Source organism: Amblyomma americanum, chromosome 5 (genome assembly GCF_052857255.1).
Source record: "Amblyomma americanum isolate KBUSLIRL-KWMA chromosome 5, ASM5285725v1, whole genome shotgun sequence".
In the NCBI taxonomy this organism is placed as follows: domain Eukaryota; kingdom Metazoa; phylum Arthropoda; class Arachnida; order Ixodida; family Ixodidae; genus Amblyomma; species Amblyomma americanum.
The window spans coordinates 50,728,678-50,799,770 of NC_135501.1; the positions used below are offsets into that span (position 1 = coordinate 50,728,678).

General features: G+C 47.6%; 2 protein-coding genes, 1 long non-coding RNA gene and 3 other non-coding genes across 6 annotated transcripts in view; all 6 read left to right on the forward strand.

The window, feature by feature from the left end:
• The window catches only part of LOC144134679 (endothelin-converting enzyme 1-like), a 19,791-nt gene extending 4,932 nt beyond the window's left edge, over positions 1–14,859 (forward strand). Inside the window, exons 3-4 of the mRNA XM_077667534.1 lie at positions 10,565–10,750; positions 13,495–14,859. Coding sequence (XP_077523660.1) covers positions 10,565–10,750; positions 13,495–13,683 — 375 coding nt within the window. The 3' untranslated portion in view covers positions 13,684–14,859. The remainder of the gene's footprint in view (positions 1–10,564; positions 10,751–13,494) is intronic.
• Positions 14,860–35,187: 20,328 nt separating this feature from the next.
• TRNAT-UGU (transfer RNA threonine (anticodon UGU)) lies at positions 35,188–35,260 on the forward strand. The gene has a single exon. It is a non-coding gene; the product is annotated as a tRNA-Thr (tRNA).
• A 79-nt stretch (positions 35,261–35,339) lies between these two features.
• Positions 35,340–35,411, forward strand: TRNAT-UGU (transfer RNA threonine (anticodon UGU)). The gene has a single exon. It is a non-coding gene; the product is annotated as a tRNA-Thr (tRNA).
• A 2,569-nt stretch (positions 35,412–37,980) lies between these two features.
• LOC144134680 (uncharacterized) lies at positions 37,981–41,122 on the forward strand. Its single transcript, XR_013315211.1, has 3 exons — positions 37,981–38,580; positions 39,344–39,504; positions 41,033–41,122. It is a non-coding gene; the product is annotated as an uncharacterized LOC144134680 (long non-coding RNA).
• Positions 41,123–41,196: 74 nt separating this feature from the next.
• On the forward strand, positions 41,197–42,656 carry LOC144133859 (uncharacterized). Its single transcript, XM_077666931.1, has 4 exons — positions 41,197–41,281; positions 41,767–41,844; positions 41,962–42,105; positions 42,241–42,656. The coding sequence occupies exons 1-4, from the start codon at positions 41,197–41,199 to the stop codon at positions 42,345–42,347; spliced, it is 414 nt and encodes a 137-aa protein (XP_077523057.1). The 3' UTR covers positions 42,348–42,656.
• Positions 42,657–54,725: 12,069 nt separating this feature from the next.
• On the forward strand, positions 54,726–54,797 carry TRNAT-UGU (transfer RNA threonine (anticodon UGU)). Its single transcript has one exon. It is a non-coding gene; the product is annotated as a tRNA-Thr (tRNA).
• The last annotated feature ends 16,296 nt before the right edge of the window (positions 54,798–71,093 follow it).

Here is a 71,093-nt window from a genome sequence, read left to right on the forward strand (position 1 = left end):
TCGCCTTGCTTCTGCGTTCCTTAATTTCGCCGATTCTCTGCTTCCGTTTTCCACTACGTTGATAAAGCGCGAGAGACCACCTGGTATTCTGAGCCGCTTCGTGCCTTTGGTTTTTTGTCGCGCAATTTTGGATGAGCTGCACCACATGGGTGCCCCCACTGTTATCGCACGAGGCAGAAACTAGTCAATCTTCCCTTCGTATGGCCAAGCAGAAGGGCTGATGTCCGTCGCTCATCCCGAACATGTCTTCAGTGTCAGAGCGCCAAAGTTCCACAGCATACCGTCACGCGTGAATCTCTTTTCCGGCCGGCGGATGCGCAATTCTCCAAAGTCCTCAAATTTTGTAGGTCCCCTACCATGAGCCCGTGGGCCTGTTGCCTGCTCCCGTGCGTAGGTCGGTTCACAAGTTGGCCCAAGGCATTGGCGATTACTTAAAACACGGCAACGAGAGTTGCTGCAGCCTTCATGATCGGCTGGGTGTCTCGACTACGCTTCATTCTGTTGTCGCCACCAATCGAGGCCTCCAGTTTCAGTGCGCCGTGTTCACAGCTCTTGCTATCATGCTGGGCATCCTATACATTCAAACGACCGCCTATCTTCCTTTGGCCGACGGCATGGGGGTGGAACTCCATGGACAGGTGTACGTGGCCCTCACGACGTGTCAGCCATGAGGACACTGGTCTGACAAGCTTGCCTACGTCCTTCTGGACATCCGCTAGGAACTCAAGGCTGACTTTTGATGCTCTATAGCAGAATTAGTCGGCGGCGCTTTCTTGCGCCTCCATGCAAATCTATTCTTGCCCTTTGTCCTCGCCGTTCATTCACGGTAGTCCCGCCACACCCGGGACTTCCGCAGCATGTTTCAAAACCTTAGTCAAGCCGTCCCTGCTGACTGCAAGACACGGTCTGTATTTGTTAGTAAGGACCTGGACTCTAGCAGCCATGCCTTCGGCCTACGGGACCACATCTGGCCACCTGACGACCGTTCCTCGTGCTGTTTTCTAAGAGCACGACCTTCACTCTAAACAGAAATGGTCGTGAAGAGGTCGTGCCTGCTGACGGGCTCAAACTGTACTACGTTGCCGCTTTCGCAGCCGTGGTACCCCCACCCACTCTGGCTTCGATGCTAGAGGCAGGCCTTGCTCCTGACGGTGCGCTCGCATCTCAGGCCACAACCAGATGCGCGTGCAGCACCCGTCGGTGATGAAGGCTACATCAGGCCTGACGTTGCGAGCGGCGCACTTAAAAGAACAGCTCGATACCCAACACTGTCGGGGAGGGTTAATCCCGTTTCAGCTCCTAGCGTACCGCAATGCTCTGCTTCCCGTGTGGGCGGGAGCCGGACTTCGCGATTGGTGTGTCACCTTGTTTACATCCATGATGATCCAAAAGCGTCTAATAGACGTCCAGTCGTTCTAGAGCGCCGCTCTTATTAGCCCGTTCGTGGGTTCAGCCGCGTTGCCGTTGTCGTCCGCGTAACCGAGCGTGAGGGTAGCGAGGGGAGAGGAGAGCGAGCGCGCTCCTCTCGAGACCGGTTGTGCCACGGCCGGTCTCGAGGAGAGCGCGCGCTATTTCTTACGGCCCGTGCATGAAGGGCTGTTGCGACGTATACCGCCGCATCTCACCAGGAGCGCTGCGAGCCAACCCGTCCTCTCCGTTCGAGGGGAGCCGCTTAAATGATCGCTGGAGGTAGCCTTGGCGCGCGCTGATTCTGACACGTTGCACATGTTACTGAACGGGTGCTCCCAGCGTTGAACAAGAATTTGGAAACCGTGTCTTATGCAGCCATCGCTATAGGCGTGCAAAGCATTGAAGTAGTAGACGGATCTCAAAACATTGAAGCTGCCATGAAATGATGGCGCATAGCACGGCTGGATCATTTGGGACTGACTCGAGTAAATATGAAGCAAGGTATTTCAGTAACAACCAGGGTTAGCAAACATTTATTTTCATCTCAAAGGGCGGCACAGCCTCTGTCTGTACTTTAAAATGCATAACTGACAATAATAGCATTTGCCGCTCCAATGCGTTCAAACGCATTTGCTCCATCTGTTCGCACTGCAAGAAATATAATAGATCAGACAGATCAATTTATCTTTGAAACTCTGACGTTTGACATACTTAAAAGAACTCACAGCAATAACAAGAACTGCTTGTAATGAATTATACAACATTGTCGTGCGAATGGCAGTTCCGAGTGATGTCGTTTAGAGCCTGAAATGCTTTCGCGTTGGTTTGTGGATAAACCCAGATGGCTTTTTATTTTGGTCTGTCAATTTCTTCGTGTAATTGGCGAGAAGAATTTGGAGAAACTTTTCAGAGATCAGATCTGCTAAGCGATTGGCGTGGCTCCTGTCATCACCGTCCTCGCAGCAAAGGAGGGGAGAATCTTCAAGATGTGGCTCAACGATTAGTTGCAAGGTTTCAAGAATATTTGATCGTGGAAGATCCTTGAACGCTTTTTCAAAAAAACATCTAAATAATTTTCAAGAGAGCTATAAATTCTGGGCTTGGATAGTGAAGTTCACCATTCTCTTGGACACGCAAAAGTTTATAAAGGGGGCCGCTAGTCTTGTTCGTTGTCGCAAGTATGACGCAAACGTCACACCCAATATCACCCAACGTCACACCCAAGTTTGGCAATATAGCCACCTACGTACACCAAGCCTGAATAAGCAGCAGACGTAGGCGGAGCTGGAAGAGGTGCTTGCAGAGCTTTCAGCTCTCTAACTACATCTTGGGGAACAGAGGCGGCCGCTTCCTCAGCGTCTTCACCTTTGTTAGTGGCTTCTTTCAATGGCAATGCTTTTTTATTTACAATGCGATCCAGAGCTGCTGTAAAGGTTCTTGCGTCCAGCGCGTCGTTACCTCCGCACATAAAGCGCAATTATCCGAACAGTTCCTCGATAGGATCACTGTTGAACATTCTGGTTAGAACGTGGTTGACGCCTCTTCTCAGTAGAAATTGGGTTACCTCCACTGTTTGTGCTACCGCCAAGTTAGTTTTTGAGACGAGTATCCATGACAAGTCCGACGCAGAAACTTACTGGGGAAGGTGATCTTGTCAGCATGGCGAGCAAAGCATGAGGCAGGCGTATTCATGACTTGATGTGGCAAGCCCTTCGTTGACGCGTTTAAGCACAGGGACAAAACCAGCATGTGCAAAAATGGGCCCGTGTGCGCCGCGACTTGTTGCTGAAAACCGGCTCCGGCGACCCCAAAACAATGATTGGCTCGCTGTGCCCTCTCGCGGAGATCAGCGGTGGAGCAGCGCACAAAAAAATGCATTGTCCCCTTGGCGCCTCCTCAGGCCGTAAGGAGAGGCCGAAAGCGCGCGTCAAGACCGGCCGTGGTTATCCCGAGCGAATGACCGCCGCTCGCTCATAGATGGCGCCAGAGTGGTGCGTGCCGTGTGCACCGTCGTCGATCCCCACTGTATGTGCGGAGGTAGATGGTTAGGGGAGGAGAGGTTTGTCCATGGCGGCACGCGCACCCACACGTTGCCCCCTCGCAGTCGCGCCGAGATCCGGCCCGTCGGCGGATGGTGATGTGAAATGTGCTGCACGCGATAGATTGTGCGCGTCGCCACGCCAATCACAACGCTGTCTTCCTAGTATAAACGTCTGCTTATGAGCCACGCATTGGCGCAGCAGGTTGAATATATCTCATCCATTTCTCTGACTTCATAACAGTAAGAGATTGGGGAGGAATATTTACTTGAAGAAATAGTGTGTGTGGAAAATAAGAAGTGCTTTGTAACTTTACAAACACAGTTATAACTCAACTTTTTTACCTCAGTATATCGTGAAATCAAAACACCTACACCTACATAGCTGTGCTCAAATTTTGCATTAAGTAGCATCATCATCTTCCTCAGAAATTTTTTCGGAGTTTTCACAGCCGTCCTGGGGTGTTGCGCAATGCTTAACGATTGAATCGGTGTTGGACGCTTTCCCAGTAAATATGGGCTGTACCATTCTTGTAGAGTTTTTTTTTATTGTGCTTCTTCATGTTTCAGTAGCCTGTTCTCTGGATTACAAGTATGTAGCCACGCTAGGGACGAAACGCGAGAATATTGCTGGTACGGAGACGAACTGCAGCGCGATGCATAGAAACACAGATAAGCAATAATTTCCAAAATATTTTTCTTGTCTCGCAGAGTACATATGGAAGCGGTCATTCGTTAACGGTTGGCAATTGCTTTGAAGAAAAGTGTGACAAAGTATACTAAGTCATTTCGAAGCTCTATTTAAAATACTGCGATGAATCTGTGTTGTGAAGCGACACGTCCACATCCTGAACGATGCCAGGCTGAGCGCGTAGTATGAAGTTGATTTGATTTTTAGTCTCACCATCGGGGCTCTTCCATGTCCACTTCGTGTTCTCTCGTTTGAGGAAGAAGGTATTCATGATCCGTAAATTATTTCTATCTGCAAATTCGACTAATGACTCTCCCCTGCTATTTCTAGAACCTATCCTATAGTCACCTACCGCGTGGTCGTCAGCCTGCTTCTTGCCCACCTTCGCATTGAAGTCGCCCATCAGTACAGTGTACTGCGATTTTACTCTATTCATTGCTGATTCTACGTCCTCATAGAAGCTTTCAACTGTCTGGTCATCATGGCTGGATGTGGGTGCGTAGGCCTGCACCACTTTCAGCTTGTACCTCCTATTCAGCCTAATTACTATAGCTGCTACCCTCTCGTTAATACTGTAGAACTCCTCTACGTTGCCAGCTATATCCTTATTAATGAGGAAACCCACACCTAGTTCTCGTCTATCCTCTAATCCGCGATAGCACAGTATGTTTCCGTCCTTTAGTACTGTATAAGCCTCACCTGTCCTCCTCAGTTCTCTAAGCCCTATGATATCCCATTTAATTTCCCGCTAGTTCCTAGAGCAGCACTGCTAGGCTAGCCTCACTAGATAAAGATCTAGCGTTAAACTTTACCAGATTCAGATTCCAATGGCGGGCTGCCCGGAGCCAGAAATTCTTAGCAGTTTCCGTTGCGTCACAGGTGTGACCGCCGCCGTGGTCAGTTGCTCCGCAGCCACTGGGGACTGAGAGCCGAGGGTTAATTGGTTTGTTCATAGAAGGTGCGCTGTAGCAACCACTGAATGGTAAGGTCTCGAATTAGCTTAGACTTGAAGAGCGAACGGAAGAAGCTAGTGAAGAGGAAGTCCATGAACGAGTTAGCGGTAAGAGGGAAAGTACAGGAATTCAGGATATCGCTGCAAAACAGGTATTCGGCTTTAACTGAGGAAGGCGATCTTAATGTTCATACAATGAACGATAATCCGACAGCCATCATTACGGAGTGCGCAGTAGATGTAGGCGGTAGCACAGATCGACAGGATACCGAAAAGCTATCTCAGGTGACGAAAAATCTGATTAAGAAATGCCAAAGCATGAGGGCGTCTAACCCTACCTAGAGAATAGAACTGACAGAGCAATCGAAGTTAATAAATAAGTGCAATGTAGCCGACATAAGGAAGTTCAATATGGAGAGAATCGAGCATGCTCTAAAGAACGGAGGTACTCTAAAAGCGGCGAAGAGGAAACTGGGCATAGATAAAAACCAAATGTATGCGTTAAGAAACAAGGAGGACAATGTCGTTAGCAATATGGATGATAGTTAACCTAGCCGAAGAGTTCTACACAAATCTGTACAGTAGCCAACGTAATCAGAGCGTTAATTAGAGAGACAGTAGCGCACAGCAATGCGTCATCCCGCCAGTAACAAAAGAGGAAGTAAATACAGCCCTAGGAGCAATGGAAAGGCGAAAAGCAGCTGTGGAGGATCAGGTAACAGCACATCAGTTGAAGGATGGGAGGGAGATCGTGCTAGAAGAGCTACCAACACTGTATACGCAATGCCTAATGATCTCGACCGTACCAGAAGCTTGGAAGAATGCAAACATTATCTTAATTCATACGAAGGGAGACGCCAAGGACTAGAAAAATTACAGACCGATTAGCTTACTATCAGTTGCCTACAAGGTATTTGCTATACTAAGGTAATCGCTTATAGAGCCAGGGCAACCTTGGACTTTAATTAACCAAATGATCAGGCTGGCTTTGTTAAAGGATATTGCACAATAGATCATATTCACGCTATCAATCAGGTGAGAGAAAATGCACAGAATATAACCAACCTCTATATATAGCCTTCATAGATTACAAGAAAACATTCGACTCAGTGGAAATCTCAGCAGTCATACTGGCATTGCGTAATCAGGGTGTAGAAGAACCTTTTGTGAAAATACTGGAAGATATATATAGCAACTGCACATATTCTATAGTCCTCCATAAAATCAGCTATAAAATTCCAAAAAGGAACGGCGTCAGGCAAGGGACACGATCTCGCCCATGCTATTCACCGCCTTTTTACAGGAGGTATTCCGAGGCCTGAATTGGGAACAGTTGGGATAAGAGTTAATGAAGAATACTTAAATAATCTGCAATTCGCTGATGACATTTCCTTGCTGAGTTACTCAGGAGGTGAACTGTAAATCATGATCAATGAGTTAGACATACAGAGCTTACGGCTGGTCTAAAAATTATCATGCCGAAAACCAATGTAATGTTGAACACTCTAGCAAGGGAACAACAGTTCACAATTGGCAGCAAGGGCCAGAATATGTCTACTTAGGGCACGTAGTGACCGCTGATCCGGATCATGTGAGGGAAATAACTAGAAGATAAGAATGGAGTGGAGCTCATATGGCAGGTTCTCTCAGATCATAAATGGCAGTTTACCAATTTCCCTTAAGAGAAAAGTGTACAACAGCTGTATCTTACCGGTACTCACCTACGGGGAAGAAACCTGGAGGCTAACGAAAAGAGTTCAGCTTAAGTTAAGGGCAACGGTGCGAGGCATGGAAAGAAAAGTGATAGATGTAACGTTAAGAGACCGGAAGCGGGCAGAGTCGGTGAGGGAAGAAACGCGGGTTAATGACATCCTAGTCGAAATCAAGAGGAAGAAATGGGCTTGGGCAGGGCATGTAATGCGAAGAAAAGATAACTGCTGGTCCTTAAGGGTAACGAAGTGGATTCCAAGAGAAAGCAATCGTAGCAGTGGGCGGCAGAAGGTTAGGTGGGCGGATGAGATTAAGAAGTTTGCAGGCAAAGGGTGGATGCAGCTGGCAAAGGACTGGGTTAATTGGAGAGACATGGGAGAGGCCTTTTTCCTACTGTGGGCTTAGTAAGGCAGATAATGATGATGATGCTGATGATGATGTGAAGCCGGACGCACCCCCAAAAGTATCTCTTACCCGCTGGTGGCTTCGTCAAACCGTGCAAGCTTCTCCTGTAGTCCGAATGCTTTCGGAACCCTAGTTAGCTTTGAATTGAAACCAGTCCTAACACAGCACGATAAATAAGCCGCGCACTGTAGCACACGTAGAGGGATTACACACTTATATAGTGGTTGCCGACGCCGTATTCGAAGGCGGCCAGAGTATCGTCTGCGCAGGCCGTCGGCTGCTATGTCCGGTTCTCCTTCCTGTATTTGCCACTGCATTTGAAAACTGCTTTTACATGTAACGCTGTCAAAAAGGGTAATTTGAACGGAAGTATTAGGTAAGAAAGTGTAGCGCACGCGGCAGCATCTCTGACTACGCGAGAAGCTTGCGCGATTCTGGGCTACCACCCAGCGGATAAGAGCGCATTTTGGGGGGTATGTCCAGCTTCACAACGCGCATTCATCGCGGAATTATACTTTTAAAAGGAGGAGCATACTTTGTCGATCTTTGCTCACGAATGGCCGTCTTCATGGTCACTGTCCGAGCTAAGAAGAATATTTTCTAAAGCTTTCCTTACGTATGTTTTATGGATCGCACTCTTGCCTTGTACCCGCAGCCGAAGGTTGTACCCCCCAGCGCACGTATAGCAGTGTTTTGAAAATACAGCGCCTTTGAAATGACGATTAATACATTTACAATATATACAAGGTTAAAGTTGATTGCTCATCACGAAGGCACAACATCGTATGTTAATGTGAAATCTCGAAATTGCCTTCAAAACTTTTGCTCACATGTGTTCTTCTTGGCGCTAATCTTCGTTTTCACCCACAATCATCCCAGCCGGCAACAGCAGCGCCACCGCATTTTCGTTCCTTCACAGATTGGTGTTGGTCTATAAAGGAAGATGGCCTTTCAGGGGGAAGCCAGTAAATGTTTTCATAGCGTCCTTGTTGTGTGGTTTCTCTTCTGTCTGTCAAGTACTGCCTTTATCCTTGATTCTTTGTGCTTTATTTTGGTAGAGGCGCTATCTACACTAGCTGTCAATGATAGGAGAAACTCTGTCAGTTTCAGCGAAGCAATAGTTAACATCTCTATGGCGCAATAAATTCGAGGCCTATTGATGTTACTGTGGTTTGTTGTTGTTGGATGGTCAGACAAGGAACGGTGGGAGAAGCAAGCTTCTGCTGTTTGAACAGACACTAGCGGTCGCTTCATTGGCTTGTGGTCGCTCATGACCTCATGCACGTCGATGATGAACCATGTGTGTAGTTACAACCTGTTTGACATGCGTTGCAAAAATTCAACCCGAAAATATGTGGCATGAAACGCGCTTTAAGAAAATTTTTTAGAAAATTGGTATCTGCATTGTTTAGAGCTCTGTGCTTTCTTCTGGACAAAAAAACTAAACAAAGTAGCTGAATCAGGCAAAAAAAAATTTCAGAATTCTACACCTATATTCTCAAAAAGAAGCAGTTGTTTTCATTGAAATGGATAACAAGGATATTTGCGGTTCTGATGCGCTAGGCATTGCGTTGGTTCGGGCCTGATCCGGACCATGCAGCACACCTTATAGATCGGGCTGGCTCAGGTGGGTCACAGTTTCCTCCGGCTCGGGCCGGACACTGGCATGTATTAGAGGAACCGGGCTGGTCTCGGGTGTGTAACAGTGAAGGCTACTGTTTCCGGGCCGAGCCTGTGTTCATAACACGGCCCGTGCGAGGCTCTAACTGGAATTATCCGGAGGGTGGTTGCCGTGGAACGAAGACGAAGACGAGGAGAGAGAAAAACATTTTGTATGAGAGGTTGGAGGAAGCTGTGGCGAGAACCTTAGGAGCAGTAGGAGGCTATGGCGGCACAGTGGAATGCACAAACGGGGGGCGGCTACCATAGGAACCATTTCTTAAGAAGGGTGCTGTGGAAGGAGGGCGGAGAGCGTGGCGAGAGCGGAGGAATGCAGCAGAGTGCGGAGTCCACTGCGACACGTGGCGGGCGAGCAGAAGGTAAGCGATGGAAGCGTGGGACGCCTAGGGCGCCTGACTGAAGTGGAGCTCTAGTCGAAAAACGAGTATCTGCAGAAAACTAAAAAGAGTGCTGCATATCTATACAGAAGCCGTTCATTGATTCTGTACCTCATAAATGGTGAAATGAAAACACACCAACCTCGCTGAATCTTGCGTGACGCAGTGGTAAACATCCTGCGAGCTTTATCATAAGAGTTCCCCGAAATTTAGTGTTCCGGGCAAAAAAACGAAGTCCCAACGAAAGGGTCGCAGTACTATATCGAAATTTCGAACAAAATGAATTAATGAAAGAAAACAAATAATGTATTTTCACGTGATGGTGACTGCAATCCGGAGAGCGGAAAGTCAGCGAAGATGGCGTCTAAACCAAACTCTTTATTTGGGCCGACTTGCGCCCACAATGCACTGAATCACTCTGAGGCGGCGTAGCGAAAAGCGTGCTTGGAGGTCGTCGAACAGAATGCCCGCCGCTCTCGGCCACACTCAGTTTAAAGCTGATAGGGAACTTTCGAGACAAATTGCGCGAAGTTAACCAGAACATTCTAGAACAACATAAAATACGCTGCACCTGGATACTGTCAGTCGAGGTAAATCTGGTTGCGTCTTGCATCGCGAACAAAGCGATAAAGCAGCGTGCCGGCAGCTTTGAAGAATGACCGAACACTGCAAATATTCGCGACAGTATATTATTTTCACTTTGCCGTGCCTGCTTTTCCCGTGTTTACTGTGCCTATGATCGCGCAGTTTCCGTTTGCCATAGGAAGGATGGATAAAAATAAAACGTGCACATGAGTAGCAGTAGCACCCACTTGTTTCTAATCGTACGCTTTAGGTTTCCTTTGTTGCTGTTAGCATTCTTCCTAGCTTAATTCTTACATGATAAAAGTAATGATGCATGGTGTTTACAAGACGGCTTTTGTGTACAGCGCAAAGTCTGCGCTGTCCAATAAATATTCTGGTACTCATTACATGGCCACTGTACTTACTTTGCTTTGCTTTCATGTGTTTCCCTGCATAAAGTTTCGTTCCGACCTGAGCGCAGTGTTCCTCGACACCACTAACCCTGTTATTAGCGTCATGATTATTTCACACACGGTTCAGATTGTTAGAAAATTACTCTGCTACAATATTTCTTATGCAGATTTTCGATGACTTTGGCAATCTTCTTTCTAAGTACCAAATTGGTCAACAGTGTTCATACTTTATAGGCACAAATGTACACAAACTCTTTCAGTTGTTTGCTATCAGAAGCGTTAAGGAAGAAAGAACATGAAATCCGACCCTTCTTTCCCGCACAGGTCGACCCACTCGGCAACATTGTGTCCTCGTGGCTGAGCGATGCCGTGAAACCCACATTTCAAGACCGTGTATTGGGCTGTCTCCCTGGGGGCAACGCCAGCCTGTTCCCAGAGGTGCCTGCGATAGAGGTGGCCTTCGCCGCCTTGAAGCGGAGCCTCAAAGATAACGATGTCCGGCTGTCCGAAGTAGGTAAAATCGAGACGTCTGGTTCAAAGGGGCGTGGGCCTTTAAGTGCAGGGACTGTAGTCGAGCAGCTGGTTTCTGCATCGAAAAATGCGCTGGCAATGTGAGAAATGTAGAACTGAGTTTCCCCACAAGAAGTAAAGTGTTAATTTGGGCCTGTTTCTGCATGGAAACAAGTAAGCGCGAAAGAGCGCGCAACACAAACGAAGCGGTGACAAGCAACCGAATGTTGATTGGCCTTTCAAATGAGTACATATATACGCCTGGCCAACAAGAAAAGACATATAAATATGAAATGCAGGCAAAGATATTGACGACGCAATAACGATTCATTCACGCTCAAGACACACCACCTCTATTCAGAGGAGCGCTATCAACGGAACGCTGACGCAGACCTAGCTCCTGATGTTAATTAGAAGGGCTTCAAAAATTTACCTTCCCCTTCGGTCCTGGTACTTCTTTAAGGGTTGTGAAGGATCGAACAAAGAGATCCATTCGAGTTTTTAGCATATTTAAACGGAAGACAGTGGTCTCTAAATGTTTTCGGCAGGTTATTCTTAGCTTATCGATGATACATTGTCCCATTCGGACACCGTACAAACGACCACAGAATTAGGGGATGCAATGCACAACTTGGTTGCGGCAGACAACAAGACAAGGGAATTCTTCTTTCCATACTGTGGTTTCCTTTCGTACTTTCTCGTCTGCAAAGCGCAGAATTTTTCTGGTGTTGAGAAATTCACCTTCGCTTCGGCTTTCTGCATGATTTCCTGGATATTGTGGAACTGTTTGTGCGTGTATAGGATGATCGCTTCGTGCTCAGCGAAAAACTTCACGTTCAGAGAAGAAATGTCGAGCGGACGTCCTCGCTGACTAGGATTCCAAAATTTTGATAATGACAGCGTGAAGCGTAGATCTCTGATCAACGAAAGGTAGACACCTCGTCGTTTGAATTATAATTGAGTCTACTGTCATTAAGAGGTGAAGTTGAATGTATTCGGGGCTCGGATATCTGTATATAAAGGGAGTGCTGCTGTCGTGTAGCCACGACAAGACTAAGGGGAATTACGCTCACTTCTACCAGAAAGCAATGCGAGCAGCTGACATTGATCAAATGTTACATTAATGTACGCCTTAGTCTCTTCTTGACTGAACGTTTAGGCTCAAGATTAAAATTGGGAGCCACTTCTTTGCTGTTTAACACACTTAGTGAGATGCCTACGCTTTTCTTCGAGGTCGCCGTTGCGGTGGTATTGGCAAAACGTATGTCTTGCACGGGATGCAAAAGTTCTGGCTTATTTAGTGGATGTATGTTTGTAAAGGGGCCGATCGTTCCAGAGGACTGGAATGAGAGTCGCCGCTTGTTGTGTCGTAAGTATCTTTTAGTATGCGAAAGCGATATCTGGCTTCAAAAACGTGCTGGAGTTTCATGCCTCAACCGAAAATACACTCAGTTGGACCAGAAATACCCTATTTCTAGCAATATTCTCTCCTGCATCTTGAAAACTCAGTCAGTTTAGAAGAAGTATGACAGTTTTTGCTCTCTAAATTTAAAGAAGAAACGAAAGTCTATCGAACCGGCTTTCACGTTGTTGGATTCGAATGCCGTGCATCTTGTCTAAAGATGCTTAGAGAAATTAACTTCGAAACAGAAAAAATGCCGGAGGTCATCGTCATCAGAGTATTCGCGGTGCATTGCCGTGCTGGCTGTGTGTAACATTCAGTTGACGACCTCTCCCATGTCTCTCCAATTAATCCTGTCCTTTGCTAGCTCCGCCCTACAAACTTCTCAATCTCATCCGCCCACCTGATCTTCTGCCGCCCCCTGCTACGCTTGCCTTCTCTTGGAATCCACTCCATCAGCATTAAAGACCGAAGTTTATTTTGCCTTTGCATTACATTCCCTGCGCAAGCACATTTCTTGCTCTTGATGTCGACTAGGGTGTCATTAACACGCGTTTGTTCCATCACCCTCTCTGCCCGCTCCCGGTAGCACGTTTGGAGTACAGAGGACGCAGGCCCAAAGCTAGCTGAGCAGAAAGACTTTCTTGGCACAGGGTATTTTCGCAGACCGGTCATATGACGTCGAAGGCCTGTCGCCACTCTACCGCAGAAGCCACATTTTTAGACATAACTTCACCAGCGGAAGTACGAGACACCAGGAGAACAGAGGACAACGCTTTTGTAGATATCTTTAGAAGAAAACTTTTGGAACGACGACGTGTTTTGTTCTTCTCATGATGTCTGCTGCGGCAGAACGCAGAAACAGGGGTTCTAGACATCCAATCAGCACTAAAATTGTGTCATTTGTGCTTATGTAACGGGAGCCACAAAACGAGTTTTATTGCAAGGTTTCAGTTTTGTAACTCATCGCAGATTTTCGTACATCCCTGGATAGGGTTTAACCTTAAGGTAGATAAATGTTGACGGTGCGTGTTGCTTCCCGCGAGTAATCCTCTTCTAGAGCTATCATAATAGCATCACTGTTAATACTATTAGAGTGCCACTTATTCAATCTTCGTAATATTTCTGCATTTTTACCACAGGGAGGAGAGTAAGCAGGTGAACGCGGTCCACGTATTTGATTTCTCGCTGTCTGGAACAGAACAATGCAGTAACACATAGAAATATTGGACAGCTAACGCACTTAACCTGTTACGATTAAAAGCGCCCGTGTTTCATCAAGCTTCCCACGCCTTTCGAACACATGGAAATGTTGACGCGGTGTGGGCCGTGTCTGTCGCAGGAGCTGACCGAGGAGAAGGTCTTCTTCATCACTGTATGTCTGTTGAGCTGCTCGAAGAAGGCTGCTGACAACCTGTACGGCGGCGACTGCAACAAGGCTGTGGCCAACTTTGCGCCATTCGCGGAAGCTTTCCAGTGCCGCCTGGGATCCAACATGAACCCGAGAACGAAATGCACCTTTTTCGACTAACCACCGAGATACCTGCAACACCTCTGATCCATCTGCTCCCTTGCTTAGTCTCGTTCTTTATGCTGTCTCACTCGCGATGTAGTGGCGTTGGTGTTGTGAATTTTGTTTGTGAGTTTAGTTTATTACTTATCGGGATCTCGAACATCGTGATTTAATGGTGCAGCTATATTGAGTGTTATTTTTTCAAGGGCATTAGAGTGAATCGGAGGTCACAGGCTTCCCCCTCACTAAAAATGCTGTTTTCATAACGTGGTGGGGTTAATGTACCATTGTTTTTGAAATGCTGTGCTTTGTTTAAGATGGCCGCAGATGCTTCTACGTGCGTAATTTTGCGCGCGAAACTGATGTGTTTTGCATGAGTTGGTTATGGGGGAATTTATTGAGATTTTTTCAGATAACTTGTGATAAGATTACATTGAAGCATGAAAACGCACATGTACTCAGCAGCATGCAGTTGAAGCTCTCAGCATAAAAAGCCTGGCCCTACGTTCGGCGTCAGCGGAAGTGGAGCATCATGAAGTTTCTGGTGTGTAGCATTGTAGTAATGCCACGCCTTCTGGACGAGGTACTACAGCACGGAATGCAAACATTTCAAAGACGAAATTGCAAGAGGTTCAGCTTCAAACCGCTGTAGCCCGACAATGTGCAGTAGGATAGGTGTTTTGCACTGTTCAGCGGTGAGCGTGCAGTGGCATCTGAGCTGTGAGCTATTTTAAACTAAGGGCAGTATTAAGAAGTGACTCCCTCTGCTCAGAAATGAGGAGATAGCACCGTTTCTTCACCTTCTCGCCTTTCTTTCTGCACTTCTCCCACTTGCTTAATAGAGGCTGGATTTTGCAGCCTTACACCAAACGGCGGTTAGAGTCGCTTACGTGCACGCATTTTTGAAAGTTCGTTCTATAACAGCCACTTGAGGTAGTGCTAGAAGACTGCACTTTTGCTTGTCAGCTTTGCTAGTTATTTGGAGACAATTTCTGTACCCACGCAGGAACATTGCATAATTTAGTGCTTAGAATGGACTTGGTAAAACAACAGCGTACGTTGTCCAGTCTTTCAAAGTTCTACCGTCAAAGAGGAAACACGGGTTTGCGTAGCTCTGACCTTGTGAAGATCAGAGTTAAGTGTTTGTGCCACCATTTATGAGACCGCCTTTACTACCAGACAGCACTGACGCCGCAGCTATTGACGCAATGCGGTGGTGGACCAGAAGCACGATTTGAGTTTTTTTCATAAAATGAATATGGAATATATTCATAATGTTGTTAATGGCCCTCCATGGAAAGGAACTGTCCGTCAAGCCTCAAGCGGTTACTAAGGAGAGACCTTCTGGGTGCTGCCACAAGGACAACTGCAGCTGCCTTCCATCAACGTTGTCTTGGCGATCTCAGCAATGCGTGGAGTAGCTTATTTCATGTCCAATAAACACAAGATTCGCTGCCAATCGCAAGAAACGATGCTGTGGTAGAACTTTTTTTTCGACGGTCTCATTCTGCCGATGGCGCAAAAGTCTAAGTGTTAGGCTGAAAAGTTTGTGAAACATCGCGCCTATGTTCCGCATCTATCAATGACTTTATGGCGCATGTATAGTAGTTGTACGAGGCACACACTGACAAGTTAGCGTGATATTCAATTTAAAAAAACTACAAAAATTCCCAACCCGTCGGGTGGCGGAGTATCGGGCCAATCCAAGTAGACGTATTGCTGAGCGACCTTGCACGCACTGTACCGGGCGCCGCGCTGCTTTTTTTGCTTGATGGGCATTACGCTATAACTTTTCAGCCGCGGTCGGTATTGGCGGAGGGGATTACAGCGCGAGTTGAAAAGGGGTGAATAATCGTAGCACCATCGCGTGGCGCGTCCGATTTGTGCTCTCGTCTCGTGCTAGGTTCGAACGCTTTCAGGTTTCGCGTTTTCCTGCTTTGTGGTTTTCATGTACACATAGTTAGGACATAATAATCCAGCGATTATTAACCTAGCCAGAATTTCTCTCTCGAACATATCCTTCATACCACCCCTATCCCCTAGCGCACAGATAGAGCTAAATCCGCCAAATCTCTCAAGGTTCCCTGTTAATTTTGAAATTTGTAAACGCGTTCTTAGTACTTTTCCTTTCAAACTGTTCCTGTACTAAAAATGACACGAATGACACGCCAATCAAGATTTATCTCTGCCACTGCGTGACCGCAAAAGCAAGAGAGAAGTCTCTCCCAGTTAGAGTTCTAATGCTTTGACTATTTTGGAGCCCAAAATGGTTGCCCTTTTGCACTTCAGCTGCCGTGGTGGCTCAGCTGTTATGGTGCTAGACTGCTGACTCGAAAGACGCCGATTCGATCCCGGCTGAGGCGTTCGCATTTCGATGGAGGCAAAATGCTTGCGGCCAAGTACTGTGGGATATAAGTGCACGTTAAAGAACCACCGGTGTTCAAAATTTTCCGGAGCCCTCCACTACGGCGTCCCTCGCACCCTGAGCCACGGCGATACGTTAAACCATATGAACCCAGACCCTCTTGAAGTTCATCGCGTTAACCGTTTAACCTTCTTCTCTAAGGTTTTCTCTTTGCCCCTGGCAAGTTCCGTATTCTACAGGCGCTCGTCTGGTGGAAAATCTCTGCTACCTGTGACATCTACAAAACCGGTTGGGGTAGAAAGGGACCGTCGAGGCATGATTAGCTCTTTGCACGAGACGGATTTACCGATCGTCTTCAGCCACAATTAGTGATGAATGCTTTTGTGGTGCAAAACAATGTTTGATTCAGGAATGCTCCACGTGCCTCCACGTGAAGGCTCTCTAAGAGGTACCTCCGACGGCTCTTGACTAACCACTGCCACCTGTGCAGGAATGTTTCTATTGGTTCTTGCGCAATTCTTAAATGAGGATCAGAGTTTGGGTGCAGATCTTTACACTGATATCTGTCGGACAATGCAATGAACAATTTCTGCGCAGGTAAAACGATCTCTAGCTAAAAAAGCAGTACAAAAATGTCATGCCTTGAACAATAACCTTGGGAATTTCGTGTTCACACAGCATTCTTGGTTCGCGTCGCTGAACTGTTCACAGGAGCAAAATGCGTAAAACTACAGGATACCAGTAAGTACATATATGCGCTCCGTGAGCTCCTGCGGCGTCGAAAGCAAGCTTCGTCGCAGCTAGTAGGGACGCTACCGCTTACATATGGACAACACATCTGCTCTTATAATATCTAAAAGCATTTCGAAATGGCTGATTGAGATGCTAACATTTTTTGCTCTACACACTGATCATCTGAGACATTCGGGGCTGATAATGGAAATGTTTACTGTGGTACCACTGTTCCCATTGGACCGGCGGCCACCCGCACGGCTCGGCAGGTGCTTGTTTTTTAGCGCACTGTAGAGGGTGTTTAACCTAATACTTTGGACAATTTTTGAAATTATGGTTTTTAAGTTAGAAGAGTGCATTTTCGGCATTGCATTGCCAGCGGTTCAAGTACATGGCGGTGACGCAGAAGGCGTGCGGCTCCTCGTCTTTCGTGTTCGCCTCGCGGTCTCCACCGGCCGCCCATCGGTGGCTCTCTGCAGGCAGCCTCGGCTACCTTGCAGCCTTTGCCTGCCCTGGTCGGCTTTCCGGCTGCTCCGGGGCGACGGTTCCTTGCCTCCGGCAAGCCCCCGACGTGCGCGCGCCACTCCCAGCGCGCGCCGTTCATCTTCCTCACCCCAGCGAGTCGGCTGCTGCGGCGTGCCTGGTGCCTCTCCATCTGCACTTGGTTCACGTGCCCGGATGTTGTGTCTGCGGTGACCTTGTGGAGTGCTGCCCCCTCCCCTCCCCCACATCCCAATCCCCTTCCCCTGGCCCCCAAGAGTGATGCCTACGAGGCCAACATACGCCGGGGCCAGTATCCCCCCTCCCCCCCATCATAGCATCAACAACAACAACAACAACTTAGCTCCTTGGTGGTTGACTATGACTTGGAGGATGTGGGTCACACAATAACAAACGGCGGGTGGCCGCACTTCACTCACACCCAGCAAGGTAGCCAAGCAAGGCTTGACAGAGTTTACGTGTTCCTAGCTCTAATTCCCCTTTGCAAGTTACAACGTTATACCTGTTTCATCCTCTGATCACAGCCTCGAGAGTTTCAACGTTGGCAATAAGCAAAAGCAGCCACGATTTAACTGGCACCTGTGGAAGTTTAACGCTAAATTGCTCAATGATGAACCTTTTGTTAAAGGAGTTGAGGATAAACTAGAGCCGCTAGTGAATGTTTTGGCTGCCTTGGAACAATTCAAAAATTAAGTTAAAATGTCAGCGATTGAAAGAGCAAGCATCAAGTGTCGAAATGAATTGAAGAAAGAAAAAGATCTTCAGCGCCAACTAGAATACTTGCTAAACACAGTGAGTTTGGAGCCTGAAAAAGTGGCAGACGAAATAAGAAAAACCAAATGTGAATTTGAGGTGATAGACAATGAAGGATATAAGGCAGCTATAGTTCGTGCATGGGGCGAACGATATGGCTTGAGGAAGCACCGAATAAACGCTCTCTTACTGACGAGAAAAGGTATGCATCAAAAAATGAAATCAAACAGATTCGCTATAAGTACGAGGTGACGGGTGAGCAGCCGTTCGTGGAATATTATCGCGAGTTGGTTGGCAACGTTACTCGTGTGTAGGACACTTTCATCACAGAATTCATGCCTTATATGCCAAATATAGCAGATGACGTCAGAGACAGCCTTGAAGAAGAGATAAGTGGTCGCAAAATCGAGGCCGCTATCGGCGAATTGCCGGCAGGAAAGTCGCCGGGACTAGATGGCTTGGGAGCCACATTTTACAAGGCTTTCGCCCATCAACTAGCATATGTGTTACATCGCGTTATCAATGGGACGTATAAACCAAGGCACGTGCCACAGACCTTCAGAGCTGCTCCTATCGTTTTGATTCCTAAGACGGATGACCGTGACAAGCTGCTGTCAGTAGGTTCACACAGGCCTATCAGCCTTACGGACATCGTTTACAAAGAGTTTATGAAAGTGCTCGCGACGCGGGTGCAAACGGTGATCAAGCACTTAGTTGAGCCGAATCAAGCATGCGGCATCAAAGGACGAACGATCTTCACGAACACTCACGTAGCAAGAACAGTGTTAGAATGCTGCGACGACATGGAAGGCTAAGTTGCCATGTTGCAACTCGATTTGGCGAAAGCTCTCGACAGGGTGTCACACGAGATCCTCTTCTGCATATTGAAGCATGCAAAGGTAGGCAGCACAAATTTAGACGGTGTAATGATGGCCTAACGAGATTGCTGTACCCAGATCATAATAAATAAGTCACTCACAGAAAGGGTCCCCGTGCAATCTTCAGTAAGGTAAGGATGTCCACTGTCTCCCCTCTTGTTTGCTATATATGTCGAACCTTTTTGTTTAGCCGTAATTCACCAAACATCAATACGAGGTTTCAAAATGCACTCTACTGAGGTAAAACTGTTGGCGTATGCTGATGACATAGCCGTATTCTGTCAAGATCGCGAGAGTGTGTTAGAAGTGGTCAACCTTGCTAAGGCTTTCTGTAAGCTAACGGGCGCAGAGATAAACTGGGAAAAGAGTGTTGGTATATGGCACGGTAACTGCGACCTCAAACCAGAAAGGTTTGCTTGTATGACATGGACAGGCACACCTACGGCGTATCTTAGTGTGCCTTTCGAGCACTATCAGGAACCCGCAAGGTACTGGAGTGATGCAAAGGAGAAAATGAAGGAGAGGCCGGGAAACTGGCCGGGTCGCGGCCTTTCAGTGTTTGCGCGTGCCTCTGCTTGCAATTTGTTTTTGAAATGTAAAGTTTGGTATGTGTTGCAAGTGCTCTTCATGGCCCGCGCAAATGTGCAGAAAATGCATCGGGTTTTTGCTGTGTTTATATGGGTCTCAACATGGGATAGAGTAATTCGTAATTTTTAGCTCAGTCCACGATGGAGGCCTAGGTCTTTCTCATTTATCAGGAAGATTGTCTCGCGTTTCTTTTTTCTGCGTGACCGAAGCGACAGTCTTGCGCACAGTAATAGAAGTTCGACTTGCAAAAGCGCTTCCTGAATTTCTTGTGACTACGAGTGATACAAGATGTCGCCGTGTGACTGGATACTTTCTTGAAGATGTTTCCTTCCGCATGTTGCATGCAAGGTTTTCAATGGTTTACCTATGTTCTGTGACGAAGAAGAAACAGTACGCAGACTTAACTGAAAATCTACTGCCGACACCATTGTACAGGTCTTTTTACTGTGCGGGCCCCGGAAAAGACGTTTTAAACGGGTTAAAAAATGCCGGAAACACCTTTTGTCAAGGCCCTTTTCTTTAAGCTGCACACGAACACACTACCCGTGTAAGCGTAGCTAGATCAGAAAGGGACATTTGTACCCTGGACAATTAACTGCTTACTCTGCAAAAAACCAGAAACTATTGAGCACGTATTTGTTGACTGTTGGGACCCTATATTCCACTGGGACATTCTACAGCGAACTCTTCAGAAACAACTACCAATAATGCCATACGAGATCCGGTTTCTTCCAGTCAAGTGTGATGAAGGCATTCCCTTTGATACGTTGATGCTACTGGGCCTCCGCAGTTTCTAGAAAACCCGAATGGCAGTCCGCCTTGAAGATGTTACTGTTCACTCTGTACGCGAAAACATTATTCAGCATATGATCTACATGAGAGAAGTCTATCTGGCATTACCTGACCTCCCTGAGTGGATTAATGTATTTGATGAATTGGTGTGCCTGAAGAATTTTTAACTTAACTCCTCCAACTGGAGACAGGCTGGTGTGTTTTGTCTGTATGTCTAATATCATGATACCGGTAATAAGGAAAGAAAGCTATATCTCAGTGGCAAAGCTACTATATCTATATTGTTATCCAGAAGGAGCCGTTTAAGCTGGCATGGCCGCCTTCCTCGCTTGACGATCCGGAGCGCATACATCCTCCCAGCGAACCGCTGGGATACATTCGCAAGCATGTCCAGCCACTGCAACCCATTTTGCGCACATTCCCAGCATGGTTGCTGACGCCGCTTGACGTTAGTCGGCTGAAAACCGACACACAGATCTTCCAGAGCACCACACAACTACGGAGGCGGTTTCCCCGCCTGCCGTGTTTCAGCCGATAAATTCGGCCGCGGTTTTAACGTTGAACGTCGTATCCCAGGTGTTTTCGAAGGCGGCTCATCGCTGCCATCGCCGGACTGCTGCTCCTGACCGACGCTCTCTTCATGTGGCCGTTTCCCAGCCATTGAGGCTGCTGTTTCCTGGTTGACGTCCATGGCGTCAGTATTTGGAGACCCCACGCCTTCAGGTGTTTCGACGCAAACTTTCGTCGTTTCTTTCTGTGAGTCGTGGTCGTCTTCGGACGGAGCATCCATGACTTTTCCACTAGCCTTATCATCGCTGGCTGCCGTAACTTTCTGCTTCGTTAGAAGCGTCAAGGAAGACGCATCTTGTTTCACCTTCAGCCCTGTAGAACCAGCTGCTTCCTCCGCATCCGCCTCGTCCATTAGAAGCTCAGATGTGTCCTCACTTGTCCTGGGTCCAGCAATGCTTCGTAAGTGCGGGCATACTGGACATCCTCGTGACCGAACCGTCGACAGACTCCAAAACGTGGAATCCGGTACTTTTTACGGATGTGGCCGGTACTCCGACAGCGGAGGCACAAGGGAGGCCTGCCAGCAACGACGACAAGGGTCAACTCACCACCGACGTTCAGCTGGTGTGGCAGGTAGTCGAGTTTCCCGCCGGCTTTCATCTTTAGGGTGACCAACCGTGTCGTTGAGGCCTTTTCCGTCATGCCATGCACCTGCCAGCGCTCCCGAGCAGTTTCCGAATCTTTTCCATACGGTGCGAAGGCTGCTCGCACCTCCTCGTCGGGCTCGCTGTGTAGAAGCCAGTGCAGCTTCAGGCGCACGTCCTGGTTCGCCGGGTCAATCACCAGCCAGCGCCGCTTTTTCACAAGTAGCGCACCCACGCCTGTAATCCGATTTACCGCCTCGGCATCCTTTAAAGTGATGGTCGGTCCAGATGTGACTCATGAGATACGCCCCCAGGGCGATAACGTCCGGGAGCAGCGAATGTTCCGCCAACGCGTCGCGAAAATCTTCCACACGGTACGGACGGGCCGCGACATCAGCATGCAAAAAAACTATTTAAAACGAAACGCCCTGTAGGCAAGCCTGGTAGAACAACCTAGTCGTCACTTTCCTTTTCCGCAGTCCCGTTATCGCGGCCAGACATGGCCGCTGAAGTCGCTCCTAGGGAGCCCGTCTTCATACGTCTCTTCACAAGCGTACCGAATGCGTGGTGTCTTCTTTTTAGAAAAACTTGGTGTGTGTGTGTGTGTGTGTGTGTGTGTGTGTGTGTGTGTGTGTGTGTGTGTGTGTGTGTGTGTGTGTGTGTGTGTGTGTGTGTGTGTGTGTGTGTGTGTGTGTGTGTGTGTGTGTGTGTGTGTGTGTGTGTGTGTGTGTGCGCGCGCGCGCGTGCGTGCGTGTGTGTGTGTGTGTGTGTGTGTGTGTGTGTGTGTGTGTGTGTGTGTGTGTGTGTGTGTGTGTGTGTGTGTGTGTGTGTGTGTGTGTGTGATTCCGTTGGTGCATCGGGTGGATGCTTGCTATTTATTCGTAATTCGTTAGGAATAAGCGTTGAGTCAGTGTTGGCCTGTCAAAGCGGTCGTCTTTTGGTGACTGATTTAACTTTCTCGAATTTATATTGACGTGTTGTGTGCTTGTATGCTACTAATTTAGAAAGCGAGCGTGAATTGTTTTTTGAGTTTCTTGATCCATGGTTGCAGAGTGACAAGATTTTGATTGTACTCGGTGACTACAACTGTGTGTGCGCAGCTGCCGACAGAGTGAAACGCAGATCGCGAAGAGACAAAAGCTCCGAACTCCTGAAGACATTATTTCATTTCATTTCATTTATTTGTCCCTTAAAGGCCCGAAGGCATTACATAAGGGGGGGCGTACATACAGGTTGGAGGGTAGTAGCAGAGAACACAAAAGAAAGAAAGGGGGAAAAATACACGGGGTACCAAAAAAGTGTACAATAATATACAAACTAAAAGCAAGAAATAAACATACAAAAAGAAAACAAGGAACAATTGGCACTTCGGTGTCGCAGTATGAATATGTTTATGAGAAGTGATTAGCCAGTTTCTCGCGGAAAAGGCGGCGATCGGAGCATGTTATTACGTTGTCGGGAAGGCCATTCCAGAGCACTATGGCGTCGGGAAAAAATGAACTGCTCATTGCGGAGGTGCGGGTTTTAATGCGTGCGATTGGGTTACTGTGGTTTAGGCGGGATGAAGTACGTGGGGGTGGCTGCAGCAACAAATGTCTTGGTGAGCGATAAAAGAAAGAGTGAAAGAGGCATAGACGGGAAATAACACGGCGAGTTGCTAGTGTTTGAAGGCCGAGGGATCGTTTTAGTAATGTTACGCTGGTATTTCTTGAGTACTGCGAAGTAATAAAACGGGCGGCGCGATTTTGAATGGCTTCAAGGTCTGAGATGAGATACGATAGTGATGGATGCCAGACAGATGACGCGTACTCCAATTTAGGACGTACGAATGTTATGTATGCCAACTTTTTTACTTCAGGTGATGCAGATTTTAGATTGCGCCGGAGAAAACCAAGTGTGCGTGATGCTTTGGAACAGATGGTCTGAATGTGTGTTGTCCATGACAGCGATGATGTGATGTGTACTCCTAGGTATTTATAAGATGATGTTCTCGTGACGGCGACCGATTTTATGTTGTAAGTGCTATCAATAACTGTGTTTTTGCGAGAGAATGATATGGAGTGGCATTTATTTAGATTAAGAGGCATGTGCCATTTGTCACACCACGCTGAGATAGTGGTTAGATCCTGTTGAAGAGCGGCAATGGCGCTAGCGCCGTGGATGGGGCTGTAAATTACGCAGTCATCTGCGAATAAACGTAGCGTTGATTTTGTGTTGATCGGTAGGTCATTGATGTAGATGAGGAATAAAAGAGGTGATAAGCCTGCACCTTGAGGTACGCCGGATGTTACGTCGGAAAAAGCTGAGCGACAGTTATTAACACAGGTGAACTGCTTACGTCCCTTAAGGAACTGCTCTAGCCAGGAGAGCAAAGTTTGTGGAATGCCGAGCGATGACAACTTAAAAAGAAGAAGATTATGGGAAACACGATCAAATGCTTTTGAAAAGTCGAGAAAGATAGCGTCGATCTGGACAAGGTTATCTAAGTATTGTAGAATGTCGTGGGTGAATTCGGCGAGCTGGGTCTCACATGACAGCTGCTTCCGGAAGCCGTGATGATTCGGATAGAAAAAGTTCATTGATTCTAGGTGGGTCATAAGATTGGAAAAAATAATGTGCTCAAGTAGTTTAGACGGTATACTAGTGAGGGAAATGGGACGATAGTTGTTAGGGCACGTGCGGTCATCCGCTTTAAATATGGGTGTAATTTGAGCTTTTTTCCAATCGTCAGGGACAATCCCGGTATCTAAGGATTGCGTAAAAATTAGATGCAGTACGTGGCTAGACAACGAAATGGTATTTTTTAGTAGCTTACTGTTAATTTGATCGCAGCCGGCAGATGTAGATATTTTCAGTGAGGCAATAAGCTGTGATACACCATCAGGGTTAATTTCGATTTTAGGCATTTCTGAGAGTGAGATTTCTGGAATGTGTTCATTAGCAGCAACGTTAGCAGCGGAAAAAACTGACGTAAAGTAATTGTTGAGCGCGGTCGCACAGTCATCGCTTTTGATTGGTTCTCCATCAGCATCTAGGAGTTGTACATGGCGATCTTGTGGTTTATTAGATAGCATGCGCCAGAATTTGTTGGGATTAGAGTGAAGGATTGATAGTAAATCTTGAGAGTAAAACTTATCTTTAGCACTTGTCAGTTCTGTGGTATACTGTTGGGCGCACAAGCGATATTTTTCCCATGCTAAGGGACTATTTTGAAGTTTTGCTGTTCGATACAGGCGCTTCTTTTTGCCAAGGAGAGACTTGAGGCGTTTGTTAAACCATTGATTCTTGGTATCTGATTTAATAAGTAGTGTTGGAACGTGCTTACTTTCCAAATGTAGTAGGGTGTCTTTGTACAAATTCCAGTTCGAGTTAGGAGAGCGATTTAGATAGGTGCAACGAAAGTTGTCGAAAAATTTTTCAAGATCATTGTTCATAGCATCAAAATCAGCCCTTTTGTAGTCTTTTATCAGTTTGCTGGTTGGTGATTTCTTCTTTAAAGGTAGCGTCATAGAGATGTGAACAAGGTTGTGGTCGCTTAATCCAGGAAGGACAGTAATGGATTTTACGTCGTCCGGGTGACTTGTGAGCAAAAGATCTAGGATGTTGTCTCCTCTCGTTGGACTTGTTATCACTTGCTGAAGGTTAAAGTCAAGGGTTAGTTCTAGAAAAAGTTTCTGTTCGTTTGCAGGTGTCGAACTTAGGGTCGAGAGCAATGACCAGTTAATTTGTGGGTAATTGAAATCACCAAACAGAAATATGGGTGCTTTGGGATATTCATTCCTCATAATCGTTAATTCATGGCGTAGGGAATCGGGGAATGATACGTGACTGTCTGGGGGTCTATAGCAGACACCGAACACTAGCTTTCCGGAGGCGTTGTGAAGGCATACCCAGATCATTTCTAGGATATTATCATGCCGGATAATCGAGGACTGCAGAGTGTTACGAACGGCTATTAGAACTCCTCCCCCTTTTCGGTTAGTGCGATCTTTGCGGTATGTGGTGAAATGGAAGTCTGAAGGGAACAATTCGTGGTTTTCTATCTCTGGGTGCAGCCAAGTTTCTGTGAGTATGACCATATCGGCGTCTGTGACTTCAATGAAACTGTGAACCTGATGGCGTTTAGGTAGAATACTCCGTATATTAGTAAAAGCGATGTTGATGAGTGCGGGTGAATGACGATTGCTTGGCGGAATCGGTTCATTCAGTTCAGTAGAGTGTCACTTGGCTTGCTCTGAGGCCTGCTGTGTATTGTCCTGTGCTCCATTTATCTTTGCCGCGGGCTTGGTGTTCGTATCTGTTTCTGTTATGGTATCAGAGGCATGATCGTAGGTGTAATATTTCTCGCCAACGATAAGTTTATCGTATCGAAGCTTAAAGCTACACCCTCGGGGCTTAATGAATTGAACCAATTTGGAGCGAGCGAGTCGAGTGGCGAATTCGAAGTCTTCTCGGATAACGTAAGGTGTTTCTTTCAATTTACGACCACATGCAAGCACGCTTTCTTTTGCCTTGTAGTGATTCATTTTAACTATTATTGGTCGCTTTTTTTCCGTTGAGAATTGACCAATGCGGTGGGCGCGTTCTATTGCGCTTGGTTCTAGATTCAAATCTAGTTTTTCTTTGCACAGCGCAATAACTTTTTCCTCCGATTCAGTCCACGATTCTTTGTCGCTATCATCTAAGCCGAAAAAGAGCAGGTTGTTTCGGCGCATTCTGTTCTTCGCGTCTATGTTGGCGGCCTTTAGTTCAGCGATGTCCTGCCTAATCTGGCTAGTCTCTACCTGTTTTGATGGTGATACTGTTTTACGCTCGTCTAATTCGAGCACTGCTACTCGGTTTGAAAGTGCAGTTAGTTGTGTTTCATGGCTGATTTGGGTTGTTTTCAATTGATCAAGGTCGGCACGCATGGCTGCATGGTGTTCTTCTAGCCGCTTGAGAGCATCTAAAACATCGGAAAGGTTGGTTGGTCCGGGGCCAGGATTAAGTTCAACATCTCCCGAAAGCAGCAGCATCAGCTCAGATAGCAAATCAAAGGCAAGTATGTCACATAACACACGCAGCGCAGTGCGCCATTTCAGGTCGTAGGGGCACGACACCGCGAAAAGACAACGATCGCTACTACGAGTCTCCTTAGCGTAGTCTAGGTAACTAACCTGGAAGGCCAATACCGGGGTGAACATCGTGCAAGAGTCGGTGTCGTGCCCCGCCGAGCTGACGTTGTGCCGCAGATTAAATACTGTTGCCTCAGGCCATGTGATTGATGACGTAGTCGATGGCGGTGGTTTCCAGGCGAAGGCGTCGAGCGGCGCCAAATATGGGCGGTCAGGTCCGGATGATACAGCAGAAGACTGTTCAGGCATCCACGGAGCCGAAGAATCCGGGAAGTGCAGTGTAGGTGATGGGCAGGGGTCCAGGCCACGGCGCGTACCAGCAGAGAGCCAGTACGACAGCACCTGGAAGGCCAATACCGGGGTGAACATCGTGCAAGAGTCGGTGTCGTGCCCCGCCGAGCTGACGTTGTGCCGCAGATTAAATACTGTTGCCTCAGGCCATGTGATTGATGACGTAGTCGATGGCGGTGGTTTCCAGGCGAAGGCGTCGAGCGGCGCCAAATATGGGCGGTCAGGTCCGGATGATACAGCAGAAGACTGTTCAGGCATCCACGGAGCCGAAGAATCCGGGAAGTGCAGTGTAGGTGATGGGCAGGGGTCCAGGCCACGGCGCGTACCAGCAGAGAGCCAGTACGACAGCACCTGGAAGGCCAATACCGGGGTGAACATCGTGCAAGAGTCGGTGTCGTGCCCCGCCGAGCTGACGTTGTGCCGCAGATTAAATACTGTTGCCTCAGGCCATGTGATTGATGACGTAGTCGATGGCGGTTGTTTCCAGGCGAAGGCGTCGAGCGGCGCCAAATATGGGCGGTCAGGTCCGGATGATACAGCAGAAGACTGTTCAGGCATCCACGGAGCCGAAGAATCCGGGAAGTGCAGTGTAGGTGATGGGCAGGGGTCCAGGCCACGGCGCGTACCAGCAGAGAGCCAGTACGACAGCACCTGGAAGGCCAATACCGGGGTGAACATCGTGCAAGAGTCGGTGTCGTGCCCCCTAATAATTACGGTCTTGAGGAAGTTGGCAGCGTGTTCTCCGCTGGAAGCCAGACTGACATCTACGGAGACTGAATGCAAAAAATTCTTGACGATGGGGAGTTTCTTGCGGAAGTTACAACCGAGATTAAAAAGCGGCTTGCCGCGCCCATCCAGTTTTGCAGCTGAAAGGGATGGCTTCAAAGAATGGGTGAAGATAAAAGCAATAGAAAAAAGTACTGTGATTCGTGACAAAGAAAAAGAAAGAGACCTGAATGCTAAACTTGAGTGTTTGCTGTACATAGAAAATATTGAGCCGGGAAACTTTGGTACAGAAATACGAGACTTGAAAAGTCAGCTCGAAAGAATTGATACCGACAGGTACAGAGAAGCTGTTATACGGTCAAGGTCTGAAAAAATTGTGGGTCGGCGAAGCGCCGACAAAGATAGCGCTATCAGACGAAAAAAGATACGTTTTCCATAAATAAATTAGAAGCATCAGATAAGAAGGCCGCATCGCGGAAGATGCCAACAAAATTCAACGCGCTGTTGAAGATCACTTCGAACAGCTGCTTAGCATTAAGCTTGAGACTGTAGACGGCTTTCAGCAGGATTTTTTAAGTCTGGTGCCAAGACTGGACGACGAAACTAAAAAGCGTCTAGAATTGCCTATTACTTTGCAAGAGATAGGAAACGCAATTGAGGACCTACCATCTGGGAAAGCTCCTGGGCCGGACGGACTGAATGCTGTTTTCTTTCAAACGTTCAAAAACAACATGTGGCCCAGATTTTGCTCCATGTGATTACGGAAGCGTATGAACGAAAAAAAGTTCCGTTGTCCTTCTCTACCCCCCACATTATTTTAATCCCCAAGACTGATGACCCTGAGAAACGAATGTTGGCTGGGTCATATCGACTGATTAGTCTCACCAACGTGGACTACAAAGTGTACATGAAGGTTTTAGCAAAGAGAATGCAGACCGTAATCATCAAACTGGTTGGGCCTCATCAGACACGTGGCATCAAAGGTCGCAGGATTGCCAAAAATGCGCATGTTGCAAGAACCATATTAAAATGTGTTGACGTGGTTGATGGTCTGATATCTATGATGCAGTTAGGCTTGGCGAAGGCCTTTGAACGGATTTCCCATTAAATTCTTTTTGCTTTGCTGGGTCCTTGTAACCTTGGCAGCGTGATAGAGGAGGGTGTTAAAATGGCTTGCATAAACTGCAAGGCCCGAATTACAGTTAATGGAGATCTCACTGATAGCATCGCAGTACTTTCATCGGTTAGGCAGGGCTGCCCGCTTTCACCCCTGCTTTCTGTCATTTATTTAGAGCCACTTTGCTTATCCATCATAAACAACGACCACATCACGGGTTACAAGCTGCAGTCGGCACATATTAAAATGCTGGCATATGCTGATGGCATAGCATTGTTTTGCTCAAATAGGGAGAGCATCTGTGAAGTAACGAGTGTCGTGCAAAAATACTGTGATCAAACAGAATGTAAGATAAATTGGGATAAGAGCTCTGGGTTTTGGCACGGTGAATGGGACGCTACACCAGAATTATTCTGTAGGCTGCGATGGTCCACCTTGCCAACACGGTACCCAGGCGTGCCGTTAAATTGCTATGGGAATCCCAGTCTACACTGGATAGAAGAAACTTCCAGAGCAAAAGAGAAAGCCGATACGTGGCAAGGAAGACAACTATCAATGTTTTCCCGTGCATCTACTTGCAATGTTTTCTGATTTCAAAGCTGTGGTACCTTATGAATGTATTGTGTGCATCGCGGACAGATATTCAAAAAATACACCGCGTTTTTGCAGTTTTTATTTGGGCATCGACATGGGAGAAAACTAGCCGAACGAATTTGTTTCGTACTGTAAAAAGCGGAGGGCTTGGGCTGGCGCACTTGTATTTGCGTCAAATTGTTTCGCGATTTATTTTCCTCTGTGATCAAAGTGATGTTTTTCTGTGAACAATTATGCAAGTGCGCTTGCAGAGGCTGCTGCCTGGAAGAATAGTGTCTTGCGAAAACATGAAAGTTGCTGTGACTGGCTACTTGCGCGAGGTTGTTCTGTCGTGCAAGATGTTGGAAGTACGTTTCTCCCCAGATTACCTATGCGATGTCACGAAGAGAAAATTGTACAAAGTCCTGGTTGATGTGACGCTGCCGGTACCCCCCCCCCCCCCCTCCAATACCAATACGCTCCCTGTTAAAACGTCGCTGAATGATAAAGGGATCTTCGTGCCATAGACGACAAATTGTTTGTGGCGCAAAACACCTGGGACGATCGAGCACGTTTTCTTATAGTGCTGGGACCCTATCTTTCTTTGGGATGTCCTCCAAAGAAAGATTAAAAAAGATCTCTTCCACCCTTTCGGAATCCGATTCCTCCCAGTCGAAAATGAGGAAGTGCCGTATGATCTGATTATGCTTCTCGGCCTCCACGGTCTGTGGAAAACGCGAATGCAGGTGCCACACGCAAATGTCAACATTCGCTCTGCACGTGAAAACTTTATTGAGAGGGCTGTTTGTCTATGCGAAGCTTTCAGGGTGCAACCTGACCCACCAGAGTGTATTTCTATGTTTGATGATGTGGTTGGTTTGAGATTATTTTAATTCCTCGGCACCTCCTCAAGTGTCGCTGAGGTGTTTTCGTCAGTTGTTACTTGTTTTTCAAGGCAATAAAAAAAAGCATATCTCAGTGGTAGAGCGTTGGTCTCATAAACCAGCGGCCGTGAGTTCGAACCTCACTGTGGCTTCTGTGTCTTTTTTTCTTCCGGGAGGGACAATCATACACAAGTGGGGATTAAAGTAATCGGTTCCAGGCACCAGCCGCTATAGCTCAGGATTTTGCTTCCGGCCGCGCTAGCGAACGGACGCGTTATCATGAGCTCTGTTGGAGCGGTGTCAGCGGCCCAGCAGCGCCGCGGAAACAGGTTTTTTGCTCAAGATTCCCAGGATTATCATGTTGTTCTGCCGCAATTTCCAACAGGTGCGTACGTTTTGAATACCGTCTTTCTTCACGGTGATTTGAAAGCCAGGTCTTTTCGTGTTGACTTTAGCGACACGTTGGTTCGCGTGGGGATGCTCCCCGAAGTGCTAGCTAGCTCTGGGGGCGTTTCAGATGAACCACGTGTGGGTGGAGACCTTTAGTAGCCCAGAAGCGACGAAGAAATTTCTGGAAGTTGGCGAAGTGAAAGTTAAGGACAAACGATGCCGTGTAATTGACCCGACCAACCAGGATGTGCGGTTGAAGCTGCATTGGGTGCTGCATAACGCTCCAGACGAAGATATTCGTTCTGCGCTGGCTCCGTACGGGAAAGTGACGGACCTGTCTCGGGAATGCTGGCGCGTTCAAGGCACTGCGGACGAGGGCTCTTCTGCCCCCACAGTCGGCCTTAAACTGAGGCCCGGGCTGACTATCGAGAGCGTGCCACATTAAGTACGTATTGCCGGAAGTACTGCCCTACTGGTCGTACCAGCTTGCCCGCCGTTATGCCGAAGGTGTAACAGTCGAGGCCACATCAGGCGAGAGTGCAAAGTGCCGCGCTGCACCGTGTGCAAGCGCTACGGCCATGATGAGAGCAAGTGTACTCGAGCGTACGCCAATGTAACAGGACTCGGCACAAGCAACGAAGTCCAAGCTGAGCACCTCATGGACCAGGCCGACGCAGAAGAAGCAGCTGGTTGTGCGACTGAACCGCCAGCTCAAGACGCCATTAGCCCGCTTCCTCCTGCGGATGAAGAGGCACAGAGCGTACCAACAGAGGTGTGTAAGCCGGGGAGCGCTACAACGTCCCGAATGACTGCCCCGAAAAGAATGACGAAAAGATGACTAAAGCCTCTCACACTGCAACCGTCACGCAACAGGGAACTGAAGACGTTGTGATGTCGAGCGTCGGGGCCACCGCGCGAAGCGACCTCACGACGATAGCGGCAACGAGACGCACGACACCGGCAAAGAATTCGGCGAGGAGCCGCCTGTGAAAACTACGCCCACCCGATGATCAACATTGAAGCCGGCACCCAAAATTCCGCCCTAGCCTGGGCCCGATACTGTGCGATACTGGGTGATACTGTGCGGTTCGGGTGCTTCTTTAAGGAAAAATGGCAGTCAACCTAGAAACAAGTTTACACGTGGGCACGTTCAACGTGCGCGGCTTGTCTAATCGTAGGAAACAGTTCCAACTTCGCCGGATTTTCATGGAACATGACTTAGATGTAATTGCTGTTCAAGAAACGAAAGTTGAAAGTGAAGAGGCAACGAGCCGCATGTTGGAAGCTTTCAGAGCGCGGTATAATGTGTGCATTTCTCACATGGTGGAAGCTTTCAGAGCGCGGTATAATGTGTGCATTTCTCATGCTATTGGAACAGCGGGTGGGTGTGTTTTATTTGTTAAAAATTCCCTTCAAATGTTTATAGAGAGTGTTCACGCTAGTGACAGTGGCCGTCTCATTGTGTGTGACTTTGTTCTACGTGCAAATAAGTTCCGAGTTATTTGTTTATATGCTCAAAATAGTGCAAGTGAACGAAAAATGTTTTTGAAAGTGTTGATCAACACCTAAACAGTGATGAAAGGATCATCGTCATGTTGGGGGATTTTAACTGTGTTCTGATCAGAAGATCGAGCGAGACAGCCACCAGTTCAAGACGCAAGTTCAGTGTTTCTGAGCGAGTGTGTAGAAGACCGAGCACTAGCAGATGTGGGTTACTTTATGTCTAATCCAACATCGCAATGCTTTACTCATCAGCAGCGAGGCAGCCTCGCCAGATTAGACCGAATTTACTTTTCGGCAACACTGGTTCTGGCGTGTAGCAATTATGATGTTAAAATGTTTCCTTTAGTGATCACAGTTTGGTCACTGTGACGTTGGGATCAACGTCAAATTTAAATTGGATCAAATTCAACTAGGATCTGTGGAAGTTCAGTGTTCAGATTCTTGATGATGATTATTCTTACAGAAAATGCAATACAAAATGAACGACGTGCTTGCATGCAAGACGCAATGCTACACTGAGGCGTGGGAACTATTCAAACAAGAAGCGAAAATAATTGATACAGAAAGAGCCAGCGTACGGAGCAAGAATAAGAGGAAAAAAGGAAATGAACTGAAAAAAAAGTTGGACAGCTATTTTAACGAATAAGCTTCGTCACCGGGTCGGTTCTATAAAGAAATTAAAGAAGTGAAGAGCGAACCTGAGATAATCGATGTAGAAAGATACCGAGGAGCGGTAATACGCGCGCGTGCTGGAAGATTGTACATGGGGGAAGCCCCGACTCGACGATCCATGTCAGTCAGACGAAAGGAGCTATGCTGCACGCAACGAAATAAGAGCGATAACGTTCAGAGACACAGTTGTGCGAGACAGCGAATCGATTAAGTGCGCTTTCGTAGATTATTACTGCGAACTGATTGGCCGGGAACCAGAACTCGTAGAAGCATTTGAAACAGAGTTCTTAAAGCTCATGCCAAAGCTGGCAGAAGAAGTGAAGGAAAGCTTAGAGGCACAAATTATCATAACAGAAATAGAAAGTGTTATTGATGACCTAAGCACCGTAAAAGCACCAGGACCGGACGGGTTCGGTCCGAAATTTTATAAAGCTTTTAAATACAAGGTGGCAATGGTCCTACAATGTGTGATAGACGAAGCATACAACACAAAAGAATTGCCTCCATCTTTTAGATAGCTGTGTGGTGCTGATTCCCAAATCTGATGACCCCACTGCACTGTTGTCTGTGTGTGCGTATCGCCCGATAACGCTGGCTAACACAGATTATATGATTTTTGCGGAAGTATTTGGTAAAAGCATTTGGTAAGCTAGTGGGACCGCACCAAACATGTGGCATTAGAGGACGTTCTAACCAAAGGAACATACACGAGACAAGAACTGTTCTAGAGTGCTGTGATGCGTACTGCGGGAAGGTAGCAATAGTTCAGTTGGATTTAGAAAAAGCCTTCTATAAAGTCGCCCACAAAGTCCTTTTTATTGTCTTGAAACAAGTCAACGTCGGCAAGGTACTTTTAGAGGGGATAGAGCTATGTTACGCTGATAATTTTACCAAGCTGAATTATAATAAATAAGACAACAACCACTTCAATCCAAGTGAAATCGTCTGTTAGGCAAGAGTGTCCCTTGTCACCTTTATTATTTGCTTTGTTTCTCGAGCCATTTTGTTTAAACATTATGAAGAACAAGGCTATTACCGGGTTTAGTTTTTGCTCAAGCGAAGTTAAGCTTTTATCATACGCGGATGGCATTGTGATTTTCTGCGCCGACAAGCCCAGTGTGAGCAACGCAGTAAAAGTGGCAACCAAGTTCTGCAAGATGACGGGAAGTAGCATCAATTGGAGCAAATCGGTCGGTATCTGGCACGGTGAATGGGGCCTCATGCCAGCTGTGTTTGAAAATATGCAATGGTCGCTCTCGCCAACGAAGTATCAAGGAGTGCCTCTGCAGCAGGATAAAGACACCGCAGAATACTGGAAGCACTAAGCGGAACACATCAAGGAAAAAACAGCGAAGTTCGGAGGGCGGGACCTCTCTAAATTTGCGAGATCAACTGTCTGCAATCTATTTTTTGTAGCAAAGATTTGGTATCTTCTGCAAATCATGTGTGCGTCGAGAGGTAGCATACAAAAACTGCACCGAGTGTTTGCAGTGCATGTATGGCGTTCAACATGGGAGGGCACGAGTCGCACCAATCTATTTCGCACAGTGAAGAGTGGAGGGCTGGGTTTAGCCCACCTGTTTTTGAAGCAAGTGGTTTCCAGGTTTCTGTTTGTGCGAGACCAACGTGATGGATTTCTGCGGACAGTAATTCACACCAGACTGCGTGGTCATTTGCCGTTTTTGTTGTCTCATCTACTCTGGCCAGCGGGCCAAGCGTGCGCGGATTTTTACGTGAGGTCCTTTTGTCCTTCCGCTTCCTTCAGGCACGCTTTTCGGTACACTACCTGAGCAATGTCACGCGGAAGAAACTGTACAAAGATATCGTTAATGTGTGTATGCCAGTGCCAATGTATCGTTCATTGTATCCATATGGAGGGGGTAAGGATGTTTTGAAGAGAGTAAAGCGGATGCCGGTTAGGCCGTCTGTGAAAAAGCTTCTTTTTTCAAGTACACACTGCGACGCTCCCCGTCAAGCCGTGGCTCGAGCAAAAAGGCATCTTTGTCCCGTGGGCTGTAAACTCCTTGCATGGTAGAAGACCAGAGACCATTGACCACATTTTTCTTGACTGTTCAGACGCGCTTTTTCTATGGGACATACTGCAACGCACCATAAAAAGTACTTGCCAATCACGCCGCACGGCATCCGCTTTCTGCCTACCGATAATGAAGGAGGGCTGCCATATGATACGATTATGGCCCTATGCCTCCATAGCATATGGCGCACTAGGATGGCTGTGCATCATGCCGGTCTGAACCAGAGGCCTGCTAGAGAGTACTTCATTGAAAGTGTTGCCTTCATACGCGAAGTGTATAAGGCAAGCAGTGAGCAGCCAGACTGGCGGCCGGTATTAGACGCTCTCGTCAATTTGAAGTGCTTTTAAACGCCGGCGCATGCCAAAGAGAGGCAAGCGCTTTTTCAACTGTATCATTTGCATATGTGTAAACATGTATTGTTGTTGGCCGCAAAACAGGAAATAAAGAAAAAAAGGCCGCTATAGCTCAGTGGTAGAGCGTTGGTCTTGTAAACCAGCGGGCTTGAGTTCGAACCTCACTGGCGCCTTCTGTGCCCTTTTTTTTCTTTCAGTCGGGAGGAACCATCACATACAAGTGGGTATTAAAGCAGTCAGTTCGAGGCACCGGCCGCCAGAGCTCAGTGGTAGAGCGTTGGTCTTGTAAACCAGCGGTCGTGAGTTCGAACCTCATTGGCGGCTTCAGTGCTTTTTTTTTCTTTCAGTCGGGAGGGACCATCATACACAAGTGAGGATTAAAGCAGTCGGTTCGAGGCACCGGCCGCTATAGCTCAGGATTCGACTTCCGGCCACCGAGCGTGACGGACTTGCGATGACGGGCACCTTTGGAGCATCTACAGCGGCCATGTCTGGCCGCGGAAACAGGGCTTTTGCATCGGATGAAGAATATCAGATGATTCTGCCTACCCTTCCTACAGGACGTGTTGTGTTAAACACCGTTTTTTTTGCACGCTGACGTGCGGGCCCGTCCTTATCGGGTCGAAGATTTCAGGGATGCGCTGGCTCAGCTGATGCTGCTCCCCGAGGTTATCGCCTTGGAGGCGTATCGCATTAGCCATGTGTAGGCTGTTACTTTCGCGAGTGCTGATGCGGTGACGAAAATTCCTTCTGCCGGCGAACTGAAAGTCAAGGACCGCCGCTGTCTCGTCATCGACCCGGCAAACCAGGACGTCCGCGTCAAGCTGCACTGGCTGCTGCACAACGTGCCCGACGAAGACGTGAGGGTAGCCTTTGCTCCGTACGGCAAGGTGAGTGAAGTCAATAACGAACGGCGGCGCGTCCAGGGTGTCGCCAGCAAGGGGTCGACGACGCATTTCGTTTCATTGACAATGAATCCTGGCGTGAAGCTGGAAGACCTCCCTCACAAAGTCTGGGTTGGCGGTGAGCTGGCTCTCGTGGTTGTACCTGGCAGGGCTCCGCTGTGTCTGCGCTGCCACGGTACTAGGCACATTCGCCGTGAGTGCAAGGTTCCACGATGCGGCGCCTGTCGTCGCTACGGGCACGAAGCAGCTGCGTACGCACGTACGCGAGTGCTGCCGTCCCAGTAAACACTGACACTTCGTCCGAACTTGTCATAACAGAGAATGACGCGGAAGACGCTGCAGCAGAGGCAGGGGACAGGGTGGAGAAGGAGAAATCCCCAGATGTGTCCCCCCCGGAAACATCCACAAGAGTATAGGAGCCCAGCAGTAAGCGGCAGCAACAGGTAGCGCAGCCTGCAGAAGTTAAGGCGTCAACGGACAAAGTCTTGGGCAGTGGGGCGTCAGCTCCCGTCGTTCCAAAGCATAGTGACAACATGGAAGTGCCAGATGCGTCAACCAACAACCAAGCAGGGAAGGGACCGCACGAGCACTGTGCGAATGGTGAGCCCAAAGTGAGCAAAGGGGACGAGCCACCGCAGAAGACTTGATGTGAGGCGACCGACGCTGAAACCGCGGCCGAATGTACAGGCCGATCAACGATCGACGGCTAAGCCGCCGCCTTAGTTGGAGTGAGTGCGCTGTGAGTGGTTTCTGTGGACGTGAGATGGCCCTTTTCGGTGAAGGACTGCATAATAATAATAATAATAATAATAATAATAATAATAATAATAATAATAATAATAATAATAATAATTGGTTTTTTGGGGAAAGGAAATGGCGCAGTATCTGTCTCATATTTTATTGGACACCTGAACCGCGCCATAAGGGAAGGGGAAAGGAGGAAGTGAAAGAAGAAAGGAAGAAAAAGGTGCCGTAGTGGAGGGCTCCGGGATAATTTCGACCACCTGGGGATCTTTAACGTGCACTGACATCGCACAGCACACGGGCGCCTTAGCGTGAAGGACTGCATGGTCTGATTTTCCAGTCCATACGAATGAGGCACTTGTGCAGGAGGCGTTGGATTACCGCCACCGCACTCATCGATCACCTTAGACTAGGCAAGTCACCCGTACCGTCTCCTTGTGTCCCGAGGTATGCACCATATGGCTCCTGTACCTAAACTAGATGCCTTCTACACCTCTTAGAGAGTTGCGCATTGCAACAAATAATGTCAGGGGACCGCCTTCCAAGAAGCGTCAGTACCAACTAAGCCGGCTGTTTCTTGATAATGACCTGGGCATAATAGCCGTACAGGAGACGAAAGTCGAAAGAACAGGCGGACCGTGTGGCGAAGCCTTTTACGGCACGCCACAATATTTGTGTGTGCCATTCTTCTGGCACATCGAGCGGTTGTGCTGTATTTATTAGGAATTCTCGGGGGATTGTCGAGCAGAATTTAACTGTGCGTCAAACTGGCTGTTTGGTTGTAGTTGATTTTTGTTATTGCAGTTTTCTATGGAGAGTCATATGCGTGTATGCCCCTAACAGGGAGAACGAGCGCAAGGAATTTTTTGAGCGCCTTGAACAATATGCGTGCTGTGAGCGGTTAATTGTGCTTTTGGGTGACTTTAACTGCGTATGTAAAGCAGAGGATATAATTACAAAAAGAATTCTTTGTGACGAAAGTGCGGAATTGCTGAATTGGATTGTGCAAGAAAATGGTTTAGATGATGTTGCTGAAGTTCTTTCGGCAGCGCCGCAGTTTACTCACTTCCAGGGTGAAAGTCACGCGAGACTGTACAGGGCGTGTGTGTCGCTGGATCTGATTCCTTTGTGCAACAGCCAAGGCGGATTTAAAGTGGTGGCGAAGGCTGGGCCGAAAAGTGGTTTAGCGCGACTGCAGCACAACCAGAGGATGGGGGGCAAAACACTCATGTAAAGAAATGATAAAGCTACAAAATTGGAATGTAATCTGCCAATAGAAAAGAAAAAATATATTAGCACCTTGTTTTATGAAAGAGGTAAGTCATTTTATTAAAACCTGGCAAATTTTGTATTTTTGCAACACTCTTGACCTGCCCCCTATTCATGAGTGTGCGGTGCATTACAGCGCGTCTTTGCAGGCCTTGTTTCGATACCCGGCTAACCCGGCCACAGTGGCGGGAGCTTACGAAGCGATTTCTTATCGCCAGCTGTCTGCGATGGCGCGCCTGGTAAAGCGTATAAATTTAGCTCGCCGGTCTCAAAATGCTCCTTTTGCGAAGTTTTCGTCGTCCTTGCACGTCGCTTCTTTGTCACTGTTCGGTAAGATTTGCACCCCGCTGCACCGCTGCGGCAGTTTTCTCGGTTTTGTCGTTTCCTTCGGCGTGCGGCCAGTGCGAAGTCTTTTTCCGTCTTTGCACGCTTCGCGCTCTTCTTTTGAAGCGCTTAGCGCCTCATTTCAAGATGAGCTTGCGGCATGTGAAGAAACGATGCTCCGTGGTACACTGCGACAGCGTGGATAGTACCATTGGTGTCACGCTACACCGATTCCCGCTGGACTTTCACAGGTGAGCTCTTGACAGTGTCGTCTGCTCTAGGTATGCGCGATAGCTTCGATATGGTTTCGCCGGGCTGTTCGCTCGTGTTTCATAGCTGTAACCCGTTCGTGCGTACTTGGCTTCATGTTTTCGGGGATATTTATGTACTACACTGCAGGGCACACACTTTCAGTGCTGAGGTGTGCGAAAGAGGCCCACATTTTTCTAATTTATAGTGAGTTTCATGCAGCTGACTATCACCAACGTGAACTTCACACCGGGCTCTCAGGAGCAACCACGTGCACGCTACTGACCGGGAGGCCCATTTAGAACAAAGTTTGCTACCTGACAGCTCTGAGTACGACATTGTTTAGTTTTGCAAAACCATGAAGTTAATTTGAGGATCCCCTCGCAGCTGGGAGTATCGAAACTCAGCCTCGTGTATGTGCGCGGCTTTGAGGAGGCTTTAACTGGATTCGCTCAGCAGGAGTTATTGCCTGCCTTGGTATTGCTGTCCTACATATACATGACTGTCAGGGTAATTTTAAACGCACTTCACTCTCGTCACTCGTTGAGCTTAGAAAAGCAGCTAGCCGCGTGGCATGAGGATGAGCGTTACCGCACTCTGGGGCGCAGAGAGCATGGCGCGAGCATTTACTACCATAGTTCAGATGTAATGCAAGTATAATTTACTGCAGTTAGCAGTGACAGGAATAATGACGCATTGGCGTTTCGAGTATGCGTATTCCTTTTGGCGCAGTTGTATCTAACGTGCATGTTGCATCACGTCCAGGTGCCGAGCGTGGGCGCAGTTCTGCCGCAACGTCAGCCTGGAGAAGGCGCCGTCGCAGCTACGAGAACTCAGGATTTGCTCGAGGCACTTCGAACCATCTGTGTATCTGCCGTCAGGAAGGCTGCGACACGATGCTTTGCCTACTCGAGCAAGCATTGCCGGTAATTTTTGTTATCAAACTTTTAAGGCATTCGCCGCTCTTGAAATGTCAGGTTTTGTGAAAAAATGAAATTTTTCCTTTTTGTCGTAACCGTAAACAGTCTAGCGTCTTTTGCAAAACGAATTATGTATCTGTCTTGTGGCTTTAAAAATTACAGTAAATTTTTACCTGCACCCTGCTAAGCGAAAACGAAAATGGAAGTATCGCTTTCACGTGTGCACATATAATTATATATATATATATATATATATATATATATATATATATATATATATATATATATATATATATATATATATATATATATATATATATATATATATATATATATATATATATATATATATATATATATATATATATATATAATATTCGTTTTACGTCTCTTGTATGCACTGTACACTGTATGTGAGGTTTGTGACAAATGTCCAACATAGCATAGAATTAGGTTTGTGCTTGTGGTAAGCTAATGGCACAAGCTTAGTAGGCGAAGGGTGCTCAAGCGAATTTCTAGGCTCGGGTGCGGAAAAAGTACACTGACGGTGTGAATACTCTTGCCTGATATTTCCGGTAAAAAAAAAGGATAATGGAAGTGGGATATTCGGTAGTCTGGTATGGCAAAGGGCTCCAAAGGATCTTAACGTGAGTCTGTCAGTGTTCCGGTTCAGGCTGTTTGATTCCGCTAGCCACTTCAGCAACGGAAACCAGGCGACTCTACATGTTTTGCAGCAAGTGGGAGTTGAATCTTTCATATTCACCGTAAAACCTTGTCTCATGAACGGTCCCTGTCGTGTCCAGAGGGCATTCTCGTCCTTCCTTTGATAGCTCAAAAGAAGTGAGGGGGAAAAAAGGGTGAGCCTTCCTAAATGTTTGATGAATTTTAGTACTCCAGAACTTTGCTTTCTTGTATGCAGAGCTTCTTTTTTCATCTTCAGTCTTATCAGGATGCAATCTTATGCCGACTTGGGCAAGGTACGCTTGGTGAAAAGCTTCTCGAGATATTGTGTGCTCATATGTTATGTATCAAAGCATGCACTGAACGATTATAGAAATGCACTAATAATTGTTTGTGTTGTTGCCTTTTACCTCAATATTCATGCTAGCGAAAACCAATGTTTGTACAGGTTTTTATTTTTTGCGATAATTGCTTAAGAATTCATTCTTGTTGCATCTCATTGCGTAGGCCATAGGCTGACCTGCATAAATCTGTAAACAATATGGGGCACATTACTTGATTTGCGAGCTATCGTTGTTTGTGTGACAGGCGAATTTCGCACTCTTCAAAGTAAAACATAGCATATAAAAATTGGAAATGATTCACTGGTGCTCCACAGCTGCTGATGACATCAAACTAATGTGCCTAACGATTAAGGGTGGTAAACAGAATTTTATTTCATTGGATAAGCATTTTTCTTTCTAGAGTGATGACAATGTGAACCGCATGCTGTGGAAGCTATAGTTCTTTGGAAATTATTTACTATAAAGGTACTGAATTCTCTTTTCTCTCCGCAATAATGCTGCCATTTCAGACACCTTAAGCGAATGCAGCAGCGACATGGACTGTTCACAATCTCTGAGCGAAACTTCGGCATCAGTGCGCCGGGCTGGAGAACCAGGTGAGCAGGGTTGTATGCATAACTGACATAAATCTTTTGAAAATGGTGACGACTGAAAGCTCATTGGACTGCTTTCTATGATAGCTGCTGTCTCCGGTGAACCTGTTCCCAAGGGGTACGTCCAGAGTCGGTCGTCCCAGTCGCTGCTACTCTTCCAAGAAGGTGATTGTTATTTCGTATCTACTCGAACAGCCTGAGGAGGTTTTCGTACATTTTATAAATATCAGTCACTTACCCATAACCTCCCTACAATACTAAACAAATATACACACACAGTGGGCTTGAACAAAAAACAATTACATTCCTGTTTTGTGCAGTTGTGATCCATTAATTTTTGTTTGTTGTTTCCGCGTATGTGCTTTTCAGTTGTTTTATTTTGGTTTCAGTTCATTACTGGTAGCTTTATGTGATTGACATCATTATTACCTGTCACAGTAACTGTTTTATTATTTCCCTATTACTGTCTACCTATGTACTATTCATCTATTATGTTTCCATTCTTTACGCTGCTGCCTTGTAATGGTCTCTTGGGCCTCGTCAAGCTTTTGTGTAGCTTTTAGCCCAAGAGACCATCCAGTTGTCTTCTGGAAATAAAGATAAAGATAAAGAAGTAATATGCTACAATTCCTTGTCTGTGCGCTGTGCAGATGCAGATGGTGCCAGCCCTACTGGTTCTACGCTGAACCAAGCTTGTTCCCACGCCAGTGGCTTCATAATGGTTCAGTGTAAGTGTTAATTCCGCCTGTGGCGCTTAGTTATTATTTGTGCATTGTTGGGTTGCTGGCTTCCCAGTCAGAACTGTGCTGTCACTATATTTTGTTCTTTATATTCGGTGGGCGCAGCTGACCACACATATGCAGGACCAAGCACTGAAGCAAGCGCTTCATCTCTGGAACCTGGCACGGCAGGGGTGGCCGCAACACTGTCAGCGAGTGCTGATCTGTCACCAGGAGCTCCGTTCAGCAGTTCGCCTCTTTCTTATGAAGGTTTGCAATTTTACAACGCTTTCGCAATATTGCGCACTTTTTGGTGCTACAGGACTACATGCAGCTATGACTAAACCCGACGTAGCAACTTATTGCTCTTCCGTCGACTCTGTAAGTTGCAGGATCTTTCACCAGCCCCATCAATGAAAGGCGGCCACTGCAGAAACTTCGAGCCAAGCTCAGGCAGCTGCGTAACCGCAACAAGAGGCTGCAAGGACTGCTGCTTCAGCGCCGTCGCATGAAGACCACTGCCGAATTGGTAGATAGTCTGCGTGAGCATTTAACACCAGCTGTTGCTGCTTTTGTTGAAGCTCAGTTAAAGATGCACAATGCCAGCAGGTTTGGCCGTCGATGGTGCAGCCAAAACAAAACCTTTGCTTTAGGTTTATACTTCCACAGCCCAAAAGGTTACAGATATTGCAGGAAACTCCTGAAACTTCCATCTGTTAGGTCACTGCAGCTGTGGCTTGCACGCGTACCATTGAGGGTTGGATTTTATCCTGAAGGTTTTGATTTGATCGAGAAACGGGCAGCGTCTTTTCCACGGCAAGACAGGGCTTGCACCATAACTTTTGATGAAATGCATGTTTCAAAGGAGCTGTCGTACAATCCAGTGCCGGACAGATTTGAAGGCCTTGAAGAGTACAGTGCAGCACAAGGTCCAAATCTTGCAAACAAGGCGCTTGTGTTCATGGCCAAAGAAATATGTACGCCGTGGAAGCAGCCTCTTGGCTACTTCTTTGCAGATAAGGCAGCGCCTGCAACTGTTCTGTATGACCTCCTCTTCAAATGCCACAAAATGTTGGTTGGAGCTGGATTGTAGCCTGTGGCTGTGGTTTGTGATCAGGGGAACCAAAATGTTTCTCTCTTTTCGAAACTTGTGACCCCTGAAAAGCCGTACTTAAGTGTGAATGGTGAACCGCTTTTCTTTATTTTTGATCCACCGCATTTGCTCAAGTGCTTGCGCAATATGCTCTTCAAGTATGACTTCAGGGTAGGCAGTGACACAATTAAAAGCTCGTACATACGACAGGCTTATGAGAAGGATCGAGAAATGCAAATTCGGTCCATCCCAAAGTTGAGTGCCCGGCACTTTAACTTTTGCTTCGAAGATGTCTGTGAAACTCGCAGCACAGGTATTCAGCAATCATTGCGCTGCTGCATTGTGCACATTGGTAACATTCCAACAGTTGCCATCAGAGGCTATCCACACAGCCAGATTTGTTGAGAGGATCGATAGACTCTTTGAAAGTCTAAATACTTCACAGAAGCGGGGAAAGTCTCCGTATGCATCTGCAATTTGTGCAGGATCTGTGCATGAAGAGTTTTTGGAAGAGTGTATTGCAGTTTTCGAAAACATCGAAGTTCTAGGCTGTGCGCGGCAGCCTCTTTGCATCCGTGGCTTCTGCCAAACTATGAGGGCTGTGCTGCTGTTATGGAACCACCTGGCCTCTCGCTATGGTTTGACATACCTCCTTACCAGGCACCTGAACCAGGATGCACTTGAAAGCACCTTTGCTATTGTTAGGTCGAAATCTGGATCGAACAGCAACTCGTCTTGACGGCAGTTTCAAGCAGCATTTAGGCATCTTTTAGTTAGCAACCTTTTCAAACTGTCGGAAAGCAGCAACTGTGCTGAAGACATGTCTAGCCTTCTAGCCACTCTCCCAGTTTGTTTATCTAAGTCTGCTCCTTCTCTCTGCAGCTGCCACATCTTTGCCAGTTGCAGTAGAAGTTTTGCCATATGATTATCAGTCTCCAATACTAGAGAACAACATTGTCTATTTTGCTGGCTGGCTTGCCTACAAGTTTATGAATGATCACAGGTGTGTTACAGGGCCACATACGTGCGAGGTGAGGCTAGAAAATGCCGCCTTTGCCGATCAGAGCCAAGTTCTCTGGTACTTAAGTGTCAGAAATCCTGGAGAAGGTGCCTTTGGGAGCCTGTCAGTTTCTACACCCTCGTTTGTAGCTTTCATCAATGCTTGCGAGCAGGTTGAGCAGGTTTTTGTCGCATCTAGTTCCAATATTGTGGGAAAAGAACAAGTAGGGCATGATCTGTGCATGTTGCTTCATGCCAAGGTAGAAAAATCGCTGACTGTGTGTGGTGATGACTTTATGATGGTTTGTTTGCCCTGTTCGTCAGGGTGAGGCTGCATTGGCTTGCACGCAGAAAAAATCTTGAACTGCACAGTCAAACTACTAAACGGAAAGCCACGAAGCAAGCACTGAGGCTAAGCAAATGAAAAGGATGCAATTCCCGAGCTGTTGGCTGAATATTTTGTGAAGTTGCAGGCTATTATGCAGCCTGTGCAACAAATAGGCTTAGTCTGGATTAACGGTTGCAAAGGGTTTTTTTCTGGCTCACAGCCTGGTTTTATTCTTTTATTTTTTACTTGCGTATTTTGATTTGCTAGGATGTGACGTGGTTGCTCACAGGGGCAATGGTTTAACAATGTAGCATCTTTCATCGTTCATTCGACTATGTCACTCTTTTAGGGTACTTTTATGCCATGTACAGCCTGTTCAAGTGTCACCTATGTACTTGTGCAATATTGTCAGATAAAACGCCATACCGATAAAGCGAATGCCTCTGAAAGGAGACTTTCTAGGCAATGGATTAACCTAGTTTCCGTGGCGCTGGGATTAATTTTTCCACCTGCTCGCCCCCCCTGCAGTTCCGTGCTGGCAGGTATAATGAAATCAACCATTGTCATCATAACTACCACTCGGCACCACTGGCTGCCACGCCACCTTTTAGCAGGCTAGTTGCATCTCAGAGTTTTTAGTAGGATCTTTGTCAGCGCAACGAACAGAACAGCGCTGGACTTTTATCTGGCTATATTGTAGCGTACAGTACACTGATTACATGCTTTACTGCCCCGCGAATGTCCTTGCACTTCACTGTACGCTGTACTTCATGTGTACTTTTGTTGACGTAAAATTACTTCAAATTGATCCGGCTAACGACTAGAAGTACTCTGGAGATGGTACGCCGGCTCAATGTATGGTATTTGCTCCTACGTTGAGCATGTTTGAGGGTGCTAAAGCTGGCTTTAACATTGCCTTGCAGATGTAAACGCACCTGCTATATTCTTTCAGCTGAAGAAATTAAATGTGAAGAATAACCCCAGTGTGTTCTATGGTCTGTGTTGATGCGCCTACTTATGTGATGTTATGTTTGCTTCAATTGAAGCTGTCGTAGCATTGTTTTCTATACTTTTCAATTTCCTAACTGACAACGTTCGTGGCACTTCAGGGCTTTTTCCTATCTGCACTGTGACTATTGAGATGATTAGCCAACTTAAACAATACTGCTTGTGCTGCCTGTGACATGTATTTTTTGTTTGTGTGCCAAGGGTGTGCTTTGTGACTGTATTTGTTTGGTTGCTGCAATAAACAATGAATATGAAACTATGAAAACCATACTTGCCGTACACTCTATTGCGAACTGTGCACTGGAGCCAGTGCTTTGTGCATCATACCTTGCATCATACCTTGCTGTACTCAAAAGCTCTCAAAAGTACTAGCACCAGTATTTGCACTATGAATCATGCATGCTTCGCCAGTGTCTGGAAGTGTTGCTGCCTTTCTATGCTGCCCCTCCTTTACCAGTCACTTTCATTGCGTTCCCAATTGCACATTAACAAGGCCATAACTAGCAGGAACTCGAGCACATTTGACTGGCAAAGGTTGGGGCGCGCTGAAAGGCAGCAATTTTCGAGAGGTACGGGCTCGAAAGCGCGGATTCTACAGAAAGACCGCTTTATAATTCGCGCCAAAAGCATACGTATGCGTGACGTCATTCTACGTCACGTTTGCGTAGTTTGCCCCCAAAATCCAGGGGGCGCTGGAGTGCCCACGAGCCGCCATTTTTTGGACCAATGGGCGTCTATGGAGCCTTCGCTACCAGTGTACATCTACCTTGCAACACCTACGAGGTGAAACACATGTCATTTACCGACCACAGCTTATTTACGTTTACCCTGGAGAAAAAAGACAAGAAACCTCGTTTCTCGTGGGACCTGTGGAAGTTTAATGCGCAGTTACTTGAGGATGAACGCTTTGGCATTAAAGTTAATTAATGCATTAAAGCATTGCTAACAGCAGAGCCTGGGAACCGGGTAATTAGGTGTGAAGATTTCAAAGAGCAAGTAAAAATAAACGAGATTGAAAGGGCAAGCATTATATGCAACGATAAACGTGTTAAAGAAAAAGAACTACATTTCCAACTTGTCTTGCTCGTAAGCCTGGAAAGTTCCCAGCCGGGAAGATATAACCAATAAGAGATACAAAAAGTAAACCTGAGATTATCGAAAAAGACAAGTATACAGCTGCCGTGATACGGGCCCGTGCTGAAAGTCTCTGGCTTGACCAAGTACCTACTAAACGCTCGCTTAGTGATGAAAAGAAGTACGCGACTCAGAATGAAGTAAGACAAATCAGGTACAGAAACGACGTAACGAATGACAGCAATATGATTCAGTTAGCGTTTGTTGAGCAGCATCGGGAATTGCTTGGGCGGCGACGGCTTGAGGAAGAGGGGTTTACAAACATGTTCTTGTCCCGTATACCAAAGCTAGGAGACGAAATAAAACAAGGGCTGGAGGTTCCAATCAGCGTAAGCGAAGTGGGGAGAGCAATCGAAGAGCTGAGTGCCGGAAAATTTCCCGGTGCTGATGGCCTAGGTAGTGATTTTTATAAGAGGTTCAAAGCCGAACTCACCTAAGCTCTCCACCGTCTTCACCGAAATTTATGAAACAAAGAAAATGCCACCGTCATTTAAAACAGCACATGTGGTTTTAATAGCCAATAGTCAGGACCAGGCTAAAATGCTATCCGTTGGGGCTTATCGGCCGACAAGCCTAACCAACGTCGACTATAAAGTGTTTATGAAGATTCTTGCCAATAGACTGTAAAATGTTATAAAGGACCTTGTAGGGCCCCACCAAACATGCGGTATTAAAGGTCGCACCATTGGAACAAATGCGCACATTGCTATAACTGGTCTTGAATGTTGCGATGCCTTCGGGGGCCGAGTTGCCATGATGCAGCTTGACCTTGCAAAGGACTTCGATCGAGTGTCGCACGAAATTCTTTTCGCCATTCTAGAATATGCCAACGTAGGCTCTGTGATAATACAAGGAGCACAGATGGCGTACGAACACTGTGTTACCCGAATTATAGTGAACAAAACAGCTGACTGAACCTGTGCCGGTGTGTTCTTCGGTCAGGCAGGGCTGCCCGCTGTCGCCTCTGCTCTTTGCGATCTACCTTGAGCCTTTTCTGTTATCACTTTTACGCAATGATGGTATCTGCGGTTTCACTCTTCAGTCGGCGGAAGTAAAAGTGCTGCTCACGCTGATGGTATTGCTGTTTTTTGCGCTGATCAAGAAAGCGTTAAAGAAGTTGTGAAAGTTGTGGGGGAAGATTGCAAAAAAACTGGGTCCGAAATTCACTGGGATAAGTGCATTGGATTGTGGCAAGGTGATTGGGACAGCACATCTGCCGTGTTTGCTAACATGAAATGGACGACCTCCCCTACGAAGTACTTGGGGGTACCCTTGGAGCACTATAAAAGCAGTACGGAGTTGTGGGATGAGATAACGCAGAGTGCAAGGAAAAAAGCGGATGGATGGAAAGGACGTGACCTTTCTGTTTTCGCGCGCGCAAATGTGTGCAATGTATTTTTAATAGCCGGAATTTGGTGTTTATTGCAGTCCGTTCTCATTACCCGAGCAAACGTGCAGAAGCTGCACAGAGAGTTATCTGTTTTTATTTGGAGCTCAAATAGGGAGCGAAAAATTCGTGCTAATTTGCTCCTTCCGGTCAAAAGTGGCGGCCTTGGTCTTTCTAATTTGTTTCTGAAACAAGTTGTCTCAAGATTTTAATCTCTACGTGATCAAACCGATCCTTTGTTACGCACAATGTTGCAGATGCGCTTAGGCAATGTGTTGCCGGAATCTGTTGTGTCCAGTTTCCCGGCCAGGAATCGTGCTGTAACGGTTTTTTTGCGTGAAGTTGTGGCAGCCTTTCGCATTTTGAGCGCTCAGTTTTCGACACAGTATCTAAGTGCTGTACCCAGGAAAAAACTGTACAAAGATTTCCTAGATATCTTTATACCTGCTCCCCTATACCAATCCTTTTACTGCGGATGCCAAGGCAAAGATGTGCAAAAGCTATTTAAGAAGATGCCGGTAAGACCGACCGTCAAATCCATTTTCTTTAAACTTCATGCTGGTACCCTTCCGGTGAAAACATGGCTAAACGATAAAAGCATTTTTGTGCCATGGACCATCGACTGCATACTCTGCAAAAAACCCGAGACCATCGAACATGTGTTTATCGGCTGCTGGGACCCGGTTTTCCACTGGGACATCTTGCAAAGAACGTTAAAGAAAGAACTACCTGTTACTCCTTACGGCATCCGGTTCCTACCTATAGAAAGTGACGCAGTTCCATACGACATGCTTATGCTACTGGGCCTGCACAGCATCTGGAAAACTAGAATGGCGGCCAATCACGCTGACACGCAAATGTGCGACCAGTGAGGCAAACTTTATAGAAAGTGCAGTTTTCCTGAGAGATGTTCTCCGCAGTCATCTGGAGCCGCCGGACTGGGTTACAGTTATGGACAAATTGATCGATATGAAAATGTTTTAACCCATCGTCTCGGCCAAAGTTTGGCTAGAGATTTTTATTCCTGCGTATGTATTGTTCACTGGCAATAAAGAAAAAAAATCGGTTCGATGCACCGGACGCTATAGCACAGTGGACGCTATAGCAGCATGTCTGGCCGCGGTAACAGGTCTTCTGAACAAGAAAGCACGTGTCAGGTTGTTTTACCAGGGCTGCCTACAGGGCGTTACGTTTTGAATAGAGCTTTTTTTTTTTGCACGCGGATATCTCGGCCCGGCCGTATCGCGAGAAAGATTTCCGGGACGCGTTAGCTCAGCATTCGTTGCTCCCGGACGTTATCGCCCTGGGGGCGTATCGCATGAGCCATTTCTGGGCCGTCACATTCAAGGAACCCGAAACAGTGAAGAAGATTGCCGGCATTGGTGAACTGGATAGATGGATGGATGGATACGGCTGAACCCTATAAATCGCGCAGTGGCTCAAGCCACCTAGCCATGACTGATGAAATTTTACTCTTCTCTTGATTTTAGCCACCAATCAGATAACCTTCGTTTGGTTACTTCTACCCGCTTAAAATCTCTTTTTCCTTCACTTTCCTTAAACCCCAATGCCTTGGATAAATCAGCCCCGCTGGTTTCCACTGTAGGGGGAAGCACTTTACATAAAATTATAAGTGTTCAGCCGTTTCCTCCTCCTCTCCGCACGCAACGCACAACGTGTCTATCTCATGGTACCTTGCCCTATATGTCTTAGTGCGCAAAACTCCCGTCCTGGCCTTAAACAACAAAGAGCTTCCCCTACAATTTTCATAGATATTTTCTTTGGCAATTTCCCGCTTAAAAAGCCTGTATGTTCCCAGTGCTGATTTGGTCAGCATCCCTGTTTTCCACAGAGCTCTCTCTGTTTCTTTAACCTTTTTCTTAACTGATAATTGCAGAGATCCCCCCCCTACTGCTGTCCAGATATTTGCTTGTCAATTGTCTGGTTCGCTTTCTTCATTTCGTGTCAACATTCCTTATGTACAGGTGCCTGAAAACTTTCCTAGCCCAATGCTTTTCCTCCATTTTTCTCAATCGCTCCTCAAATGCTATCCTACTGCTGGCTTCTCTGCTCTTGAAGGACTCCCATCCCATATCACCCTGCACCCCCTGATTTGGTGTACTGCCATGTGCTCCCAAAGCTAGCCTCCCTACGCCACGTTCTTTAATTTCTAACCTTGCTGGAACATCCGGTCTTATGCACAGGAGCGCATTACCTAAAGTCAGGCTAGGAACCATCACCCCTTTCCTGAACCCTCTTACCACTTCATACCTATTGTAATTCCACAGTGCCCTATTGTTCATGACAGCTGCATTCCTACTAGCTTTAACTATTACATATTTTTCACGGTCTGTCCGATACTCAGCGCCGTTATTTATCCACACCCCGAAATACTTGTACTCATCCACTATTTCTAGCGTGAACTCCTGTATCCTATGCTCGCCGACTTCATCATTGAATATCATGACTACAGATTTTTTCTTACTAAACTTGAAACCTAATCTATCTCCCTCTGTATCACATACGTCTATCAACTTCTATAAATATGCGTGTGAAAGAACGGCGCTGCCTGGTGATTGACCCTGCAAACCAGGACGTGAGTTTGAAGCTGCTTTGGCTGCTTTACAACGTGCCTGACGAGGACGTGCGTGTCGCCTTCGCGCCGTACGGAAAAGTCTCTGAAGTGGCCCGTGAGCGCTGGCGAGTACACGGCGTGTTGGAGAAGGGACCAACCATCGGTGCTCATCACACTGAAGTTGAAAGCTGGCGTGAAGCTTGACGACTTGCCGCATCAGCTCAACGTCGGAGGGGAGTTAGCGCTGGTTGTCTTAGAGGGCAGGCCTCCGTTGTGCCTCCGCTGAGGAGGTACAGCTAGGCCATATCGGCAAAGAGTGTCGGGTCCCTCGGGGCGGTGTGTGCCGACGGTTCGGGCAAGAAGACGGCCAGTGTGCTCGTACTTACGCGAGCATTGCCAGCACCGGGAACAGTGAAGACTCAGCTGAGTTTCTGATGCACGAGGCGGATTCAGAGGAGGCAGCCAGGGCAACAGGCCCAGTTTTGGCTCAAAAGGCACCTTCGCTGACGCCTCTATCAAAAAAGAGTGCGACAACGACCAGTGCTGTCAAGCCGAGTTAAGATGCGGGTCTTGAACCTCAGCAAGAAAGTGATGACAGGGCGGAAAATGAGACAAAAGCCGCGGTCGAGCCTCCGGAGAGTGTGGAGGCCAACCACACCGATGCCATGGACGTCAGCCAGGAAGCTGCTGGTCTATCAGCTGGAAAACGCTTCCATGAGGAGAGCGTCGGCGAGAAGCCGCAGCTTTGTGTGGGTGGTGATGAGCCGCCGCCTAAAACAGCAGCGACTCGACACTCGACGCTGACGCCCCAGCCGAACTTCTGTGCCGAATCCCGGCAAGTGGTGAAACCGCCTCCGTAGCTGCCCAATGAGGTTTTGTGTTTTGTTTTTACGTTTGTTGTCGTTTGAAGCACCCAGCAGAGAGTGTGCCTTGGTCCGGAAAGGATGGCGACGGACTTCGTTTGGTTTCCCGACGCCAGCACTCGGATTCCTGAATCACCTATTATGTACACTGCACATTGTGAGTTAAAAAATGTTTCACGATTTTGTAGAGTGGGCACTGCATGTCAAAGGCCTTTCATTCCAAGTGCATGGCGTTGAAACTAGATAGAGCTCTGCGCGTAGCTACTTTGAACGTCAGAAGCCTTTGTGCAAAGAGGCGCCAAAGTCAGCTGAATCGCCTACTTACTGACAACGGGCTTGACATAGTGGCTGTCCAGGAGACGAAAATAGAAAGTGAGGAAGCTTCTGATCGTATGGTGTCCCACTTTAGTCCAGTCTTCAGTGTTTGTCATTCTGTTGGCACCTCGGGTGGGTGCGCTATTTTGATGCGCAACAATCTAGGCATTATTGTAGTCTGTTTTCGCTTGTACCAGTGGACGTCTTCTTGTCGTTGATTTCACCTTTTCTAGTCTGTGTTGGTGAGTTATCTGCGTGTATGCACCAAGCGCAGAACCCGAACGCCAAGAGTTCTTCAATCGTCTTGAATAATATTTTGTTTGTGACAGAACCTTTCTGGTGTTGGGCGATTTCAACTGTGTTTGTGCAGCGGAGGACCGTATGAAGTGCTTGCCGGTGCGCGAAAAAAGTGCTCAATTATTGAATAGTATTGTTCGCGACCATTGTTTAGAAGACATTGGTGAAATGTTTACTTACGGTAATAGCCCTCAATATACACACTTCCAGCGTGACAGTCATGCTAGGTTGGATAGGCTGTATGTATCTGCGGAACTCGTGCATCTCTGCATGAACTATGAAGTTCAACCTGTTGCATTCAGTGATCACTGCCTCGTAATCTCAACCTTTGGCGCAAAAAAACATACGTCTTTTAACTGGCACTTGTGGAAGTTTAATGCTAAGCTGTTGGAAGACGAAGATTTCATAAATGAAACTACAAACGAACTGCAGAGACTGCTAGAGACACAACCTGACAGCTTGGCTGTTCAGTGGGAAGTTTTCAAGGAATGGGTGAAACGTAAAGCAATAGAAAAGAGTTGTTTTAAGAGGCATAAAGAGAATGAAAAGGAAAAAGAATTGAATGAAAAGTTAAAATTCCTGACCTACTTGGAAAGTTGTGAGCCCGGCCATTTCTTGAAAGAATTGAGGGAAGTAAAAAGCCAGCTTGGACAAATAGGCACAGAACAGATACAAAGCAGCCGTCATTCGCTCTAGGTCTAAAAATTTGTGGACCGGTGAAACGCCGACTAAACGAGCATTATCCGACGAAAAACGTTACATTCGAAAGAAAGAAATCACGCAGATAAGGCACGGGGCTGAAGTTTCTAGCGATACGAAAGTTATTCAGAAGGTTATAATGGACCACTTCAGCGGCCTTCTCGCTCCTAAGCGTGAGATGGATGAAGGATTTCTGGTTAATTTTGGCCCTATTGCCAAGACTCGAGGATGATATGAAGGTGCGCCTTGAGATGCCAATAGTGTCGGAGAAATTGAATCCGCAATAGATCAATTGCAAAGTGCAAAAGCACCTGGCCCAGATGGACTATGCGCCGATTTCTACAAAGAATTCAAATGCATGATAGCTCCCTTTCTGCTAAATGTGCTCGTGGAGTCGTATGAGCGGAAAAAAGTTCCACTGTCTTTTACTACTTCACACGTTGTCCTGATACACAAAAAAGAGATGATCTGGAGAAGCGCTTGTTGGTGGGCTCTTATCGGCCGCTAAGCCTCACCAACGTAGATTACAAGATAAATATGAAAGTTTTAGCAAAGATATTACAGGGCGTAATCAAAACATTGGTTGGACAACACAAGACCTGTGGCATCAAAGGACGCAGTATCGCGACAAATATACACATTGCACGTAGCATACTGGAATGTTGTGACGCGCTTGGGGAGTGCATTGCAAAGGTTCAGCTGGACCTTCATAAGTCCTTCTATCGTGTTTCACATGACGTCCTTTTTGCATTCTTGATTATTTGAGCGTGCGGCGCGTTGTAGCGGAAGGCGTGAGAATGGCCTATGCGAACTGCAGCACACGAGTAATCGTAAATAGCGACTTGACAGACCGACTAGAAGTGCATTCTTGAGTGAGACGGGGATGCCCTCTTTCGCCCCTGCTCTTCGCAACTTACATAGAGCCACTCTGCTTGGCCGTATTTAAAAGTAACCTTGTTTCTGGCTTTCAACTGAAATCATCCCATATTAAAATCCTCGCCTACGCAGATGATATTGCCATTTTTTGCTCAAACAAGGACAGTGTTACTGAAGTTACAAACCTAGTCGAAAAGTACTGTCAACAAACTGGCTGCCTAATAAACTGGGATAAAAGCTGTGGATTTTGGCACGGTAATTGGGATGATGGCCCGGAACGCTTCTGTCGGTTGCAGTGGTGAGAACTGCCAACGCGCTACGTTGGCGTGCCTCTCCAATGTTATCGGGATCCCAGTGACAGCTGGAACGATGAAGCGTGAAGCGCGAAGAAGGCAGACTCGTGGCAAGGGAGGCAGCTATCGATGTTCTCGCGCGCCTCTGTCTCTAACATTTTTCTTGTGTCAAATATATGGTACCTAATGAACGTGTTGAGTGCATGCCGAGGAAATCTTCAAAGAATTCCCCGCGTCTTTGCTTTTTTTGTATGGCCGTCGACATGGGAGCAAACCAGTCGCACCAATTTGTTTTTTTTTTCTGTCAAAGGTAATGGCCTTGGTCTTGTTGATTTGTTTTTACGCCAGGTTGTGTCACGATTGATGTTCCTCCGTGACCAGTCGGACAGATTTTTGCGGACTGTTATTCAGCTTCGATTGCAGAGGCTGCTTCTGAAATTGTGGTGACTTTGAGTGAGAATATGCGTGGTTCCGTCGTAAGTTAATCCATCTATGAAGACGTTTTTCTACAAATTACATTCAAATACGCTCCCTGTTAAAACATGCCCGAACGAAAAGGGAATTTTCGTCCCCTGCATAACTAACTGTATCCTATGCAAGAAGCACGAGGAGATAGAGCACATATTCCTGGAGTGTTGGGACCCCACTTTCACTGGGACGTCCTCCAAAGAACTATTAAAAAAGATCTTCCCCTGGACCCCTACGGTATTACATTTTTGCCAATTCAAAATGAAACAGGAGTGCCCTGTGAATTAATCATGCTGCTAAGCCTCCACAGCTTGTGAAAAACCAAAATGCAGGTGCGGCATGCCGATGTGCGAGAAAACTTCATTGCAAGTGTAGTGTGCCTGAGAGAAGTGTACCGGGCACGAGCTGAACAGCCTGAATGGCTCTCTGTACTAGATGGCTTGGCTGTATTGAAAATATTTTAAACCCTCGTGTATCGGCCGAAATGGGCTGGGGTGTTTTTATCCTTTTTGTAATTTTGTTTACGTGTCAAAATCGTCAATAAAGAAAAAAGAAGCCGGTACAGCTCAGTGGTAGAGCGTTGGTCTTGTAAACCAGCGGTCGTGAGTTCGAACCTCACTGGCGGCTTCCCTGCCTTTTTTTCTTTTAGTTGGGAGGAATAAACACACACAAGTGGGAATTAAAATAATCGGTTCGAGGCACAGGCCGCTTTAGCTCAGTGGGGGGATTCTGCTTCCGGCCGCGCTAGCGAACGGGCACGTTATCATGAGCTCCGTCGGAGCGGTGTCAGCGGCCCAGCTAGGCCGCGGTAACAGGTTTTTTTTGTGCTGTTTCTGCGACAGGTTCTGAATACTAGGTAGTTTTACCGAGTTTGCCTACAGGGCGTTTCGTTGCGAACACAGTTTTTTTGCACTGTGATACTAGGGCACGCCCATACCGGGTGGAAGATTTCCGCAATGTTCTTGCTGAGTTATCGCTCCTGCCGGAGGTCATCGCCATCGGAGCCTACAGGATGAGCCACGTGTGGGCGGTTACGTTTAAGGATGACGACGCCGTGAAAAAGATTGTGTGTGCTGGTGAGCTGGTCGTGAAAAAGTGCCGGTGTCTCGTCATCGACCCAGCTAACCAAGACGTGCGCATGAAAGTGCACTGGCTTTTGGACAGCGTTCCGGACGACAACGTGTAGCTCGCCTTCGCGGCATTCGGCAAGGTGACTGACCTTGCCCGCGAGCGGTGGCGAGTGCAGGGTATGGCGGACAAAGGCTGTACTACAAGGCTCGTCACCCTGAAGCTGAAACCGGGAGTGAAGCTCGACGAAATTCCGCACCAGGTATGCACCTTGTATGAAGTCAGTTCTATGGCTTTCAGTGACCACGCCCTAGTGATTACAACCTTTGGTAGGCAGCAAAGCAGAAAGCGGTTCAATTGACATTTATGGAAATTAAATAATAAGTTTTGTCGAGGGTTTGATGGCATACCGTCTGGTCAGGAATCATGGTGAGGCAGATTGCTGGTCACTGGCCAAAGTCAAAAGATGAAAAGACGTTTCGGGAGCACTACAGCTCCCTTGTTCACTGTGAAGCAATCGGCGAACGGATCCGTTCTTTTGTAGCACCCAGTAGCGTTTTTAATGATTTAGCATAGATTGGATGTAGAGTTCCGTCTTCCTATTTAGTGTGTTAGACGATGTCTGTATGATAAGGGACTCAAGATTCTGCCGTGCTGATGTGTTCTTTTCTGTTGTCAATATCTTTACTTGATCCCAGTTAATCGCGTGGCCGGATTCTTGCACATGCTCGGCGATGGCGTTAGATACTGCTTTCTGGTTTCGGACGTCGTTCTGGTGCTCTCACAGGCGTCTCCTGAAGTCCTTTGTTTCACCGATATATATTGATGAGCAATCGGCGTAGTCAATCTCATACACAACACCTGGAAACTTTTCACGAGGGAGGTTGTCCTTCACATTCACCAGTTCTATTCGCACCTTGCCAGCGGGGACGTGCGTGATGCTGACGCCATGCTTGCGGAAAATACGTGCAAGCGCTTCGCTAATTCCCGCTACGTATGGGACTGCAGCTTGTTTTTCTTTTGGTTTTTCTGTTCTCTCGCGTTCTTCGGAGGCGGGCTGATTCGCTGGCATTCTTCTTTCGGTGTTCCCGATGAAGGAAAGCGGGTAGCCATTTCTTCGAAGATCAGACTCTATTCTTTTCACTTCGTTCTTTAGATTGGCATTTTGACTGTAGACCTGTCTGGCACGGTTGATCAGGGAGACAACCATAGACCGTTTGTGAGCGACTGGGTGCACAGAACTGAAATGTAAATATCTTCCAGTGTACGTAGGTTTGCGGTAAACATTAAATACAAGGCCAGTCGGAGTACGGGTTACCGTGGTGTCCAGGAATGGGCGGCAGCCGTCGGTTTCTTCCTCAAAAGTGAACTTGATTGAGGGTTCAATGGAGATCAGGTGGTCCAGAAAAAGGGCCATGTGCTTCCGCTCTAGGACACAAACAGTCGTCCACATACCTTAGAAATATTTTTGGTCGCGGCTGGAAAGTGGTTAGGGCTTTGTTTTCGATGACTTCCATCGTGATGTTCGCCGCTGTGACCGAGATTGCTGCTCCCACTGCTGTGCCGAACGTCTGTTGGTAAAAGGTGCCATTATAAGTAAAATAGATGTTAGCGAGACAGAAGCGCAATAGCTCGCAAAGCTCTGCTACGTCGAAAGGGAACCGATCTTGCCATGAGCCCTCATCTTCGAGACGTTGACTGCAAGCTTCATTGGCCAGATTGTCAGGTACGTTGGTGAACAGTCAGCAGACGTCGAAAGACACGAGCATGTAGTTGTCTTCAGGGACAATGGCTTTTACCTTGTCGATGAAATCGGACAGGTTCTTGGCGTTCTTTTCTGTCTTTCCACCCAGTGGAGCCAAAACACCGTGAAGGTACTGGAACAAGGGAGCCGTAGTGCTCCCAAAACGTCTTTTTATCTTTTGACTTTGGCCAGTGACCAGCAATTTGCATCATAAATAATAAGTTGTTGGAGGACGAAGGATTTGTTAAGGAAGTAGAGCAAGAGCTAAAGAAGCTAATTACTGCGCAAACGTCGAGTTTCGCTGCAGAGTGGGAGGAGTTTAAGCACACGGTAAAAATAAGAGCGATTGAAAAAAGTACGCAGTAGAAATATGACGAGAAACAAAAGGAACCACAACTTCGTGACAGCTTGATTACCTCACGTGTATAGAAAGCACCCAACCAGGCACATGCTTTAATGAAATCAGGGATGTCAAAGCCCAGCTGGAAAAAATGGACGCCGATAAGTACACTGCGGCAGTTATTCGGGCGCGAACTGAACAGCTATGGGCAGGAGAAACACCAACAAAGCGAGCGATATCTGATGAAAAACGATACTCGTGCCGAAAGTAAATACAACAGATAAACACTGGGTTAAGGGTTTCGGCGGAGAGTGGTGTAATCAAGGAAGCAATCTGTGATCATTTCAAAGATATGCAGGGTCATTTGCGAAAAGCCGAAAGGGGCTTCCATTGCGAATTCTTACCACTTATGCCGAATCTTGACGAAGAAGTAAAAACACGGCTTGAACAGACGATTTCCGTGCAAGAAATAGAGGACGCGATAGATGCATTGCCAACCGGTAAAGCTCCTGACCCTGACGGCATGAAGCAGCTTTCTACAAAACTTTTGAAAAGCGCCATAGCCCGGATTCCGCAAATCATTGTCGTTGAAAGTTATGAGGAAAAACGTGTTCCGCTGTCCTTCACAACTTCGCACATAGTGCTCATTCCTAAAACCGATGACCCTGAAAAGCTGCTGATGGTGGGGTCTTTCCGCCCGATAAGCCTTACCAACGTCGACTACAAGATTTTTATGAAAGTGTTGGCGAAGAGATTGCAGAGTGTTATAACATCGCTTGTAGGTACGCACCAAACGTGTGGCATAAAAGGTCGAAGTATTGCTACTAACATACGCGTGGCGCGGTCCATACTAGAATGCCGCGACTCTTTTGATGACCGAGTGGTGATGATACAACTAGATCTGGCAAAAGCCTTTGACCGTGTCTCACGATGACTTGTTTGCCGTATTAGAGCATGCAAATGTTGGTAAAATAATAATAGAGGGTGTTAGAATGGCATACGCAAACTGTACGACTCAGATTGTTGCGAACGGCGAACTCACTGAAAGCCTGCAAGTGCAATCTTCTGTAAGGCAGTGTTGTCCCCTGTCGCCACTGCTATTCGCGGCCTACCTTGAACCACTTTGCTGGGCCATCCTGGATAATGAAAGCATAACGGGTTTCAGGCTACAATCCGCGCACGTCAAAATCTTTGCTTATGCCGATGACATCACCGTCTTTTGTGCAAATACAGAAAGTATTTTTGAGGTAACAATCAATCAATCAATCATGTTTATTTAACATCATGACGATGTTGGGTGCGCCGACAAAAAGCCATTGGGAAGGCTTGACGAGGCCGACGCACCCCACAAGGGCATTGCAGTGGTACACAACATGTTAGCACTTCGAGGGATAAAAAAAGAAAAAAGAAATTAACAAAAGTAACATATTTGGCATTAGCTGTACATCAATTCGGAATCCTTATTTAGTTGATGTGGGAGAGTGTAGCTCAACATTTGATAACCATAATTTGTTCGCATCCTAGGCACATACCATTTGGGTGTCGCACGTGTAGTGTACTTTGGCTCATTGCATTGTAATTTTGACAGATTTAGCATATTGCAATTATTGTGATTAATACCGGTTTTATACCGTTGTAGAAGTAAAACATCGTACAGCTGTGGCAAACGGATGATTCGAAGTTCATTGAAAAACGGTTCGGTGTGTTCTAGTCGAGGAGCATTCATAATATTGCCACGCTGCTGACTTTCTGCCGGCGCCACCTGGAGGTCGAACTGTGTTCCCGAGCGCGTGGCCGAACGTCTTCTTTGTCCAGAACGAGCGCGGCGGTGTTGGCAAACCTCGCCCGAGTGAACAGTTTGGTTCTCTGTATTTTCGCCGGTGACATTTTTGGTGGAGCCGTGCTGGGTATCATCCCATGTACGCTGACCGGGACGATAGCCCTGACGCTTCTCCCCGACGAGCAGACGCCACACCTGTCCACAAAGCTAGCCGTCGCCTGCGAGGCCTGCAACCCGAATTTGAGCCACTCACGATTCCTGCTCGGGCCATGACTTCCGCCACTGGCAGCCAGACAGGTCAGTCCTTCGGCAGTGCTCCGCCGTTCGTCTTTCTTGCACCTCGGTCGCCACCATCCTTCCACGGCGACCGGTTCGAGGGTGTAGAAGATTGGTTGGCCGGTTTTGACCGTGTGGCCGCGTTCAACCAATGGGACGACGAGCGAAAGCTGCTGAACGTGTACTTCGCACTGCAAGACTCGGCGAAAACGTGGTTCGAGAACCACGAGGCGTCCTTCTCTAACTGGGCAGCTTTTCGCCGCGAGGTGCTCGCCACGTTCAGTTCGAGCGAGCGAAAGGAGAATGCCGAGCTTGCCCTTCGCTCCAGGTCACAGCAGTCCAACGAGAGCGTGGCCATGTTTATTGAGGACATGACCCGCCTCTTCAATCGGGCCGACCCAGCCATGCCCGAAGCTACAAAGGTGAGGCACCTTATGCGTGGGGTAAAGGAGCAGCTGTTCGCTGGCCTCATGCGCGACCCTCCGAGAACTGTCGCCGCCTTTGCCAAGGAAGCGACGACCATAGAACGTTCCTTGCAGGAACGGAGTGCCCAATACGGCCGTCAGGCAAATGTAGCGGCCGCTCAGTACTGCACGTCCTTGCCAGGCCCCGGGGATGAGGCGCTGCGAGCGCTTGTGCGGAGCATTGTCCGCGAAGAACTGCGACACCTCCACTTGAGTGCTCCGTCAGAAAGCGTACCTTCGACAGGCGATGTTCTCCGTGACGAAATCCGGCGAGCGGTGCAGCCACCCCCCGCACCCCTTTCGGAGCCGCACGTAATGTCCTACAGCGATGCCCTGCGCCGACCTGCCCCGGCGCCGCAAGCGTTTCGCCCCGTTGCCGAACCACCACCACCCCATCGTTACGTGCGTCCCATCGAGCAGCAGCAGGACCCTTGCCCTCCATTCCGCAAAGCGTACGTGTGGCGAACGTCCAACGATCGTCCGCTCTGCTACCACTGCGGGGAGCCCGGCCATGTTCTGCGGAATTGCCCGTACCGGCGGATGGGTCTGAGAGGATTCCCACCGGACGCGCCTCGACCGCGCTATGGTGAAAGACCGCGGGACATAGAGGAGTACCTGAACTCTCAAGTGCCGCCCCCGACCTCACAGCGGCGACAGTCGCGATCGCCATCCCCGAGGCGCTTTGCTACGCCCAGTCGGCCCTCAACCTCCGGTCAGTTCGGAGGCACGTCCCCTCGGCGGGAAAACTGAAGACGGCGTCCTCCGGGGGTAGGGCCGCCGCCGCTGCACGAAGTCAACAGCCTCCACCCGACGATTGGACACGACGGCCCGAGCGTCAACGACCCGATCCGACGACCCCACCGACGTGCTGCGAACGATTAGTTTCCGCTGAAATTTTAGTAACCGTCGACAGTTATGAACTGACCGCACTCGTCGATACCGGCGCTGATTTTTCTGTGATGAGCAGGGAGCTAGCCATGACACTCCGTAAGGTTCTGACGCCTTGGTGTGGACCCGTGATCCGCACTGCCGGTGGCCATGTCGTGACACCAATCGGCGTCTGCACTTGCCGCATCCAAATCCGTGGTCTTACTTTCACCGGCTCCTTTGCCGTGTTAGCTGACTGTTCAAAGGACCTCATACTGGGCATGGATTTCCTTCACGAGTATGGTGCGATCATAAACCTTCAGGAACTCATGGTATCTTTTTCCGCCCAGCGAGCCGTTAACACAACCACCGAGCCCTGTAAAGTAATGTTGCGCATATGTGACGACCACATAACAATCCCTCCGCGAGCCAGCAAGTTCGTCACAGTCGAGTGTACTGACAGCACCGGCGCTCTTGGCATTGCTGAAGCGAACATGTCCCTGCTACTCGCTCGGCAAGTTTGTGTCGCCCGAGGCCTAGTAGACCTTGCCAATGGTCGTACCGAAATCTTAGTCACGAACTTTACTCGTGAACCGCAACATTTGACGAAGTCAGAAGTCGTCGCTTATTTTGACGAGCTTGGAGAGTGTACGAGGCAGTGCTCTTTATCCACCACGTCAGACCTCGCCGACGCGACGGCTACAGCCATTCCGACTGACGTGAACCCGCACCTCTCGGCCAGTCAGAAAAACTGCGTGCAAAGCCTAATCTATTCCTTCCGCGACTGTTTTGCGGAAACTTCCAAGGTCCGACAGACGCCGCTTACCAAGCATCGAATTGTCGTTGCTGACGACCAAAGACCAATTTGCCAGCGTCCTTATCGCGTGTCTTCCAAAGAACGCGATGCCATCCGCCGCCAAGTTACACAGATGCTCCAGGACGACGTCATCCAACCTTCCACGAGCCCCTGGGCATCGCCTGTTGTTCTCGTCACGAAGAAAGATGGCACCCTCAGGTTCTGCGTCGATTACAGGCGCCTGAATACCGTCACGAAAAAAAATGTGTACCCTCTGCCCCGCATTGATGATTCCCTAGACCGCCTGCGCCATGCCACCTTCTTTTCATCCCTCGACCTCCGCAGTGGGTATTGGCAAATAGAGGTCGACGAACGCGACCGAGAGAAGACCGCCTTTATTACGCCAGACGGTTTATACGAGTTTAAGGTACTCCCTTTTGGCTTGTGCTCGGCCCCTGCCACGTTCCAACGAATGATGGACACCGTGCTGTCCGGTCTGAAGTGGCAGACATGCCTCGTATATCTTGACGATGTCGTGATCTTCTCTGACACGTTTGATGAGCACCTGAAACGCTTGCGTGCTGTTTTCGAGGCCATACGTTCCGCTGGTCTCTCTCTCAAGCCAGAGAAATGTCACTTCGCATTTCAAGAGCTGAAGTTTCTTGGTCACATTGTCAGCGCACGAGGTGTTAGTCCAGATCCCGAAAAGGCGGCCGCCGTAGCTGCCTTCCCTAAGCCAACAGACAAACGGAGCCTGCGTCGTTTCTTGGGCCTCTGCGCGTATTATCGCCGGTTTGTTCCCAATTTCTCCCGGCTAGCAGAGCCTTTGACCCGCCTGACGAAGGATTCTGAATCCTTCATCTGGGGCCAAGACCAGGACAGCGCCTTCACAGAACTCAATATTGTCACCGTCTGCAGTGTACGCCTGTGCTTGGCCACTTCGACGAAGAGGCCGACACTGAACTGCACACTGATGCTAGTAACGTTGGCCTCGGCGCGGTCCTTGTTCAGCGGCAGGATGGTCTAGAACGCGTGATTGCTTACGCCAGTCGCACTTTGTCCCGTTCAGAAGTCAATTATTCCACAACGGAAAAGGAATGTCTAGCTGTGCTGTGGGCCGTTACGAAATTTCGTCCGTACTTGTATGGCCGCCCGTTTCGGGTCGTGAGCGACCACCATTCACTCTGTTGGTTGGCGAACCTGAAGGATCCCTCGGGGCGGCTTGCTCGATGGAGTCTTCGGTTACAAGAATTTGATGTCACCATCGTGCACAAGTCTGGCCAGAAACACAGCGATGCTGACTGTCTATCCCGCGCCCCAATCCTGTGCCCCACTGACGAGTCCGACGACGATTCCGCTTTTCTTGGTGCTCTCACCACGTCCACCCTTGCCCAACAACAAAGGGCCGATTCTGACCTGCTGCCCCTCATAGAATACCTTGAAGGAATCGCCCCATCTCCACCTCGGCTCTTCAAGCGCGGACTGTCATCGTTTTGCTTGCGCGATGGGGTACTCTACAAAAAGAACTACGGCCCAACGGACACTGTCTATCTGCTTGCAGTGCCAGCTGCGCTTCGCGACGAAGTTCTGCGCGCGTGCCACGACGACCTTTCTTCGGGCCATCTCGGGTTTTCCCGCACGTTGGCGCGCATACGCACCAAGTACTACTGGCCCAAGCTTGCTGCGGTTGTCCGCCGTTACGTCCGAACCTGCCGAGAATGTCAGCGCCGGAAGACGCCACCGACTAAACCAGCCGGGCTCCTGCAGCCTATCGATCCCCCGCGCCTCCCATTTCAACAGGTCGGCATGGACTTACTCGGTCCGTTTCCGGAGTCTTCCATGGGTAACCGGTACATTGCGGTTGCCACTGACTATCTCAGCCGCTACTGTGAGACCAAGGCTCTTCCCCGTGGTACCGCCGCCGAAGTCGCAAGTTTTTTCATTCATAACATTGTGCTTCGTCACGGAGCTCCAACGGTCGTATTAACTGACAGGGGAACCCCGTTTACGTCGGCACTTACGAACGAGGTACTTCGACTCAGTGGCACCAGTCATCGAAAGACAACGGCTTACCATCCGCAAACCAACGGTCTGACTGAGCGGCTTAACAAGACAATTGCCGATATGCTCTCTATGTATGTCGACGATGACCACGCGAACTGGGACCGGATACTTCCTTACATAACGTTCGCGTACAACACTGCGCTTCACGAAACGACGCGCTTCACTCCTTTCCATTTGGTGCACGGTCGCGAAGCCTTGACCATGCTGGACGCCATGCTTCTTCCGGATCCTACTCCCTCTTCTGTCGTGGATGTCGACCAATTTGTCCGTGACGCCGAAGTTGCTCGCCAAGTTGCTCGACAGCGAATCCGGTGCCAACAACAACGCGACGCCGAGCGTTACAACCTCCGCCGCAGGGAGGTGATTTACACACCCGGTGACCAAGTCTGGGTGTGGAGCCCAATCCGTTTGCGAGGGCGCTCCGAGAAGCTTCTTCGCCGTTACTTTGGTCCGTACCAGGTGTTACGCCGCCTCAGCGCGGTGACCTACGAGGTGCTCCCTCAAGGAACTGCCCGGTCCTCTCGACACCCGACGTCCGAGGTCGTCCACGTGGCGCGAATGAAGCCGTTTTATTCCCGTTAGCCCCGGACCGAACCCCGCCATTACCTTTCGCCTTATTTTTTTTTCTTCCCCTCGCGTGCGGCATCGAGTCGATGCCTCTTAGATGGGAGGGGCAATGCCACGCTGCTGACTTTCTGCCGGCGCCACCTGGAGGTCGAACTGTGTTCCCGAGCGCGTGGCCGAACGTCTTCTTTGTCCAGAACGAGCGCGGCGGTGTTGGCAGAACAGGTGACAATATTTCGAACAGCTTTCTTTTGAAGAAGATACAAGCGGTTAATATTTGTAAAAGACGTGGTACCCCACACCAAAAAACAATATTTTATAACAGAGGAAAAAAGTGCACTATACAACATTTTCTTGATACTATTCGGCATGAAATATCTCAGTCGACACAAAATACCGACAACCTTTGACAGCTTGTTCATCACCATGTCAACGTGATTATTCCAACTCAAATGCTCATTAAAAATAACACCTAAACTTTTGACCGCAGGGACCGTTTCGATGAGCGACTTACCGATCCTCAAACAGAGTGGTGGCACATTTGTCAACTTGTTACGAGGCCGGAAAAGCACGGCCTTCGTTTTTGCAGTGTTTATGTTTAATAAATTATTTTGAGACCATTCTTGGAGTGACTGTAAACATTTTGTGGCTTGTTTCTCAAGATCTGGCAGCTGTGCAGCTCTAAAGAATAAAGTGGTGTCATCAGCGTAAATCACAAAGGTTGGAAGATTACTAATACAGACGATGTCATTAACATAAAGAAGAAACAGCAATGGTCCCAAGATGCTACCTTGCGGGACACCAGAAACGATGTGTCTAATATCAGATAAATCATTGTTTATTTTTACTTGTTGCGATCGAGCACTTAAGTAAGACTGAATTATGTCAAGAAACTGTCCGCGGAACCCGTAATGCTCAAGCTTTGTTAACATTATTTTGTGGTTAATGCGGTCAAACGCTTTTGAAAAATCGATGAATATGCCAAGAGAGAAGTTTCTGCTCGAAGGATTCTAAAATTAGCTCTTTTTGTGTCAGCAGCGCGGTTTCCGTCGAAAGGTTCTTCCTAAACCCATGCTGACTGGGCGTTATTATGTTATTTTTGTCACAAAAACTAGATATCTGGTTGAACAAGATCTTTTCAAAGCACTTTGAAAAAACAGGTAGAATAGATATTGGACGATAATTTGACAGACTGTTTTTGTCTCCACCTTTGTGAATAACTGTGACCTTGGCAAACTGCATTTTCTTAGGGAACACTGCGTGTTCAATACAGCTATTGAAAATACATTCTAACACAGGACTAATTACATCAGCGACATATTTTACTGGTGAAATTTTCAGGTCATCAATATCACACGACTTGCTGTTACGCAAAGCTAGAAGACAATTTTTGATTTCGTTCGCATCAGTTGGAGACAAGAAAGCACTGCAAACAACCCGCGAGTCAAGACACTTCGTGTTCATAAAATTGTAGCTCACGTCTGCCTGAGACACAAAATAGTTATTGAAATCATCTGCTAGTCGTTTCCCACTCACTGTTTCGTTGTTGACTAAAATTTCAAGTGTACTAGGAACAGTTGTACCTCGATTTAGAATTTTGTTGACGTTTTTCCACACAAGATCGCTCCTTTTTAATAAGTCTTGGTTGAACAGATTTTCCATGTACTCTTTTTTCGCCTGTCGAAGAAAATACGTAACTTTGTTCCGGTATGTTTTAAATTGTTGAAGGTCATCTAGTGACCTGGTTTGGATAAAACGGTTGTAAAGGTCTGTTTTTGTTTTTATCATTTTGAGGCATTCGGCGCTTATCCATGGTTTGCGAGCTTTGCGGGGCTTCTTTGAGGTTACGAGAGGAAAGCTTTGTTCATATGTGGATTTAAATATGGTAATAAAGACATTTTAAGCATCTTCTGGGTCCTTGTTTTGCACAACACTCCAGTAAAAATTTGATAGGGCTGCCCTAAAATGATTTAGTGTGTCATGATTAATGCGTCGGTGTGTAATACTTGGAGGCATACGATTTTTAGTAGAGGGGGGGCTCTCGACGACCAGGTATATTGGAAGATGGTCACTTATGTGGCCAATAATTACTCCATAGTTCAGGCGATTCGGTGGGGAGTTAGTAAAAAAGACGTCGATTGCTGTCGCTGCTTGTAATCGTGTGGGGACATTTATAACGTTAATGAAGCCATGGAATCCCAATATCGACTCAAACTCTAACTTAATAACTGATTGTGATAGAAAATATATGTTAATGTCACCCCCTAAAACAAGGTTAAGGTTGTTCTCTGTGACCCATTGGAGGTATTCATCAAGGAAGCAGGCAAAATTCGAGAAGTTGCTTTTTGGAGGTCGGTAAAATACAGAAAAGACGTTTCTACCACTTTGTAAGGAGAGTATTTCATAGTCATCATGAGTTAACGTGAAATCGACAAGAAGGCGGCATTTAAATTTGTTTTCTATCGCTATCATCACGCCCCCACCTCGTTTATCAATACGATTTTGCACATATGTAGTGTAGCTCGGCAAATGCAAGGCTTCACCGCTATCTTGGTACCAAGTTTCAGTAACCATTACTATGTTGAAGTGGAAGTTAAGTGCAGAAAGGAAAGATTCGAACTCGTCACCTTTGTTGCGCAGGGACTGTGCGTTGACGTGAAAAAAAAGACATGCTGCTCTTTTTCTGAGCAGACGCAGTGTTTACAGCAGATGGCAGGAAGAACTGAGACTTTGTTTGGTTTAAAAGGGTGGGCGGCAGGTCCATCAGGGGTGCGAAAAGTGCATTTCTGAGCAAGGGCCTAGCCCCTAAAGCAGTGTGTCAAGTGTACTTTCCTTTGAAATGACTATCGCTGATGCGCCATCAGATTTCCTTACCAGTATTTTTCCATTTGTGTGCCAGACATATTTGAAGTCATGTTGTTTTGCCCATTCCTTCGTTTTTTTCAGCAGATCGCGGCTCCTTTTGGTCAGGTTCTCAAGCACATGCACTTTGCTACCTTGATTTGCTATCTTATTCCTGTTTGCCCACCACAGGTCCCGGGTTTTTTGTCTTGTGAACCGGCAAATAATAGTTGGAATCTTATCTGATTTCGAGGGCAGCCGATGTATAGTGTCCACGTCATCACAGGTTAGTTCTGGGAGCTCAATCATAGCAGCGATGGCATTAATTTTTTTTCATTAAGTCTTCTTTCTCAGATTGAGGTATTCCATGAAACTGTAGGTTTGCTCGCCTATTCCGCCATTCCAACTCGTCAAGCTGAGTTACCAGGGATTCAGTAGGTTCTATTCCTTCTAGTTTCTCAACTCTCTTTCTGATTTCCGTGATATCTTGCTTGTTTTTTTGTACACGGTTAACTAAACCAGTCAGTTGATCAGACATAAATTGCACAGCTGTTTCCATATCGTCAACGGTACGTTTCAGCGGCAATAACACTTCAAGTTTTTTGTCAATGGCTTGCAGCATATGCCACATGTTCTGTATGTTTGGCTCTTCTGCAGCTTTCACAGGCGCATGCGTGCTGGATTTTAGTCCTCTGCATTTAGGACACCTCCAGGTTTTCCGATAATCATTTTTTAGATTTCAGTGTCGCTTCAGACACACCTGCACATTTGCCTACATGAAACACAGTGTGGCATACGCTGCAAGGCACGCCATTTTGATCATCTACCCCTGACTGACACTCCGGGCATTCTTTATCATCACCAGCCATTGTAACACACTTGGCAGCAGCAGTGGTCAGACAGCTGACTAACAATAGGCATGCAAGGAAAACCAAAAGGGGCAAACCAACCTGCGATGGTACAGGAAGACAGGAAGAAAATATGAAATAGATGTCGCCGTGACCACTGCCGCTGCCAATGTGCCCCGAGATGCCACAGCGCCGCTTTTTATCCACGGTCTGGTGGTGGCAGTGCCGCCAAACGGGTCTATTTCTTCTTTGTCGCTGACGGTGATGCAGCTTGCGTCGGCAATCTCGGCGGGAGCGTCGGCGGAAATCTCGGCGGAATTCTGCGATGGTACAGGAAGACAGGAAGAATATATGAAATCGATGTCACCGTGACCACTGCCGCTGCCAATGTGCCCCGAGATGCCACAGCGCCGCTTTTTATCCACGGTCCGGTGGTGGCAGTGCCGCCAAACGGGTCTATTTCTTCTTTGTCGCTGACGGTGATGCAGCTTGCGTCGGCAATCTCGGCGGGAGCGTCGGCGGAAATCTCGGCGGAATTCTGCGATGGTCCAGGAAGACAGGAAGAATATATGAAATCGATGTCGCCGTGACCACTGCCGCTGCCAATGTTCCTTCCTGCTAAAGTGTGGTATGTGATGAATGTGCTGAGTGCTTCCAGGGCAAGCGTTCAAAAACTTCATCGTGTTTTTGCGGTTTTTATTTGGGCATCGACCTGAGAAAGGACGAATCGAACAAACGTAGTGCATCTATTTTGTAGCTGCACTGGGGCCCAGATCCACTGGGAAATAAGCAAAGGGTTCTGCCTTGGCAGCTGGGATGTGGCGCCAGAACACTATTCTCGGATGCGCTGGTCCACCACTCCAGCGTTGTATTACTCTTACCGGGACCCAGATCCGTACTGGCATGACCAAGCATCGAGGGCCAAGAAAGAAGTTATGCATGGCAAGGAAGGCAATTATTGATATTTTCACGTGCCACTATATGTAACATGTTCCTTCCTGCTAAAGTGTGGTATGTGATGAATGTGCTGAGTGCTTCCAGGGCAAGCGTTCAAAAACTTCATCGTGTTTTTGCGGTTTTTATTTGGGCATCGACCTGAGAAAGGACGAATCGAACAAACTTGTTTATTTCTGTGAGGAAAGGTGGGCTTGGCTTGGCGCACTTATTTTTGAGACAAGTTGTCACGCGTTTCATATACCTTCGGGATCAAAGTGATGTCTTCCTCCGGACCGTAATGCAAGTTCGGCTTTTTTGACTTCTCCCCGAATTTCTTGTAAGTTCTTCTCTAAATATATAGGGTGCGATAAAGGGTCCCTTAAAGAAGTTGTACTCGCGTACAGATGGCTGCATGTTCGGTTTTTCATGGAGTATTTGTGTAATGTCAAGAAAAAAAATTGTACGTGGACTTACTCGGCACAATAATTCCTGTACCGATATTTTGTTTGCCACACAGTGCAGGCCCCAGAGCCGATGTACTTAAAAGAGTTAAAAATATGCCAATATTACCATCCATAAAATCCACACAAATACATTATCAGTGAAAACATGGATTCACGATAAATGTCTTTTCGTCTCTTGGTCAACAAATTGTTTCCTGTGCCACAAACCTGGAACCATTGAACATGCTTTTTTAGACTGTTTTGATCCCATTTTTTTCTGGGATGCCCTTCAGGAAACTTTAATAAAAGGCTTACCCCTAGGTGCACATCGAATATAATTTTTACCCTTTCACAAAATAGATGATTTTCCTTTTGATGCAATAATGCTCCTGGGCCTTCACAGCTTGTGGAAAACCAGAATGGAGTTTAACAATGCAGATGAACAAGTCAAGCATGTGCGGGAACATTTCATTCAAAATGGTGTGATGTTCAGAGAAGTGTACAAGGCCCTCCCTGAACAGCCAAAATGGAATGATGTGCTTGACGGTTTGGTAAGGCTGAAAAAAGTTTAACGTACCGTGGAATGCAGAGGTGTGCTGACACGTTTTTATCGTTCATCGCGTCTGTTTTAGTATAGTCGGCAATAAAGAAAAAAAAGGACGTGTTTGGATGGGCCCCGGAGAAGCGGTTTCAGCGGCCCAGCCGGGCCGTGGTATCAGGTGTACAGACAAGCCGAACGAGGATTACCAGCTGGTTTTGCCACATCTGCATACCGGTTCGACAGTTTTAAATAGTTTTTTTGCATGGCCACACTCAAGCGCGGCCTTTCCGTGTTGAACATTTCCGAGACGCTCTAACGCGTTTGACACCGCTGCCGGAAGTAGTTGCCCTCGGTGCTTATCAAATGAATCACGTGTGGGCGGTAACATTCAACGACGAAGAAGGAAAAAAGAAGATATTGCAGGCCGAGGCGTTCGACGCCAAGGAGCACCGCTGTGTGGTCATAGATCCAAGCAACTAGGGCGTCCGGCTGAAGTTGTATTGAATGCTACACGTCCCTGGTAGAGCTCCGCTCTGGCTTCGGGGCCGAGGCACTGCGCAAATACGTCGAAAGTGCCGTGTGCCGCGCTGCGGAATATTTCGTCGCTTCTGCCACGACGAGACCCAGTGTGTGCTTACATACGCGAGTGTTGCAGGCCCGGCCCGAAAGGATGAGATGGCAGAGCACCTGATGGACGAGGTAGATGCCGCGGAAGCCACGCGTAAAGGTAGCATTGAAGAGGCCTCGAAGGATACGCCCCCTTAACTCCCCAGGCCGGATGGAACGCCGAATGCGGACTGCGGCGTGGTGGAAGTAACGCCCGACGATGCTGCGACGACAGACGTAGGGAAGCTACGCGACGTCTCGGATGGAGAACAAGCTTCCCATTCGCGGCAGGGTACCGCATGCGAAACGGATGACATCGACATGCCTCCAAATTCGAGCGTGCCAGCAAAGCGGGCGTACGACGACCGCAACGGAGAAGCCATCAAAGATAATGACGGCAACGAGGAACCCCCGCTAAAGACCCTTCAAGTACGGCGGGCGTCTCTAAAACCGAAGCCTAATGTCTCATCTGACTGGAGGACTACGGCTGCAACGCCTCCGCTGTAGCGGGGGTGACGGTTCAAACACAGCAGCGGTGTCTCGGTCGGTGACCGGGAACAGTGTCTGCCTGTAGTCACCTTCCGGCTACTGCGACGTGCACGACAACAGCGCGAGAGAATTACGAACTTGCTTCATGAGTTCCTGTAATTGAAACGTAACGTCTTTGGCGACTCCACATGCTTTCAATGGCGGCCAATCTAGAAAGTAGCCTACGTGCCGCGAGACTGAATATGAGAGGCCTTTC

Excerpts from the sequence above, each read along its gene's own strand:
- LOC144133859 (XM_077666931.1), top strand. The coding sequence starts at position 41,197 with ATGATAGCTGCTGTCTCCGGTGAACCTGTTCCCAAGGGGTACGTCCAG. Across the intron at positions 41,282-41,766 it reads GCTGCTACTCTTCCAAGAAG|ATGCAGATGGTGCCAGCCCT; the intron begins GTGATTGTTATT and ends TGCGCTGTGCAG. Across the intron at positions 42,106-42,240 it reads TTCGCCTCTTTCTTATGAAG|CCCCATCAATGAAAGGCGGC; the intron begins GTTTGCAATTTT and ends ATCTTTCACCAG.